Source organism: Pogona vitticeps, chromosome 1 (genome assembly GCF_051106095.1).
Source record: "Pogona vitticeps strain Pit_001003342236 chromosome 1, PviZW2.1, whole genome shotgun sequence".
Taxonomy (NCBI): domain Eukaryota; kingdom Metazoa; phylum Chordata; class Lepidosauria; order Squamata; family Agamidae; genus Pogona; species Pogona vitticeps.
Window position 1 is genome coordinate 120,704,148 of NC_135783.1, and position 58,629 is coordinate 120,762,776.

At 43.9% G+C, this 58,629-nt stretch overlaps 2 protein-coding genes across 2 annotated transcripts; both read left to right on the top strand.

Moving 5' to 3' along the window:
* The first annotated feature begins 2,015 nt into the window (after window positions 1-2,015).
* Window positions 2,016-16,837, top strand: LOC144587143 (protein eyes shut homolog). Its single transcript, XM_078386665.1, has 4 exons — window positions 2,016-2,167; window positions 4,633-4,805; window positions 6,081-6,263; window positions 15,313-16,837. Exons 1-4 carry the CDS (start codon window positions 2,016-2,018, stop codon window positions 15,528-15,530), a joined length of 726 nt encoding a protein of 241 aa, XP_078242791.1. The 3' UTR covers window positions 15,531-16,837.
* Window positions 16,838-17,861: 1,024 nt separating this feature from the next.
* Window positions 17,862-57,151, top strand: LOC110073002 (protein eyes shut homolog). Its single transcript, XM_020781781.3, has 5 exons — window positions 17,862-18,424; window positions 20,690-20,864; window positions 26,619-26,791; window positions 48,850-49,011; window positions 51,653-57,151. The coding sequence occupies exons 1-5, from the start codon at window positions 18,166-18,168 to the stop codon at window positions 52,843-52,845; spliced, it is 1,962 nt and encodes a 653-aa protein (XP_020637440.3). The 5' UTR covers window positions 17,862-18,165; the 3' UTR covers window positions 52,846-57,151.
* Window positions 57,152-58,629: the final 1,478 nt, after the last annotated feature.

Sequence of the window (58,629 nt, forward strand, 5' to 3'; positions counted from 1 at the left end):
CTCGGACCCAGATGAGGTGTCCACAGAGCAGTCTTCTGACTCCGATCAAGAACAACCCCTACCCCTGCCACCTCACGAGTTGCCTCAGGGAGATGTGGTGGTTTCAGACACTGGGGATCCTCACGCGTCTTCTCCATCTGAGGACTTCTCTTGCTACTCCCAGATGATGTCAAGGCTTGCAAAAACCCTGAAATTGGACTTGAATCTTCCTTCACCTCCGGGTGAAGACTTATTCTTCGGAGACATTAAGAAGGATAGCACCGCTCCTCCCAGTATAGCCTTTGTGTCAGTGGTTATGGAGACCATTAAGGAATTCTGGGCTCAGCCTGCGAATACTCCCAATGTTCCTCGTCGCACAGAGAACTTTTACAAAATTCATGGGGCTGACACCCATTTTCTGCTCAAGCATCCAATTCCAAATTCACTCATTGTAGAAACAAGTTGCTCCAGACCATCTGCCAAGGTTCACATTACCCCCGTTGACAAGGAAGGTAAAAAACTGGAGATCATAGGCAGGAAAATCTACTCCCTCATCGCCTTGTTGCTCCGAGTCATCAATTATCAGACTGTGTTAGGGGCTTATCACAAACAGCTCTGGCTCAAAGTTTTGCCAGGGCTGAAAATGATACCTGAAGACACCCGGCAAGCTTTTCTAAACTCATATGAGGAGGCTCAGACAGTATCCAAACATGAACACCTCTCCATCCGCCATGCAGCAGAGATCGCTGCTAGGGTTCTCATGTCTGCCATTACTATCCGAAGACATGCTTGGCTCCGTTCTGCAGACATACTGGATGATGTCAAGTCTAAGGTTGAGAGCCTCCCCTTCGACGCTAGTGGCTTGTTCAATGAAAAGACTGACTCCCACTTAGAGGATCTCCACAAAGCTAAGAGGACTGCAAAGTCCTATTCTGTTCAAACTCAGTCTAGACAGAGAAGACCCCAATGGCGTAAACCTTACGGCCAATATCAACAACCTTCTCAGCAATACCGTCCTTATAAACACTTACCTCAGCAACGTTCCGGACAGTCCTCCTCTTCTGTTCAGGGATACCGGTCTCGTCAGTCTCACCGTCGTCAATCCTTTAAACCACCTGGGAGAAAACAAAAACAGTATCTTTGACTTTCGTCCTCCCATACTCACCCATTCACCACCCACCACCCGTCTTCAGCCGTTTCTACACAACTGGGTTGCTATCACAACCGATACTTGGGCCCTAAGGATAATTCAATACGGTTACCAGCTGGAGTTTATAAAATCTCCTCCGCTAGGCTTCATAAATTGCTCCCCCTTCGATTCCTCGCTAGAGGAAGAAATTTCATCTCTCTTGGAAAAAGATGCCATCTATACAGTACCACCCCGCGACATACAACATGGGTTTTATTCCCGTTATTTTGCTGTATCAAAAAGAGGAGGAGGCATAAGGCCCATCCTCGATCTAAGACTCCTAAATACTTACCTGCAACCCAGACGGTTTCGAATGCTCACCTTAGAGTCCATCATGCACCTGCTGAAGAAAGACAACTGGTTCGTCCTTATAGATCTAAAGGACGCCTACTTTCACGTCACTATCCACCCCGACCACCGCAAGTATCTCCGGTTCATTTTTCAGGGCACAATTTACGAATTCCAGGCCCTGCCATTCGGCCTGTCCACAGCTCCCTGAACTTTCACCAAGGTCATGGCCCCAGTGGCAGCTTACCTTCGTCTCAGGGGCATCCACGTCTATCCCTATCTGGACGATTGGCTAGTGGTCTCCAAGTCACGGAGACAATCCCTGAAAGACACAAAGTTCATCCTGTATCTCCTTCTCAATCTCGGACTCACTGTCAACAAAGAGAAGTCTCAGCTCATCCCCTCCAAAACTGTACAGTACATAGGGGTCTGCTTAGATGCCGTGAAGGGTCGTGCATTTCTCCCCCCAGAGAGAATACACAAGATACAGCGAGCCATCAGAAAATTCCAACCACGTGGCCGGGTGACAGCCCATCATGCCCAGCACCTTCTCGGCCTGATGTCTTCTACCACACCGGCACTAGCTCATGCTCGTCTCAAGTTACGGTCGCTCCAGTCATGGTTCCTGGCTCTTTTCGACCCCATGGTCGACAGCCAGAGGAAGCGTCTTCGTGTCACGCCGGAGCTAGTCAGACAGCTCCAGTGGTGGACGTACACACCTCACCTCACGGTCGGCCGTCCTTTCCGTCCACTCCGTCTCACCGCCCAAGTCACAACGGACGCCAGTCCGTCCGGCTGGGGGGCACACTGCGGCCACCACACCATTCATGCCCTCTGGACTCCACAGGAAGCCATGTTCCACATCAATCACCTGGAGCTGCTTGCAGTCATCAAGGCGTTCAGGTCCTTCCTTCCACTTCTACAGGGCCGCGGAGTTCAGCTAGTGACGGACAACACTACCACAATGCATTATGTCAACAAGCAGGGAGGAACTCGTTCTCAATCACTCCTATACCTCTCCATCCTCCTCTGGGAGTGGTGTTACCGTCATCACGTCTATCCAGTAGCCATCCATGTGGCCACAGAGGACAATGCAGTCGCAGACACTCTGAGTAGGCTTCAACATCAGACACACGAATGGGAGCTGAACCCTCTGGTCTTCAGGGATCTTTGCCGCCGGTGGGGGAACCCCGTGTTGGACGTTTTTGCATCTCCTCAGAATGCGAAATGCCCCAGGTATGCGTCTCGGGCCGGCCTCGGCCTACACTCTCTCGGCGACGCATTCATGATTCCATGGAATCAGGGCCTCTTGTACATGTTTCCACCTCTTCCGTTGATACAGAGGTCCCTAGTGAAACTCCGACGTTCGATGATCCCGGCCATTTTCATCGCACCCTTTTGGCCTTGACAGGTGTGGTTCCCCACTCTAGTCCAGATGACTGTGGACTCCACAACCCTCCCCTTATGGCCCGACCTATTGACCCAGGAGGCAGGCAAAGTCCTTCACCCGGACCTTGAAACGCTCCACCTGACAGCGTGGAAGATCGTCCCGAGATCAAGGAAGTCTTGAATAGTGCCGTCAAGCCTTCCACGTCTCGCTTGTATGCGTACAAGTGGAGAAGTTTTTTGAAGTTTACCCAGCAGAGGGGTCTCGTTCTGTCCCGTTTCTGTTTCCACGCTTTTACAGTACCTGCGTTACCTGTTTGACTTTAGCCTTACTATTTCTACTATCAAGGTGTATTTGGCAGCGGTTGTTTTCTTCCAACCCAGAGGCTCACCCTCTTCCCAGCTTTTCTCCCACCCTACAATTAGGACGTTTTTGAAAGGCCTCTCTAACCTCCGACCTCCTATTCGTCCACCGATCCCACAGTGGTCCCTTCACCTGGTCCTACATGCCCTTTCTAGGCCTCCTTTTGAGCCCATGGCTACCTGTGACCTTAAGCTGCTCTCTTTGAAGACACTATTTTTGGTGGCTATAACATCTGCTCGCCGGGCTAGTGAGTTAGCAGCGCTTCGCTCTGATCAGCCATTTCTTCAATTCTTCAGGGACAAGGTTATGCTCTACTTGGACGTCTCATTTCTTCCTAAGGTGGTCTCCGATTTCCATGTAAATCAGCCACTGATTCTCCCCACCTTGTTTCCGTCTCCGGCTACCGATGCTGAGCGCATGCTCCACATGCTCGATGTTCGGCGATCCCTAGCCTTCTGTGTATCCAGAACCAAGGAATTTAGACAGGCAAACAGGCTTTTCCTCTGCTACTTTGGTCCAAAGAAAGGCTGTCCAACCTCGCCGTCGACACTCTCTAGGTGGCTTGTATCTACCATCGCTCTCTCCTATGAGCTCAACCGCAGGGACCCTCCAGAGGGACTTAGGGCCCACTCCACCAGGGCCGTAGCCTCATCGACTGCTTTACTGCGTGGCGTCGACCTGCCCGACATCTGCCGGTCCGCTACCTGGTCCAATGCCTCTACCTTCATAACCCACTACAGATTGGACATGAGGGCAAGGGATGAGACGAGATTCGGGAGAGCAGTGCTAACATCTGTTCTTCAGTAACAGCCCACCATCCGGTTAGCAAGCGTGCTAATCACCCTTTGTGTGCATTCACAGAAGACCACAATGAAGAAAGAAAGGTTACTTACCTGTAACGATGGTTCTTCAAGTGGTCATTCTGTGAATTCACACAATCCCGCCCGGCTTCCCCTCTGTCTGTCTGTCACTGGTATCTCTATAGATTCAAGTACCTGTGGCGGACAAATGGAACTGAGGGACGGTTAGGCTGGGCGTGCGCAGTAGGGGTAGTCCTAAACATTGTTACTTTTCTCTTGCAGCTAGAGAATGTTCCGAGAGGACCAACGCTGGCGCTGGTATTAACCCTTTGTGTGAATTCACAGAATGACCACTTGAAGAACCATCGTTACAGGTAAGTAACCTTTCTTTTTGAAACCTGTTACGTTTGGTCATAAAGCATGAAGCAGCATCATGCTCAGAACAAAGTAGGCAAGCTGGAAAATGCCTCTAAACAACAAGCAAAGGAATCATCAGGTTTGGCAGTCAATTTGTGTGGTATTGGATTTGAGGGTGGAGGGAAAGATGAATTAAAATTACTTCCTTGCCTCTGGTCGGTTCCAAAGAAACTATGGTTTGATGACTTTCTCTTTGCTTCATTTAACAGTGATCCAGAAAACTGGTTCTGCGAGTGCCCTGCCTTCTACTCTGGGAAACTGTGTCAGTTTTCAACCTGTGAGGAGACTCCGTGTGGGAATGGAGCAACGTGTGTTCCGAAATCCAGCCAAGATGCCGTGTGCCTCTGTCCTTATGGAAGAGCGGGACTTCTCTGTGATGACGGTAAGTGGAGGAATGCTGTCCTTAGCAACCGCTTTGCCAGAGAGGAGCAGAGACAGCAGGAAGACAGAAATAGAAGGAAGCCACTTTGCCAGAAAGGCCAACAAAGGCTTGTTCACTGTTGTGCAAATTAACTTCATCACCCTACCTCATTCTGCTTCCTCCTTTTCATTTGCTCATTAGTAGCAACCCATTTCCTCACTGCCAAGCAAGGAACATATGTGTGATTTATTGCAGAGGAGTTATAATAATTAGCAGCAAGCTTGCTCCTCCGATCTAAATTTGATTGGGGCAAATCAAATTAGATTAATTTGAAATGACATCGAGTTTTAAGTACTCAGTTAGCCTAAAATTCCTCTTCTCAAGGAGTCCGTCCATCCTTCCTTCCTTCCTTCCTGCCTGCTTGCCTGCCTGCCTTAGTAAGGAAAGGATATAATATAGGAAGAGACAAAAAAAAGGGGGGGGGGAAGCAAGGAGAGAAAGGCAGACATTTATATATTGCCCAGCATCCTTCAAGCAGAAAAGACAAAGGAGAGGGCACGAATAGACAAACAGAAGAAAAATGAGAAGGTAACAGGGACTGTGGAAGGAAAAGACACTTCTGTCGTGGGGACCAGCAGTGGGTGCAATTTTTGTCTTCATGCCTGAGAACAATATGGCATACCCATGCAGCTACTGCATGCAAGAAGGATCTTTGAATTATTGTGGACCACTGGTGAAATATGAGCCAACCATGCAATGCAGCTGCAAAAAAAGGAAATTGGCGTTTTAGGCTGTATTATCAGAAGTGCAGTCTCCAAATCCCATGAAGAATTAATCCCCCCTCTATTGGGTACTAGTTAGGCCTCATTTTGAGTACTGTGTCCAGTTCTGGACACTATCCTTTAAAGAGGATGCCAACAAACTGAAATAAGTTCAGAGGAAGGCAACAAGGATGATCAGGGGAATGGAAACCAAACCCTGTGAGAAAAGATTGAAAGAACTGGCCATGTTTACACTTGAGAAAAGAAGACTAAGGGGAGATATGAAAGCACTCTTCATGGACTTGAAAGATTGTCATACAGAAGAGTCAGTCAAGAGAAAATTAGTCAAACATCTGTCAGATATCCTTTGGTATTCCTGCACTGAGCAGGGGGTTGGCCTCAGTGGCCCTTCTAACTCCATGATCCTATGATTTTACACTCGGTAAGCCAGGGAGTGTGCACCTAAACCGGACCGTTGTTTGCCGCTTCTGGTTCCCCAAACCATAATGTTCCTTCTCTCTTCTTTTCAAAACAGTTGTTAATATTACATACCCTAGCTACAGTGGGACAGATGCCTTTGGCTATACTTCATTCCTTGCCTACTCAGCAATTCCAAATATCAGCCTCTATTACGAATTCCATCTGAAATTCCGGCTGGCAAATCACGACTCATCAGTAGAAGACAACCTGATATTTTTTACAGGTCAAAAGGGTCAAGGTAAGCTATCTAGGCTCAGGTTTTGTTTTCCTTTTTAATGGCAACTGAGAGATACATAAATAAATGGATTTCTGTTCATGAGCACCTCAAGCCGTACAAACAGAAATGAACCTAACTGGATCTTGGCAGCTGTCTTAGTTTTATTATATTCTTAGTGTGGATGGAAAGCCATGTCCCCATGGCAGGGGTGAAGAACCCAGTGATGTCTGCAGGGCTCCAAACTTGCTACCCTAATTCTCCTCAGCATTTCAACCACCAATGAAATCAAACAATATTACTTTGCAACATAAATACTTCCAAATTATTCTTTACACTTGTTTTTAAGGAAAGTAGGACTTTTTTCTCAAAGTGGGCATCTGGCATCCAAAACTTTGCTCTGACTGACCATAAGTGAGTGGAGACTGGAGTGGGAAAGCATTTGGGGCATTTAGAGACATACGTCAGCAGCAGGTGAGGCTAAGAGTGGCATTAAGTGGGCCTGATCCTCCAACTCCATTCTTTCTCACACCCACACATGCACATTTTCCCCACATCTCTTTCTCTCTTTCTCACTCTCTCATAGAGACAGCCATAGTCCGATTTATCAAGTGTGGCTCTGTTTCTACTCTGAGCACCCAGCTTGCTGGGTGTGCATGTGTGGAATGGATTGTTGTCATTGTTTAGTCATTAAGTCGTGTCTGACTCTTCATGACCCCCATGGACCAGAGCACACCAGGCCCTCCTGTCTTTCACTGCCTCCCGGACTTGGGTCAAAGTCATGTTGGTAGCTTCGGTGACACTGTCCAACCATCTCGTCCTCTGTTGTCCTTGCCTTCACATTTTCCAAACACCAGAGCCTCAGATTCAGGATCTGTCCTTCCAGTGAGCACTCAGGTTTGATTTCCTTCAAAATGGATAGGTTTGTTCTCCTTGAAGTCCAGGGGACTCTCAAGAGTCTCCTCCAGCACCACAATTTAAACACATCAATTCTTTGGCGGTCAACCTTCTTTATGGTCCAGCTCTCACTTCCATACATCGCTACTGGAAAAACAATAGCTTTGACTATGCAGACCTTTGTCACAAGGTGATGTTTCTGCTTTTTAAGATGTTGTCTAGGTTTGTCACGCTTTCCTCCCAAAAAGCAGGTGTCTTTTAATTTCAGGGCTGCTGTCTCCATCTGTAGTGATCATGGAGCCCAAGAAAGTAAAATCTGTCACTGCCTCCATATCTTCCCCTTCAATTTCCCAGGAGGTGATGGGACCAGTGGCCATGATCTTAGTTTTTTTGATGTTGAGCTTCAGACCATTTTTTGCGCTCTCCTCTTTCACCCTCATTAAGAGTTTCTTTAATTACTCCTCACTTTCTGCTATCAGAATGGTATCATCTGCATATCAGAAGTTGTTGATATTTCTTCCAGCAATCTTAATTCTGGTTTAAGATTCCTCCAGTCCAGCCTTTCGCATGATGTATTTTGCATATAAGTTAAATAAGCAGGGGGACAATATACATCTTTGTCGTACTCCTTTCCCAATTTTGAACCAATCAGTTGTTCCATATCCAGTTCTAACTGTTGCTTCCTGTTCCACATAGATTTCTCAGGAGACAGATAAGGTGGTCAGGCACTCCCATTTCTTTAAGGACTTGCCATAGTTTGCTGTGGTCCACACAGTCAAAGGCTTTTGCATAGTCAATGAAGCAGAAGTAGATGTTTTTCTGGAACTCTCTGGCTTTCTCTCTAATCCAGCGCATGTTTGCAATTTATTTATTTATTTATTTATTTATTTATTTATTCAATTTATATGCCGCCCAAACTACCCAGAGGTCTCTGGGCGGCTTACAATAATTAAAATTCAATATAGCAAAAGATAAAGTAATTAAAATACAATTAAAATACAATTAAAATTGCCATCAGACCCACAGCTAATATAATTTCAATTAAAAGCCTTCTGGAACAGGAAGGTTTTGACCTGGCGCCGAAATGTCATCAGCGTCGGCGCCAGACGAATCTCAGTCGGGAGGGCATTCCATAGTCTGGGGGCAGCTGCCGAAAAGGCCCTTTGTCTACAAGCCGTCCCTCTTACCTCCTTAAGGGACGGCTCTTTCAAAAGGGCCCCCTGGCTAGATCTTAACTGCCGGGTAGGTTCATATGGAAGGAGGCGGTCCTTCAGGTATCCAGGGCCCAAGCCGTTTAGGGCTTTATATGTCAAAACAAGCACTTTGAATTGGGCCCGGGCAGCAACTGGTAGCCAATGTAACTTATACAGAATCGGCTTGATATGTTCCGTGGCAGCTGCACCACTCACCAGCCGCGCAGCTCGATTCTGGACCAGTTGCAATCGCCGGACCGTCTTCAAAGGCAGCCCCACGTAAAGCGCATTGCAGTAATCTATGCGGGATGTTACCAGTGCATGTGTGACTGTCATGAGACTCCGCTCGTCCAGGTAGGGCCGTAGCTGGTATAATGTCCGCAGCTGAAGGAAGGCGCCCCTGGCCACCAAGTCCACCTGGGCTTCCAGTGTTAGACTGGGGTCCAGGAGCACCCCCAAGCTGCGGACCCTGTCCCTTAGGGGGAGTGTAACCCCATTCAGGGCGGGGAAATGGCCCTCCAGCCTGTCCGGCGAAGCACCCACTAACAGCACTTCCGTCTTGTCTGGATTGAGTTTCAATTTATTAACCCTCATCCAGTCCATTATCAGGTCCAGACACGAGTTCAGCACAGAAACTGCCTCACCTGGATTGGTGGAAAACGAGAGGTAGAGCTGAGTATCGTCAGCATATTGCTGACTCCTCAGCCCAAACCTCCTGATGACCTCTCCCAGCGGTTTCATGTAGATGTTGAACAGCATGGGGGACAGTATTGAGCCCTGAGGAACCCCATGACATAACTGCCATGGGGCAGAGCAACTGTCCCCCAGCACCACCCTCTGGACACGGTCAGCCAGGAAGGAGCGGAACCACTGTAAAACAGTGCCCCCAACTCCCAACCCAGCCAGCCTATCCAGAAGGACACCATGGTCGATGGTGTCGAAAGCCGCTGAGAGGTCCAGGAGTATCAACAGGGTCACACTCCCCCTGTCTCTCTCCCGGCAAAGGTCATCGTACAGGGCGACCAAGGCAGTCTCTGTACCAAAACCCGGCCTGAAACCCGATTGAAATGGATCCAGAAAATCCGTTTCATCCAGCAGCGCCTGGAGTTGCCCGGCCACAACCCGCTCCAACACCTTGCCCAAATAAGGGAGGTTCGCCACTGGTCGGTAGTTGACCACCAGCCTTGGGTCCAGGTTAGGCTTTTTAAGGAGTGGTCGAATCACCGCCTCTTTCAAGGCGGTAGGGACCACTCCCTCTCTCAGAGAGGCATTCACGGCCTCCTGGACCCAGGTGCGAACCCCCCTGGCTGATCTTCCAATTAGCCAGGATGGGCAAGGGTCGAGCGGAGTGGTGGTAGAACGGACAGATCCAAGCACCCTGTCCACATCATCAGGTCTCAACAATTGAAACTCATCCATTAATACTGGACCTAAGCACGGCGCACTGGACACATCCTCTGATTCTGCAGTAACTGTGGAGTCCAACCCACTGCGAATCTGAGCGATTTTTCCCTCAAAATGTATAGCAAACTCATCACAGCGAGCTGATGAGCAGTCCGGGACCTCCACCGGATTTCCCGGTTGAAGAAGATCCCGGACCACCCGAAACAGCTCTGCTGGACGACATTCTGAGGAAGCAATACGGCTGGAGAAATATTGCCGTTTCGCCAGCCGTATTGCCACGAAATAGGCCCGATAATGGGCTCTAAGTCGTGTTCGATCGGACTCCCAGCGGGATTTCCTCCACCTGCGCTCCAGCCGTCTCCCCTCTCGCTTCATCGCCCGCAGTTCAGAAGTATACCAAGGAGCTGTCTGGGCTCGGCGAGCAGGGAGAGGACGCTTAGGCGCAATCGTGTCAACTGCCCGGGTCATCTCCCTATTCCATAGGGTGACCTGAGCTTCGACAGGAGCGCCGACCATATCAGACGGATAATCCCCCAGAGCATTCAGGAATCCATCTGGATCCATTAGTCTCCGAGGGCGGATCATCTTAATAGATCCCCCACCCTTGCAGAGGGAAGAAGACGCTAATAGACTGAACTTGACCAGGAAGTGGTCTGACCATGACAATGGGGTCACGACCAGCCCCTCCACATCCAAACCACCATCTTCCAGTCCCGTTGAGAAAACCAGGTCCAAGGTGTGGCCCTTCTCATGCGTCGGACCGATGACACATTGAGACAGCCCCATGGTTGTCATGGTGGCCATGAAGTCCTGAGCCGCCCCAGTCAAGGCAGCCTCGGCATGGATGTTGAAGTCCCCCAGCACCAACAGCCTGGGAGTCCTCAACATCAGGTCCGAGACTACCTCCGTCAGCTCAGGCAGGGAGACTGTTGGTACGCAGCAGGGTGGGCAGTACACCAACAGAATCCCTAACCTGTCTCGCGAGCCCAACACACAATACAGGCCCTCGAGACCTCCTCTCAAAGGGACAGGAAGCCTGGTCAAGGAGATAGAACTCCTATAGACTATAGCAACTCCCCCTCCCCGACCCTCTGAGCGACCCTGGTGCTGGACTGAGTACCCAGGCGGACATAGCTGGGAGAGGGGAACACCACCCTCCTCTCCCACCCAGGTCTCAGTAATGCACGCCAGGTCAGACCCCTCATCCAGAATTACATCATGGATGAGGGCAGTTTTATTTTGTACTGACCTGGCGTTCATCAACAGCACCGTGTGGCTCGAGGGTTTGCTGATATGGTCGCCTGATACCATCTGGTTGGGGGTAGAACTAGAAGAGGGGATAGATGTAAGATATCTAACCTCTCTTCTCCTACGCGGGCATGTCCTACCCCCACCGCCATTCCTTCCCCTACCCAGCACCACCTCAATGGCTGCCCCCTCCAACACCCTCCCCCCTTCCTGTTCCATTAGATCCACTGTGGGTCTCTTCTTCATTGACGGCAATTAATAACAATTTAAAAACATTTAAAACATATATAAAACAAAACTTTTCTAAAGCCCCTTCTCTCCCTCCCAGCCATGTAGCTCATGTTGAGAGGGGGATGAGGCAGCCGGGAGCAGCAGGGCCTGATCCTGCCAGCACAGGGGAAGGTTGAGCCAGCTCCCTTGAGAAAGGGCTGGCATCCAACAGGGGCCCAACCACAGTTCCACTGCCTCTCACCCAGTGGGCTGTGGCCGGCAGATGGTCTCTTGTTCCCTCTGTCAGCAGGCACGCTCGTCCGGTCAGGTCCCAAAGGAAGCTCCGGTTAAAGCCTTTCTCTCCCCCTGGGCCAGGTGGCCGGTGTTGGTAGAGGATGAGGCAGCCGGGAGCAGCAGGGCCTGATCCTGCCAGCACAGGGGAAGGTTGAGCCAGCTCCCTTGAGAAAGGGCTGGCATCCAACAGGGGCCCAACCACAGTTCCACTGCCTCTCACCCAGTGGGCTGTGGCCGGCAGATGGTCTCTTGTTCCCTCTGTCAGCAGGCACGCTCATCCGGTCAGGTCCCAAAGGAAGCTCCGGTTAAAACCTTTCTCTCCCCCTGGGCCAGGTGGCCGGTGTTGGTAGAGGATGAGGCAGCCGGGAACAGCAGGGCCTGATCCTGCCAGCACAGGGGAAGGTTGAGCCAGCTCCCTTGAGAAAGGGCTGGCATCCAACAGGGGCCCAACCACAGTTCCACTGCCTCTCACCCAGTGGGCTGTGGCCGGCAGATGGTCTCTTGTTCCCTCTGTCAGCAGGCATCTAGTTCCTCTGCCCCTTTGAAATCCTGCTTGTACTTCTGGGAGTTCTCGGTCCACATACTGCTGAAGCCTACCTTGTATGATTTTGAGCATAACCTTGCTGGCGGGTGAGATGAGTGCAATTGTGCGGTAGTTGGAGCATTCTTTGGCACTGCCCTTCTTTGGGATTGGGATGTAGACTGATCTTTTCCAATCCTCTGGCCACTGCTGAGTTTTCCAAACTTGCTGGCATATTGAGTGTAGCACCTTAACAGCATCATTTTTAAGATTTTAAATAGGAATGGGTAGCCAATATAATTAACTTGTAAACTGCCCAGATATTGCTTTAAGCAATATGGGGCAGTATATAAGCAGCACACTTTGCTTTTTTAGTGTTTGATACAGGCAGAATGCACCGTGAAAAATAAAGTTGTGGCTGGGAATGAGACACCTTGGAATTGCCACTTTTGATGCGCTGTATTCCTTTCATAAACTGTGCTGTATCCAACCTGTGTTTGTTACTTTCCACAAATACAGTAACTTGTTCACTCTATCACAACAGTATGGTCCCTGTTCATTAAAATTGCTATATAGTGGGTATGTGGGGAGGGAATTGAGTGGTGGGTTTGTAGAGGTGGTGGGAAATTTCCCATGAGAGAGTCCCATTGAAAACCACATGCAGGCAGCCAGGCATCATATGTGTGCACAGAGAGAGAGATACATATCTCAAAGAGATAGACACCTAAGCACATGTGCATGTACTCATGTATATATACACACATGCATACACATGCGCATGCACACACCCAAACACACACAGAGCATCATGCAAAAGTGAATATATATAACATTTGGAATTGTTGAAATGGGCATCAAGAAAACATGTCAAAAACACGTACATGAAAAATCTGTGTCTATGGCCACCAGGGGGCACCAGAACACCACCTGAGAGGTATAGTCAAATAAAGCTTGGCAGTACTACCCATTTTCTTTGCACACTGTGGCAACAAATAATTCATAAACCACTGAAGTAAATTCCTGATGCCTTTTAAAGAAAAGAGGATTATGACAGTGTACAAAACTGGGAGAGGGGAAAGGTTTCCACATTAATTTCCGCGTAGAAATCCCTTAATATGAACAATGAGGAAAGATTTCCATATTATTTTTATGTTTTAAAAAATCCCTTCCAGGTAAAAATATAGGAACTCTTTCTGAAAGGAGAACAGATAATCCTGGCAAGCATTCAAATACTCACATGCCTTCTAAGTGTTAGAAGGGGACCGTTTTCTAAATAGAAAGCAAAACAAACTTAAGACCATAAGCACTATTTATATAAGATGTTGTGGGACATAATCTGGTCTGTGGTATGTGCTCTCTCAGGAAAAGCTTTTCTCTCTGACCCACCAAAGTCACAGGGATGTTTGACGAAGACATGAGAAACGGCCCTCTTGGTGTTGGCTTCCAGCCTGCAGCACAATCTTCTCAAGGAAGTTAGGCTGCCCCCTGCTGTCCAGCCACTCATAGGGAACAATATATATATACAGTCAACCCTCGACTTACAAACGGCTCGAGTTACAAACATTTCGACTTACAAACCACTCTGATAGAAAAATATTGACTCGACTTGCACACTTAGATTTGAGTTACAAACCAAAAAAAACGTGTTTGAGGTGGGGAAAGCATGAAGTTTGAACTTTCAGTTAACCGTTGGCCAGTGAAGAGGGTGCTTATCTACTTCCTCAATCTTCCCAGCGTTTTGAGAGTGGATTTGGAGACAGTCTTCAGACTGCCTGGTACTGCCTGGTACTGGTGGTATTGCCTGGTACAGTGCGGTACGGACTGTATTTTTATTTTTTGGCGCTTTTTTAATTTTTGATTTTTGGATTTTTAAAAGGTGTTCCCTCCCTCCTTTGCTGCCCCCCTTTCCCCAAAAGGTGCTTGTATTGGCTTGTCTTGATTTAAAAGGTGCTTTTCAAGGTGATCTGTTGTCTGAAAGGTGCTTGGTTTTTTCCAGAAGGTACTTGTCTTTGCTGAAAATGTGCTTTTCAGGGTGTTCTGTTGAAAAGGTGTCTGTTCCCTCCTTCTCTCCCTCATTTCTTTCCTTTTTTTTTTAACCTAAGTCATCTTAGATTAAAAGGAAAAAAAGAAAGAAATTCTGCCCCTAGTGATAGGAACGGATTAACCGGCTTTGCCTTAGTTCCTATGGGAAATGCCCCTCAACCTAAGAACCAAAAACAGCCGGAACAGATTAATTGGTTTTCAGTGCATTCCTATGGGAAATGCTGATTTGACTTACAAACTTTTCGACTTACAAACTGCCTTCCAATACGGATTAAGTTTGTAAGTCGAGACCCCACTGTATGTATATATATGTATATATATATAGACAGACCTTGAGCCACTGTTGAGAACCTGCTAATAGCAGGTGGTTCCTCTGTTTGTTTGTTTTTAATGGCTTTAAACTGCAATTTAAAATTTGATGTTTGTTTTAATCTGATAATGTATTGAACACTGTTTCAATACTGTAATTTACAATATTTTTTAAAGTTGGATTTTTAAAAAAAAAAATGCTGTAAATTGCCTTTTGTCCTGCAAAGGAGAAAGGAAAGGAATAAATCAAATAAGCAAACACTGAAACAATTTCATTCTACCAGTGCCCACCCTTCCATGTTGAGGTATGTTTTCTGTTTCTTTGATACCCTTTGCTGCTCAGGAAATGCAGCATCATTTGAAAGCACCGGTCTCTTCACCCACTATTCTACACACCAAAGGCATGATTTGATAGAGAGATCTGTGAAAAATAATCATGATGAAACACAAGGACCAGAATTCTGTCGAGGGAATGTGGCATGGAAAGGAGTTCATGGGCATCTTCCCTTCCCCACAGCAGTCTTCCCTCCACATTTCACATCTTGTACAGCCCTAATTTGCTTCTCTCTCTAATAGCCCTACCTACCTTGGGTGGCAAATGAGATGTCGAAGGGGAGGTCATGTGCTCCTATCTTGCTTGTCCCCATCCCTGAAGCTGGCCGTGCTTCCTTCAAATGTGATAGACACTCCCTCCTCATCAAGGCTGAAGAAAGATTCCGCTAGCATTCCACTTAATTCTAGTTCATAAAAGGAGAGGAACCACCAACATAGTCACCAACGTTGTTCTGTCAAGTGCTTCAAGGTCTTAGCACAGCCCCATAATATGAGAAACCTGGAGGAGGGGATACTGAAATGTCACACAAGAAGTTGATATGCTTAAGTGTCAGATTATGACTTTAGTGACAGCGTATGAAATGCAAACTTTTGATATTTATTTCGTTATTTTTTATTCTAGGTCTCAATGGTGATGATTTCCTAGTATTAGGCCTGCGCAATGGCAGTGTGGTGTACACCTACAACCTAGGATCAGGAACGGCAACTATTATTAGTGAACCCCTAGATTTGACGCACCCTATTCATGTTGTCAGTCTGGGCAGATCTCTGCAGGAGGGGTGGATGAAGGTAATAATCACTTCAGAAAGGCCGCATGGACAACTGTGCTTTATAATATAACTGGAGATCCCACAGTAGTCTACATTGGTCACTGTCTCACAATCTTACGAACATATAATGGAAAGGAGCAAGAACAGTTTGTGCTTAATTTGTGGGCATTAAGGGAATGGTGAGGGGTGCCAGGCAGCACCGAAGCTGGCAGCATCATTTGAGAGCTCCATCCTTCACCCACTATTCTGAGCATCAAAGGCATGATCTGACAGAGGTATGGGGGAAAACAAGAAACACAAAGACCAGAATTCTGTTGAGGGAGCCTGGCATGGAGAAAGGTTCATGCAAACTTTCCCCTCCCTGCAACTGCCTTCCCATTTACATTCCTCATCTTGGACCAGTTTCAATATTGGTCACGCAACAAATTGCTTGCCCCATGGCGCAGCAGTGCGTAGGACCAAAGCATGCAAGGAACTCAAGGCTGTCTGCTGCTGTTGGCTTGTAATTGCCATCAGAAGAGCCAACTGTGAAAGATAATGAAGAAGAACAGCTACAAGTTCCTGCATGATTACCTAGCTTATTTTCTGAAGGGCTTTTCTGGGTGCTGCCAACAACAATGGTATGACAGGTGACTACCACAGTAAGAGCTCTCTCAATTGCACCCTACAAGACCTCTGGTTTCCGGAATTCCTTTCCAGAGACATACTGTAGGTCTGAGGAAGTGGATTTGTCCGCAAAAGAGCACATTAAAATATAGCAGTTACTTTAAAGTGCCACAACATTTTGTCTTCTTTATTTTTTCTTTTTCTTTTGTTTTTGCCTGATATGCTAGCACAAACTAACACGGCTTCCTCATCTAAATTTTCCACCATTTGATCCTTGATTGATTGATTGGTTGGTTGATTGATTGATTGATTTGATTTGATTTGATTTGATTTGATTTGTATCCCGCCCATATGGTCTATACAACCACTCTAGGCGGCTTCCAGTATGACATAAATACAATAAAATAACAAAAAAATATTAAATAAGACAATCAGTAACAAATTATAATACAAAAATAGAGTAAGTAATAAATAAAGAAAGAATAAAAGAAAATTCAAGTATTGACAGGAGGGAAGGCCTGCATATACATCCATGGTTTTAGTTGGCTTTTAAAGGTACCCAGCGTGGGGGCCCCGCAAATCTCCAGAGGGAGGTTGTTCCAGAGGCTCTTTGTTGCTTAAATATAATTCTTGGCTCTTAACATTTTTAATATTTTAACATTTTGAAACCCTTTAGGTCAGAGGTCCCCAACCCCCGGTCCACAACCCGGCAGCAGTCCACGGCCGACTGGGCCACACAGATCTCATACCTCCCCCCGTGAGCACCCCATGAGCGCCGTTGCATGCATGCATGCGAGTGCATCCTAACCCTTGAGAGCACACCATGTACATGTGCATGAGCACCCCATGCACATGTGCGTGAGTGCTTTCCACCCCCAGCGAGCGCACTGTGTGCATGTGCGTGAGTGCCCCCACAAGCAATCTCTGCCCCCCTGCAGGCGCGCCACATACCTCCAACCAGTCTGCAGTTGGGAAAAGATTGGGGATCACTGTTTTGTTTTTATGCTGCAATTTGTGATTTTATTGACTGTTCCTATATTTGTATTTGTAAACTGGTTTGTAGGCATTGTCAGTTCAGCAGCATAAAGGTAACGGAAAAGGTAAAGGTTCCCCTTGACAATTTTTTTGTCCAGTCGTGTTCAACTCTAGGGGGCGGTGCTCATCCCTGTTTCCAGGCCATAGAGCCAGCGTTTTGTCCGAAGACAATCTTCCGTGGTCACATGGCCAGTGCGACTTAGACACAGAACGCTGTTACCTTCCCACCGAAGTGGTCCCTATTAATCTACTTGCATTTGCATGCTTTCGAACCGCTAGGTTGGAGGGAGCTGGGACAAGTGACGTGCGCTCACTACGTTGCGTGGATTCGATCTTACAACTGCTTGGTCTTCTGACCCTGCAGCACACGCTTCTGCAGTTTAGCCCGCAGCGCCACCACGTCCCTCCTCAGCAGCATACATAGATAGATAGATAGATAGATAGATAGATAGATAGACAGACAGACAGACAGACAGACAAAACAAAATTCAAATAAAATAAAATAAGGTAATTTACAATATAAACAGAAGTTTATACTGTAAAACCAAAGGAGCTAAATGTATTCAATTCTAAAGTAATCTGGAGTGCTGCACGATAATGTCTGTGTGTAAGTTTACTAAAAGATCCTCACTTTCAAAAGCAACCCCTCAATATTCTACACTGTTTTCAAGCTGATCTTGAAACTTCAGTCAGCTTTGGCAAATGCGGTGAGAACATGCTGCAATTCTTTTTAAAAGAGAGACAAAGAAAGGGGATCAAAATACTTTATCATAGCTGCACAAACCTAGAAGCCCTTTGAATCCATGAATCTGAAAATGAAGCGAATTAAGACTCCAGCACACCCCGTGTCTTGCAAGCAGCCATCACTCACCCCCCCTTCCTCATGCTTCTAGTCATGAGTGTTTCAGATTTTTTTATTTATTTATTTATTTTAGACTACACATCTCATATTTCGGTTCCACCCACAGCTACAGACACCTAAATATGGTTTACCTGGAGAAAAGCCCTAGCTTAGCTCTACCTTCGTTTTCTGTTCAGAAAGGCAGCTCCTAGTTAGCAGTCCCATGTGTAAATATTTCCTTGTTGATTTCTGTTGGGAAGCATCTAGGAACACGGTGATAAGACACATGGCTGTCCGAGTAACTGAAATTTTCTTTGTTTATTTGCTTGCTCCAAAGGTGGATGATCATGAAAACAAAACCATTAGGTCTCCAGGGAAGTTGGTTGGGCTCAACGTCTTCAGCCAGTTTTATGTCGGAGGCTACATAGAGTACATTCCAGAACTGTTACCCTATGGATCTCATTTTAAGAATGGTTTTCAAGGTAAGTAACCAGATTTGCAGTGCATCACTTTGCCTACAGTGCCGTTGTGTTGATATTCAACATGGTTTCTCTTTATAGGAAAAGCGTGTTTTCAAAGCAGGCCTCTGAGGAAAGCTGTCAGTTTTATATCAACTATTAGAAGCTGTTCAACAGCTATTCTCACAGGGCTGTATTTACGTTCAACTGTTTTTATTAAAATATTATACACCACAACCTCATGCCAGAGCAACTCGGGGTGGCTTTCAGTCAAATAGAAAAAGAATACTGTGAAGCATATAAATGAGTTAAACAGCAGTAGAACAGAAGCATTCATAAATGCAAAATGTTTGGGGCCTGCTGAGGAATATAAATCTCCACACATTGGCTCAGAGGGTTCCAATGCCCTCTCCAATAAATATCGGCTGAAATCATGTTGTGCAGTTCCACATGCAGAATGATGATGATGCTATCACCAGCAGGAAATCACTGCCAATTAAAGGCAAATTGCCATTGACAAGGAGCTCTGTGAGTTTCGTTTTTGGCTGTGGAGCCAGAAGTTGCCAGTTTGATTCCCTGTTGAGCCTCTCGGGAAAAGAGCCAGCCTGTGTGGCCTTGGGCAAGCTGCACAATCCCAGGAGGCCCCCAGAAGGAGGGAATCCTTAACCACTTCTGAGCACTTTCTACTTAGAAAGCCCCGAAAAGGGCCACCATAACTCTTGATGTGATGACTGACAATTATTAAAGGCAAGAAGAAATGTGCTCAAAGTATTTTGCTAAACAGAGAAATGACTTTGACTGTTCTTTAAAATACATGACTAACCATTTGGTTCGTTTGTTCAGTACATTGTTTCTGTATTTGTATGATGTGCCTTCACCCCAAATGTCAGCTCCAGTATCACCTTTCTTTCCATGATGACCTTATTGTAGTTTGGAATGTGCCATACTCTACTCGTATATTCTCAAGTCCTTTCCACCGTGCAATTAAGTGTTAATTCAGAAACAGAATACCCTTTTATTAGATATCAGATTTTAACGGAATCATCACGTAAGACCAGAAGAAGATATGACTAGCAAAAGTTATGAAACAATACTTGTTAGGTCTGAAGAACCTGGGGTAGTCAAATACACATCCTAGCCATGTGTGTAGATATCACAGAGGCTTGCAGAGAAAGACACCATCCGACATGCATGCAGAGTGTAGCAACAGTTAGAATTCAGGGAAAATAACTCACAAAAATTGTCAGTTCCACAACCTCACTCATACAACCATGGGCCTGTCCCAAATAGCATCTGCCCTCATCCATGCTGCAGGGCACACTTTATACCTTGTTTTCTGACCCAGAGTAGATGGTGGTGACCTGGGTGTGGAGGAACTCTCTGCCGTTCTGTTGTCATGGACAGACCATTATCTGGTGGCGTGTAGACTCATGGGAACTCACCGCCTTTGCAGGAGTGGGGGATGAACTAAGATGGTCCATCCTAGAAGGCTGATGGATCCAAATGGTTTCCTGACACCTCTTGGAGAATTTCCTGTTATTTTGGCAGGTGATTCTGCTGACGTCTTAGCTGATCTCTGGAATAAGGAAATGGCAAAAGACATGGACAGGATTGCTTCTAGATGTCGCCTCCCACAAAGGAGCTTCCTCTGAAGCCTGGTTTACCAGGGAGCTGGTGAAAATGAAATGAGTGGGATGGATGGAGGCTTGAGCAATGATGGCAGAAAACTTGAGTGCCATGTAAATCAGAGGGAGCTGCTTCAGTTCTAGATCAGTGTCTAGTGACAGTAACGAACTGGATGAGGGATTAAACTGAAACTTAATCCAGATAAAACAGAGACGGTCCTGGTCAGTCTAAAGACAGTTTAGGGAACAGGGAGCCAGCCTGTGCTGGATGATGTGACACACATACACCCTGAAACCCCAGGTTTGTGGCCTGGGTGTACTCCTGGATTTGTCTCTGAGCTTGGATGCCCAGTTTTTGATGGTGGCCAGGAGTGCCTTTGCACCCTTAAAACCAGTGCTCGAGCTGAGCCCATTCCTGGAGAGGATCTGATATGGCCATGGTGACACGTGCCTTAGTTACTTGCCAGCTGGATTACTATAATGTTCTGTATCTCGGACTGCCTATGGAAAATGTTTTGAAACTTCAGCAGGTCCAAAACACAGCTCTTGTTCTTCTTGTTGTTGCTGCTGTTTAGCCAAGATAGAATTTTAGAAACTGAACTGTGTCTGTCGGTCTTGAAAGCTTTCATTGATGTATATATCCCTTTCTCTTCTTTCTTTTGAGGTTGCATTTTTGATATTCTGGTTCGCGCTGGAAGGGACCAGAAGCTTAAAGCACCAGGCATTCCAGAAGGCCATCCCAATGCTGGGCGCAACATAGGACAGTGTGAAAAGTCTCTGTGCCAGTTGATAAAATGCAGAAATGGAGGGACATGCGTGGAAAGTGGCTCGACTCTTTAGTAAGTGTTAAAAGATTTGGGTCAACTCTACTGCATGACATTGCACCAAGCAATATGCAGGATTTCCCACTGTGGAAGTGAGCACTAGTTTCAAAAGGGCATTTGTCCTGCTATTTGGTACATTACAGAGGTGGGTTGGTTTCCTTTTTATTTTCAGCAACCACTCAATGTAATTGCTAGAGTGGACAAATTTGCCCCCAAGACACCCTAACCCATGACTTTTGTGGTGTGGGTTAGTACACTCACTGGGATCACTAGGAACATACTAAAATTGGGCCTTGCACCTATCAAAGCTGACAAGGCTCCTTCTGGTTTGAATTTCTGGTACCATGAAGTGGCTTAATCTGTGGAGGGAAGGAGAAGTGAAATTATTATGTTTTATGTGTGTGCTAGACCATTGCTGATGCACTGAATCCCTTAGATTATTTTTCCCTTGTGTGTAGTGCCAATCAAAACTGCAGCTGCAGGCAATTTCTCAATCAGTGCTACACACAAGGAAGATAATTTTTTAAAAAATTAACCTAAATGATTCAGTGCATCAGTGATGAGCTCACACAGACAAGAATATTAATTTCACTTCCCTTGCCCATCCGCAGAGAAGCAGAGAAAATGTTCTATTGATACAGACAGCGCTAGAGGGTCACTTGAGGTAGATATGCCATTTGGACACAAGGATCACACCACATGGCATACCGCTCCTCCCTCCAACCTCAAGTGACCTTCTTTAGACCACATCAGTTGCATCTAAAGGGCCAGTGTAGATGTGCTCTGAGGCACCATTTTGGACTCAGGTCAGGACATCAGGGACTGCACAGCAACAATGTGCAGGACCAATATAAACAGGAATTTTGCTAGTATGAGACCCTTTCTCCAATATTTCACCCCACATGCCCAAGTCATACTGTACATGTACACCCAATTATATAAATTGCACTATTTTCTTCCTGTCTTATACAAAAGTCCTTGTATATATTTATTTGCAAGTAAATAAAAACCTAGATACCTCTCCAGATCCTCTACCCACGTATTATCCCCTTTATCCCACAGCTTCCACCCATCTCCAGCACCTCCATTCCCTATCACAACATCTTCCTTCCTTGCCTTGTGTTCGCTTGGGCTTGAGTGGCCACTGCCCTATGGGGAATTTCTATGCATACAGCTGAGGTTGTGCAAGGAGTTGCACTTTTCGGCAAGGTGTCTGTTGCATGGCAGGTTGCATAACCGATTATGCAACTGATTGCACGCCCAGTCACACAACAGTCATCTTGCTAAGTAGCACAACCAATATTCATTTTGTGTATAGAAATCCAGAACACAAAACTGGTTTTTGTATGCAGCAACATTATGAGAGATTTCTGTCTGATACCTTCAATGGAGATGAGAAGCCTGTCGCCCTCTAGTCGTTGCTCAGCACCAACTCCCATCAGTCCAAGGCGGCTAATGGTGAAGAGTGATGGAGACTGTTGTTTGGTGTATAGTATATCATAGTGCCTTGAAAAGTCCTTGCCAGCAAGAATAGAATAGATCCTTCCATACTAGATGGGCCAATAATCGGTTTTACTATAAAAGCTATTTATATGATTGATATGGCTGTTCTCAATCCAGACCATGCTTAGATCTATCTGTGTAAACACCCAATAATCTTGGTTCACATTAAGTCACAGATCCAGTCCCTCTTGTGTTCTCTTCTTGCCACTGGTCCTAATGAATTAGCATAATCCTCCAAGTTGCCTTTGTGTAGCACATATGTACACATATGTGCATACAAATCTACCTATACCTTCCAGATTCTGCTGTACAGACTGGCTGGGCCGTGGGGGTTGTTTCCTAGGCAGTGGTGAGAACTTCAGTGGTGAGCCGGGACTAGGTTCTCGTCTCCGGCCAGCAGCAGATCAGAGAGAAGGACTGCCTTCCCTCATCCGTGGGTTGGAGGAATGGTCAGGACCTAGGAAGGGAGATGGTGGGAGTTCCTTTTGGCTGCTTCTGGCCAGAGGTTCCCAATGCCTGTTCTGCCATAACCTTTTATATAGAAGATCGCAAACTGAGGCCTACCGTCTGCTTTTAAACTTTGCTTAGACGACTTTTCACAATTATAATTTGAAATTTAGAAACATTTCTTTAGTGGTCCGTATCCTGAGTGACAGCTTACTTTTACAAAGGAAAACAGATGTTGCACAGCTTCCTAAGCCCTCCTGAAAACTCAGCCAAGGAAGCTTTTCAAAGACACGAGACAACAGGTTCTCTGTGCTTCCTGCCATGTCAAGCAATTGCTTCTCATCGGTGTTATTTTACTGCCCCCTGGGAATAAAACATCCATTCCTCTTCCCCAAATTTGCTCCTGTGAGGTTTGTTTTCAGACGTCATTTGGGGTCCCTAGAAATAATTGTCTCCTAGAGATTTTTCACTTTTGGAGAGATTACTTTATGGTGAGACAGCCACCTTTCTGATGTTATGCGCAGTGCATTTAAATGGGAGAGCCTGTTGCTATGGGGATGATCCTGCTGATTTAAGTAGGTGCATCATCACACATCATTCTTGCAGAAGGTTTTTGTTTTTTAAGTAAATGCCGCATTTTGCTTATCCATTGAGTAAACCTCTGTTTCCCATGTAGGAAGAAATAGGGTACTTCAAATGGACGTTCAGTCCTCGCAGTCACTTGTATCCAGAACCAATCACCCTTCCTGTCAAAAGGATTAGAAGGAGGTTTCTCCTGTGCAATAACAGCTTTGGTATTTAGCACACATGGTGAGGCTTGAACATTAATCCGATGTCTGGCTATTTCTTTGAATTGTTGAGAAATTAGGGCACTGCTCTGAGGCCAGATTCCTCACTTTGGATATCCGGATAACTTCGGCATATCTGAAGTGAGAGCAAAACAAAACGACAAAGTCAAAAGAGAATTCCAGAGTGAGCTGTACAAATCTGTTCCTGCTACACAGGCTAGCTATGACTCTGCTGTTGCATGGGCCACCAGTAGGCACAAGACACCCTCTGTAGATGATAAACTACCCCAGGAAAGCAAAGGGGAACTTAAATCTAGCCATGGGCCTTGGACTTCAAGGGCACAGTCACAGTGCCTCTCATACAAGTTAGGCAGCCTTTTTCTGTGGTCGATGTTGTCCTTCAGAAAGTTTTGCCCGACATTTGGTTATTCCTGTGACATGCTTTTGTTTTATATTATGTGACAATTGTGATAGGATGCAAGCAAAGTGCTGTGTGGGCACACACACACACACACACACACACTGCCCAATTGTTCTCATGGCTCTTTATATCTGAATCACATTCTCCTTTCAGTTATTCAGTCTTCCTGAGTACTGTATCTACCCTATAAGTATACTTTAGAACAGTGAAGACTGAATAACTGTCATGGCTTTTCTCAAAGAACCTAGTTCAGTGAGAGTGCAAGGTCTTCTTGAGATCCCCGGCTGCCACCCTCACTCTGAATTATAATTTTCAAGTTTTTGTAAAAAGAGAAAATAATTAATAATACAGTTTAGGGATGAATGCATCTATAAAATCTTCACCCACAGATTTCCTCCTTTTCCATCTCTGTCCAATATATAACTCCTTCCTTCCTTCCTTCGTGCAGATTTTAAATGGTATGCATTACTGAAAAACATTCCGCCCAATGAATACAGAATATTAAATTATTGTTTGCATGTATTTGAAATGGGCATCCTTTTGTTTGTGAGCTTTTCAAATGTGCTCATTAAAAAAGAACAAACCTGTCCATCAGTATGCAGACGGTGTCCTGCCCACAGACATTCCAAAAATTGCAGTATAGTTGAAGCATACACAGGCACACATCATTTGCCAGAGAAGATCCTTCACATGTCCCTAGACCTGCTGACAGAAGGAATGGCAAGGTGAGAAAGATCATGTGTGTTTGCCAACATCTGCTGTCTCATTTTGCTATGCCTCACTCTCACTTCCCCACTTCACAAGGGCCCTCATGCAGGAGCTACTGACAAAAGAAAGGGGAGGGGAGAACCATTAACCAGAATCTTAGCATTGGTATACTTTTGTAAATTATGGCAATGAATTGCCACTGAGGATTTGCTGCTCACATTCCCAGCCATATGTTAGTCATGCAACTTTATATGTGACCAGGAATGTGAGTAGGAACTTATTAATCAGTTGCAAATTGCCACCATAATACAGTATATGCAATTACTCTTATGCTGGCATAAATCATGAGCAGGAATCTGTCCACTGTGTGATTACCATCTGAGCATACTTATGTCTGCTTACTTTGTCCCAGACATGAGAGTCTTCGTAAATACCTGCTTGTACTTTTGAAATATATTAAGGTGTTTGTGTTGTGTTCAAGCATTTATTTATTTATTTATTTATTTATTTATTTATTTATTTATTTATTTATTTATTTAATTTAATTTATATGCCGCCCACTCTACCCAAAGGTCTCTGGGCGGCTTACAACAATTAAAATTCAATGCAATAAAATAAAATGATTAAAATACAATTAAAATACAATTAAAAAACAATTAAAATTGCCATCAGTAAGACCCACAGTTAATGTTATTTCAATTAAAAGCCTTCTGGAACAGGAAGGTTTTGACCTGGCGCCCAAATATCATCAGTGTTGGTGCCAGGCGAATTTCAGTTGGGAGGGCGTTCCATAGTCTGGGGGCAGCTGCCGAGAAGGCCCTTTGTCTACAAGCCATCCCTCTTATACTTCTCAATGTGGACATCTGCTCAAATAGAGGTTTTTCCCAACTTGCCTCTCATTATAGTGCTTTACAGCGAAATGGGGAATCACCATGAGGATAAGAAAGTGCCCTTTCATCCTTCGGAATGTGGGAGCTTGATGACAGGAGGGCCTCCTTTTGATACATGGGGTATCAGAAATACCTGTGCAACTAGTTCATTTTTTGATCCCTTATTTTGCTGTGCAGTTTATTTTGGGCAAGTATCTTGTTAGATTTCTTAACATGAATGGTTCAGTGAATTGCATAATAATGTTGATATTAGTGTCGCCTGTTAATGTTAACTGATCTGTCAGCATGCTGATGTTGCAGAGTGTTGCATTTCTGGTAAAAGTCAATTTTGCTATGCAGTAGAAGTCTGGAGATCCACAGAGGAGAACAGCGATAAGTTCCCCAGAATCCACCCCTTTCTTAAAATTTAAAATTTGTAAGAGTAAGAATAAAGGCACTTCTCAACTTACAGTTGCTTGAAATTACAGATTTGGCCATACTGTTTTCTTTATTGCAAAGTGTGCTGCTTCTAAAGTGCTACTTAGGAACACACTTTTTGCTTTATCGCATATATACTTAGCAACCAACTGAACAGATCAAAAACAACTGCCATCAACCCAGGAAAGAGAGGGAACGAGCACTCAGCAGAGAGGCGGAGCTCTCTTTTAATTCAAAGGCTGGAAGGAATGATTGGCTAGTGCTGGATAAATAGATAATCACCCCAGCCCAGAAAAATCCCTCCCAGTCAGTCACATAAACTACAGGCAGCATGCGAGATAGTAAACAGAGCGCCAACAGCTTAAGCTCATTTAAATGTTTTCTATGCTTTACACTGTAATAGAGTTGATGTTATATAGTAACACAACTCGGATCCTCCAGATATTGTAGGACCACAACTCTGAATCAGATAACATAGTCAATGATGAGGGTTTAGCAAGAACATCTGGTTGCTTGCCATGAATTCCTAAACATGTAATATACAGATAGGCCTTTTCTTATTTATATCATCTTCTTTCTTTTGTGTACCTGCTAGCTGTAAATGCCCCACTGGCTGGAAAGGAGCATTCTGCACAGAGACCATTTCTGTGTGTGATCCCGAGCATGACCCTCCACCCAAGTGTAAGCAAGGTTCCCCATGTGTCCCACTGCCTGATGGATACACCTGCCTTTGTCCGCTGGGAACCACTGGCATCTACTGCGAGCAAGGTATGGCAAAGGTCTCCAATGGAGAGGTGTATTGGGTTTTTACCAGAAAATGTTTCTTTTATTTGTTTCCTTTGCTGTTAGGAGGCCCATGTTGTTGTAGTATCACAGCAACAACATTCCTTGTTTTGCTCATTGCCTGATTTCTTATTATTGGAAGAAAAAGGGAGTAGGATCTGACTTGCATGGGTGTATGGTGTTGTTGAAAGATTTTGGTAGTTGTTGTCCTAGAACAGAGGCGTAAAACTTCTTTGGCCATATCGGCGTTATGGTTGCCCTCAAAAGCCGGTTGTATCTGTAAGATGATATAAATGTATCTACTCCTTATCATATTAAATACAATCCTCCTCATTCAATTATCACTTTCTGACTCTTCGCTGCTTGGAATGCTGGGATTAGAAGTCCCACTGGGTGGATTCCCAGCATCCTTGCTCCTGCGTATTGTATACCACACAGTAGCAGGCAACATTGCGAGGGCTACATGAAACGGCCCAGCGGGCCAGATTTGGCCGGCGGGCCTTGAGCTTGACACGTGTCCTAGAAAATGTGGCAGGCATAGAATGACAAAGTGATGGTGCCAATCCGTATCATGACCCTTTTCTGCAGATACAGTGCCTTTTATCAGAATAGGCTTTGATCACTTTTGCTTGGAAGACTTTCAGCAATTGACACCCAAGAAAGGAAGACATACTAATATTGTCATACTAATATTGGCTGATTCCGCTCAATTAAGGAAAAGTAACAGGGTTTGGACATATCGAAGAAAAGATGATTCTCACCACTTCAAAACAGAAAATGGAAAGCCACTTTGGAGGAGAGATCAGTGACCCTCGTGGCCATACATCACTATTTATCACTATTTATTTTTATTCTATCACATACATTGTGATACAATAGTGCCTGAACAATTAACTCCAACCCACTGCCATGTTTCTATTTTATTTTTCTCTATTTTAATATGTCTTCTTTTGTAGTTTTTGTAGCTGTTTTCCACTTTTTAAACTATTTTATTTTATCTTAATGTTATGGTTGTTATTGTACATTTACTGTTACGTTGTTGTCATTTGTTTGTACACCATCCAGATTAGCCTGGCATCCATATGGGTGGTATAAAAGATGAATGAATGAATGAATGAATGAATGAATGAATGAATGAATGAATGAATATTTTTTTCCAAAAAAAAAGTTTTTGAGAGTCAGGCATGGAAGAAACCAAGGTAGTATTCACTAGAGATGTCCTTCAGATTTGGAAATTATTTGGAATCCAGAATGAAGGAGTGATATTTGTCCATTTCAGAACCAATCCAAAACAATGTGAAGAAACCTGAAGTGTCACTCAAATTGAACTCTCCAGAGTGCTGAATATTCCTTTGGCATCTCATTTCACAGAGCGGAAAAATCAAAGGGAAACACTCGATTTTGGTGAATTTTGTTCACAAAATGAAAATAACACTTTGAAAGAACTAGGAAGCCATAAGCAAATGGATATTGACAGCTCACTCACCAATGAAAAGCCCAAGCTTTCCTGGAAACTCATTGAACCCCTGGGAGGGCTTAGATTAACACCAAAAATTTCCTTGTGCTATAATCACTGTCCATTTTGTGTCTTGGCAGAGCAAGGGATGAGTCTCAATGTGCCAAAGATTGCTATTTGTATTGCTTTCATTTTCAGTAGAATAGATGTTCTTTAAATAATCTTTTCCTCTTTTCTTTCAGGCAGCTGTAGCTCTCATTTCACATTACACTTTAGCATCCAACGTGTTGAGTGTTTAATTATGTGAATGTGCCACATATGTCTTGAGTCTCTTGCATGCAATTTGATAGGTCAGATTAGCATTAGGAATTCTATCACTCTGACCTGATTTTGTACTTTACTTCTACTGTTAGCTTTGAGTTTTGCAGCTCTTTTCTTTTTCACTGTGTGTGCCTGTGTTCCAAATGGGTCGGGTGGCCAACATGACACACAAGACGGAAATTAAAACACTCTACCCAAAGAGTCAGCAAAGCCGCTGTGACATTTGTTCTCCCTTCAACAAATGGTTTTGATGAGCAAATTTGAGTAAATTGCATGGTTCTCAGCACCATTCAGTGGGGAAAAAGGCAGGCAGGCAGTAATTAATGCCACTGAGTTTCTCGCCCCCATCCCAGGTCAGAGCCTTTTATTTTCCTTATTTTTCACTACTCAGACCCATACAAATACTCAAATATTGAAACACAAATTGAAACAGATGGGTTGCTATTTGTAAGATTAATACTTTGGACGGAATCAAAGCAGATGGTATCCACACATCCTTAATATTTACTTAGCCTTCCCAAGAGATCCTCTTGGAAAAACAGGAGTGTTGCGAAGGGAAGGGAGAGGGCATGGTGTCTCATAACTTTGGTTCGTAACCACTATCCTGCTTATTTTAAATTAAAATTAAAGACTCTAATTGTCATTATTATCTCAATGCCCGATATATTTCTTTCCTTAGTGGGGCTTTTTACAGCCGTGTTACCCCCCCCCGGGCATGAAATAAAAAACAACTAGGTTTCACACATCAGGAAATAACTGAACAGGCACTTAACGTCATTAATTAGTGGCATCCTGCGCTCTCATGTGATATGCTACAAGTACAAATTACTCACATCTGACCCATATTTCAGAATAGGCAGGAGAGAAATATGTGCTCCCTTAGTGGTGCTTTCAACAAACCCCATCAGTAAATATAACTCAGGAAGGCATAAACAGCAGCAATTGAGGCTTCAGTGAAAAGGCCTACTGTGTCTGCCTTAAAATCCTTGACCTCCATTTCCCCTTCTCTTGGCTGTGTGACTAACCGTCATGAGATTTTTCTAAGTACAGTTCTCCTTTTTTAAAAAAGCAAATGGTAGGCTAGAGGCAAGAGTTTGTTTGTCCAAACTAAACATCTCCACATCTCTAGATTCATGTTGGGTATAGAATCTGCAGCATGCAGCCCCAGGGGAGTACAAAACAATCACAGAGAATAATAGCTACCGAGGAAGGAAGGAGGGAAATGCATCAAAATATACCTGAAGATTTATGATGCACAAAGTGCCGTTTAACAAAAACGGGGAAGGGGGAACAAGCAATGAAAGATACTAGTAGAATTTTGCCGCCTGACCAAGGACAGACAAAGAAAGTGCCTTCACATTACACTAGAGCAAACTAAACCCACAGAGGACAAGGATGATCAAGAAGGATAATCTCATGGCACAGGAGAATGATAATTAGCTCAGTGGTTTAGGCACACAGAGGTTAGGAGTTCGATTCCCCAGTATGACCAGGGCTGGACTTGATGATCCATAGGGTCCCTTCCAGCTTTTCAGTTCTAAAATTATTAATGCGTATGCCAATAATTCTTTATTATAAAAGCCAGAAGGTGCTTTAACAATAATCATTGTTTTCTCAACCTGTCTATTGCATTTGTACGTTTCTTTCAAGTTGTTAAGTATTCTTGATGCTACAACAAAGTTTGGCACACATATGTTGAGATGAAAGACACAACATGTTGATGTGGTCATGCTTGCATAAAGGCTGGTACAATTGAAGTCCTCCATCACTTATGGTCATTCACCTGATGTGTGGCAATTGCTCATTCTTTGTGGGAAACCGTATGGCATAAATCTATAAGACATGGGAAATGCCTATCGTGAATTACATTTGTTTTGCATTGCGTTTGGAAATCTATTAAAGTGCTTTATCCATACCTGGAGCCGAATCAATTTACAATAGCATTCACAGGTATTACTAATCTCAAGTCTTTTATTTTAACCAGTGATTTCCCTTGCAGAGAAGGGGGGGAGTTGTGAATCCACAATTAAATATCTCAGTGCTTTGTTGTTCAATGAGTTGGCTATGAAGTGGACAAATCATGCAAGTATAAAGCCTCAGATAAAACTAGATGTCAATGAGGAATACAAACATGTGGAACATATATATATATTCCAAACTTTGTTTTCCAATGATAATAATAATAATAATGGTGCTGTCGAGTCAATTACAATTTATGGCAAGCTTTCCCAGGGTTTCCCCAGCATAAATTTTCAGAAGTGGTTTTACCATTCCCTTCTTCTGGGGAAAGCTCTGAGACTGTAGTATAGCTTGCCCAAGGCTGGGTTTTCTCCCAAAAGGCACGGTGAGAAATCAAACTCCCAACCTCTTGCTCTGCAGCCACGTATTTCAGCTCCATGAGCTATCCAGCCAGCAGTTTTCCTAAAATTTACTCTAGCAAACAGAGATTATCAGTATAGAGTAAACTGATACACAAATAATTTAAATTAGGGCTTGGGGGGGTTAGATTCATGTTGTACACCATTTCACTGGTCATAGTCATATGAAATGGATATTAGGGTTAGTAATCATGAACATGAATTTGACACAACTCTGGGAGGCAGTGGAAGATAGGAGGGCCTGGCGTGCTCTGGTCCATGGGGTCACGAAGAGTCGGACACGACTAAACGACGATGAATCATGGGTTGGATCCAAACGGTCTGTTCTTAAGACACAAGAGGACTCTTCCTCAATGGAAGGAGGCTTTGCATTGAAAAAAGAGACATTTTCCATTAAAGAAAGGGATCAAGCTAGTGTTGTGTGGCAGCTAAAGAGGTGCTTAGGACTGCAATGTGAATTATCTGGCACATCAGTTGCCGTCAAGTTAGCCTCTTGGTAGAAAAGAGAGCTGTTTCATTTGTGTGAAGGTTAAGAAGCTTATGGGATTGAAATACTTTCTTAAGATTGTTAACATCACCCTCATGCTTCCTCTCCAAGTTAAGATTGTTTTGACTGGAATATCTACAAGGCTCTTTCTCATCCAATAGCTGTAAAGGTTAGGGTGCAGCCCCTTAGCTCATAATATTCCAGCCCCAATTCTAAAGCTAAACTCGAGCCAATCTAAAACTCCCTAGTCTGACATTGTAGAAGAAATCCATTTTCAACAGGCTCCAGCAGCCTAAGAATGTGAGAAAACCAGGCAAATTTCTGTAGCTGATCACGGAACAAAGGAAGGCTAATTGCCTTAGAACAAAGGAGTTGACGGCATGGATGTTGAGCCAACGGAGCCTAAAGGCAACGCCCTGGTACCTCTTTTTATTGACCTAGCATGAGTTACATAGCATGTTGTGAGAGAGACAGATAGGATACTAGTTACCTAATCACAACTAGGATTGGCTGAAATAACTCTTTGATCTTATGCTCTACCTCTAAGCGAAAGGGCAGAATAAGAGGTTACCCCGCCTGCTGGCAGCTGCCACTTCCTGCCAGGAGTGTACGCACACCACTAGAACAGAATGCAGCTACAGCCTTTAAGCAGAAGTTTCCCACAAGTTTCAAAAACCTGTAAGGTTTGATGCAAGCTTGAAGAAGAAATGATGGCTGATGAACCAAACAAGAGGAATTTATCCTGAGGAAACACTCTGTGGATGTAAACTAAGTCTGTCCATATTTTTTAAAAAAATGAGTAAGCTGTACATACATGGTAAATAACAGTTATGTGTTGACTAGGCAAACTGTCTCAGTTTGCTGCTTTTAAAATTTAAGAATAAAAGAATTATTAGTAAAGTAGACAGTTCCATGTGGTCTTCAACAAGCAAGCTCTTTCATTGTATGGACCTTGATACTACTACAGTTGTTCTTAAATGGCAATCAGTCTGAGCAACAACAGCCCTGTCAAACCCTTGCTATGTATTTCAAAGCAAGTGCTCAAGACTTTAGAAAAAAAGCTGCTTTCTGCAGTGGGCTTAGGATAACCAATCCTAAAGAAATATACTTTGAAGTGAGCACTGTTTATTGCACCATATTTTTAACCAGGCAAAAGCAAAAGGAAAATAAAAAATAAAAAAGAGGAAAACATTGTGGCACCTTAAAGACTAACTGCTGTATTTTATTGTGAGCTTTCATGGACACATCCACTTTTTCAGTAGACTTGCTTATGAAAGCTCACAATGAAATACAGCATTGAGTCTTTAAGATGCCACAATGTGTTTGTTTTCTTTATTTTTTAATTTTTCTTTTGTTTTTGCCTGATATGCTAGCAAAGACTAACATGGCCACCCCTTCTAAAATTACCATTTTTAAGCAGTTTTTTTCTAGAATGTATGCTCTTGTGCAGAATAGATTAAAGACTTGCCAGTGTTCGAAAGCCACTGCCTACATTGCATTCCTTGGAAACACGAAATCAAGTTCTTGAGATTCTTCCTTGACATTCTTGACAGCTCTTTTGATTTTCCCTAATATGTAAGGATGCAACAATTCTTCCAAATAAATAGATGTTAGATAAAATCAGCCTTAAACTGTACCTGAGTAAAAGGAGGCTATTGTTCTTTAGGCCTATCTTGAGAAGACTCGCTGATAAAGGCTATGATACCTGAAAAAACTGGAGACAGAAGAGATAGAGGAAGACCAAACATGAGATGGACCAATTCAATAAGGAAGACCAATAGCTTTGGATGTGCAAGACCCAAGCAATGCTCTTAATGATAGGACCATTAGGAAGTCATTGGCTGGAATTCTACTAATTTCACCTAATGGTATAATGTCATAAACCTTTCAGTGTCAAATTGCCGTGAGTTAAGAAAGTGGCGTAGGCACATAGCTCATGCTGTGGTCACACCAGCACAATGTCCCCTTGTGGTTCTGTGGCTTTTAATCACATTCCTGTCAAGCTTCTAGGTCACTTGGCATTTATCCTAAGGTGGGCATCCCAATGTGTTTTGGGGTTACCAAGTCATTTCCTTCCAACCCAATAAGCGCCTAGAGCTCCTTGACAGAAGTTAACTGACGCATCGACACAAACGCTGAGGGAAACTAAAATAAAAACATTTGAAAAGGACATGCATGGAGACAGTAGTTCAAAAAAAGTTGTGATAAGATTGTTCTCACACTTGGCAACACAACTTTTTTTTGGTAAGCTCTGCAACAAAGAAAGTAGAAGCCTCTGGCCAAGCAGGAAACGATCCACAGTTAGCATGCTTTCAGGTTAATGATTCGTTAATGGCCGTGCATCATGTGACTGCAAATTTAAACTGTGAAATCAAAGGGGGGAAAGTGGAAGACATTTCCTTGGTGTGAGCATAGCCACAGTGCGTGCTAGGAAATGCCTATACTAATTTCTTAAATTGCACAATTTCATCACTGAAAGTTAGTGCCAGTGGCATTACAGCAGTGGAAATATACCATAGGAACCTAGGCCCTAATTCATACAGTCGCCATGTGTTGGAACCAACTTAACAGCATTTAACAACAACAACTCTCCCTTCCTTGATTTGGAATCAGATTCAGAAAACCAAATGGCTCAAACAAAAAAGAATTTTTGTTCCATGCCCCTTTTTGACTCGCTTGTGCTCCTACTGGTATTGTCGGTCTGCACAAGGGTCTCTGTACTCAATCCTGCTTTCCTCCTTCCCACTTGCCTACCCTGGTGATAATGGGAACAGTTGCAAAGACATGTTATTGAAAGCTTGCCTATCCAGGAAAACAAATACTGTGGCAGGACTGTCCAGTTGACAAGAAGTCAGAACCCAGGCTATCCAGTATCCACAAGAAGAACTTAGTCTTCCCGGGTACACTGTATATTTTGCAAGTTCTGTGATTCCTGGTGTAACATTACTTGGGGAGTGAGGAGATTTCCTTTAAGAAGCCTGCCAGACCATCAGGCCAGATAAATGAAGAGGGAAAGAAAAATCAGTGATGGAGAGCAGTTCTCTCTGACTTAAACTAGAATGTGAACTGGACAAGAACTCACCAGAATAAAATCAATAGGAAGTAACACATTACAAGGTTTGTACTAAGAGCCGTGAAATTGTGGTGGATCCAGTGATAGTTTATTGCCTCTCGTCCAGTCTGTTATCTCCGCCAGATAACACTCAAGGACTTGTGCACTGCATCACCTGCAGACGAAGAAAAGGAGAGATAGAGCTGTGTGTCATCTGCATATTGATGACATTCGTTTGGTCGTTTATTCGTGTCCGACACTTCGTGGCCCCTTTACGGATTGCTGCCTTGTCGTGGCGAAGGGGCTTGAGTAACTCAGAGAAGCTATGGGCTATGCCGTGCAGGGCCACCCAAGACGGACAGGACATCGTGGAGAGTTCCGACTAAACGCAATCCACCTGGAGCAGGAATTGGCAATGCCACTCCAGTATCTTTGCCAAGAATGCCCCATGATCAGAAACAAAAGGCATATTGATGGCAGCCAACTCCAAATCTCTGGATGATGTCTCCCAACAAATTCATATAGATGTTAAAAGGGATCCAGGAAATGGCCAATCCCTGGGGAACCCCATAACAGAGGTCCCAAGACATGGGCATTGTCTCCCCAAGCTGTGCCCTCTGCAAACGGCCCTCCAGGAAGGACTTAAACCATTAAAAAATGGTGGCCCCATGTCCTAAAATTGATAGTTGCCTCAGAAGGATACTGTAGTCAGTGGCATACACAAGAAGGAGTGACACCTGGCCAGAATGAGTTAGAAGATGTTGCGCTACACCAGAAATGAAGATGGTAGAAGCCATGCTTGAGAGGAATGACACCACTGGATACATAACCAAATAGTGCTGACCAAAGATGCCTTTTGTTTCAGTAAAAGTTGGTAGCATTGTGCCATAATGAAGGGCATTCTCTAGATGGCAGCAGAGGACAAAAAACTGTATGATTTAAAGCACAGTTTGGACTGTATGTTTTATTGTCCCTGTACTGAGCTCATGGGGAGGTTTCTGTGATATGTCTGATACAGAAGCAGTGAAAATAAAGGGATCTTTTTTAAAAACAGGTGACAGGATCAGAATGCAGGTTTATCGAACCCAGCATCCTGCTTCCCTACTGAACAGCTGGATGCCTGAATGAAAAAAAAAATCAGCTTTAAGAAGTCAATTCTGTTCTCTTGGGAGAAGTGGAGATTCATGAAGACAAGGTGTTATGTGTCAAAATGATCTCACCAACTTCTGTTTAAATTTTTTAATACTCGTCATGTCTATGGATGCCTTGTACAGAACTTGTTCTGCATAAAGTGACTGAGGAATATAGATTATTTATGAACAATCTTTAAAGTGACATTCCCTTGTGGGACCCAACTCTTCATACCCCTCGTTAGAGAACAATTACTATTTCTTCGTACTCTGTGCTTCCCATTTTTTAATCAATGAGATATCTGTAAGCTGACTTTTCCTCTTATACCATGACTTTTACATTTACTTCGGAGAGGAATTTTATCCCAGGTTTTCTCACTGCTCAAATTCACTGTACCTACAGGGCTAGCTTTAACTGCGTACTTGCTGACACGGTCAAAGTGCTCTGAAAAGTTTCTGAGATTTGCGCTTACATGTTGAAACTCCTTCAAAAACCTTTGTTCTTCTGTATGCTTGACAGCCTTACCTTTAATAATATTTTCTACCAGTTTACTCAAAACAAACATAACATCAGCTGTCCTATAAGCACCAGTGTGGTGTGCTTTGGTTCTGGTGAGATGTAGTGGATAGAGTTGACAGACTAGGATGCTGACGAACAGGGTTCAAATCCACACACACACACACACACACACACACACACACACACACACACACACACACACACACACACACACACACACACACACACACACACACACACACACACACACACACACACACACACACACACACACACACACACACACACACACACACACCCCTAAATGCTTTTTTTCAAAAACTGATATTTCTAATCCTCTGGTACAAAGGAATGATCTTAGGAAGTTATATATTTCTTTTAGAAGATTCGCACTTTCACAGCACTTTGAGAGCTCTCGGGTGGATGCTATGTGGTGTTGCTTTTTTCCCTTTTCTCCAGAGCTTGGAGAGGTTACTTTTTCAGGCTGCAAGTCCCTGTAGTTATGGGTTGATTAGGAATTTGGGGCATCAGAGTCCAAAAATTAACTTGTCCAAGTTCTGGATGTTTGTTGATAACTTCTTGTATTATCACTAGTTTTTCAGGCTCGTTTCTTCACCTACAGATGTCTGCTCTACATCTTCAGTTCATTCCACTTTTCTGCAATCTCCTTCAACTCCAATAACAGTAATAAGTCATCAAGTCAGTTCTTACTTATGACAATCCTTTCCAAGGTCTCCTAGGTATTGAGTACTCAGACGTGGTTTATCCTTCCCGTCTTCTGGGGAGGGCGACACCTGGGACTGTGCAACTTGCCTAAGACTGCAGTTCATCTTTAATTTCTTTCTTCAAAGCAACTTCTTTCCCAGCTGGTTTCTCACTGTTGATTTGTTTCGATTTTTTGTTTGTCTCTATGTTTTTAGTAACATGCTCCTCAAACTGAATACATAGCACACGCCTTGTATTTGTGGCATATTTGAAAGGGATTATTCTTTCCTTCTCAAAATTGCATCAATATTGAAATAAATATACAGAAAAAGTGCATGTCTAGGTTGTTCTACTCCACTGAATCATGCGCCTTTAAGAGTGCACACATATATTTTCAAATCTATATGTTTAATTTGTAATCTCTTTGTCCATCCTCCTGTATTAATGGATTCAAATGGCCAAATATGCAGCATCATTAAAAATTTCTGAAAACATGAAGATATAATTGGATAAAATTATCCAATATAAAGCCAGAGTATTTCAGCTGAATTTCATTTTTGAGATATGGAAGACTTCTTGAATATTAATTACCGGTGGAGGTCTAACGGTCATGAATCCTATCCATGGGTACTCAGTTGTGAGGCTCACCATGATCAATAGGCTTAATTATCAGTAAATATATATAGGATTTCAGCTGACTAGTCACTCAGAAGACTTCTAACCTTGCAATAATATATCTGTACCTGTATGGCAGAGGAGCACACTGCTTCAGAAGGTGGCAAATCGATTCTGCTTTGAAATTTTTAGGCAAAAGTTGTAGCCCATTCTCAAAGATGCTATAGGACTCAATTCCCAGCATCAACAAGGAGCTGCGCTAGATGATGATGATGATGATAATCATTATCATCATCACCACATAGTACTATAAAAGTTGCAGATCTCAGAAACCACACCATCAGAGGTACAAAAAAAAGGCAATATTAGGAACAGCATACAGTGGTGCCTCGCATTACATTAATTCATTCCAGCGAAATCGCTGTGGAACGAAAAAGTTGTAATGCGAAAATATAAAGCCCATTGAAACGCATTAAAACCCCTTCAATGCGTTCCAATGGGCTGGAAACTCACCGTCCAGTGAAAATCCTCCATAGGGTGGCCTTTTTCGGTGGCTGTCTTGTGATGAATCCATCCCAGAAAACAGCGGGGAGCCATTTTATTTACCCAGTGGCCATTTTGAAACTGCTGATCAGCTGGAGGAAAATCGTCGTTTTGCGAAGAATCGGTTCCTGAAGCAGGGAACTGATCATCGCAAAGCGAAAAAAATCCCATTCAGACCATCGCTTTGCGATCGCAATTACGACAGCATAAAAAGATCGTCGTAATGCGGTTTCGTTTTAATGCGGGGCAATCGTAAAGCAAGGCACTGTGACAAACCCAGACCTACTGGGATATGCCACAGTTTCACTAAGCTGCCACCAACCATTCCCTATAAGAAGTCACACAGACCAGGGATGGATTTTCAACAAATAAAAGAATAAGGTTTATTAAATACAACACACAGGGAAAAATAAAAGAATCAAGTGAATAAGATATAGTAACGTGGCTTAGTCTCATTCATACATGCACACAGTTTGGTTCACACAGAACACTTAACTTGAAGCACAGACCCTGAACCTATCAGTTCTGGCTAACCATACAGACACCTGAACCTATCAGGTTGGTACTGACTGACACACAGTAGTACCCTGTCTGACACACAGACTCCCACACCAGCTTCTTCTTCCCAGCTGCTGCTTCTTCTCTTCTCAGCGTCTCCACACACGCTCCACATATATATACAGTACAGCCCCTCCTCCTGATGTCCCGCCTTCCACTCCCCATAGGATGGAACTTTCCCTCCAAACCCATGACAGACAGGTAACATCAGTGCTGTATGTAACACCTCCCCTCTTTATAAGTTGTTTTGTAGGGGGAAAGCTAACGTGCTTTTTCCCAAAAAACAACCTGAATCCAAAACATACAAAAACATTTATACATACAATATCATACTTACTTATACTTACATTCTAAGTTAACCATATCAATTAGGCATTTAAACATTTACCATATACATTACATCAAGTTACCTTTATTCATACAAACCAAGTTCAAAAAACAGGTACATTTAACTTTTTGTCATCAATATATATACATAGTCCATGTTTCTTTCGCCGTCTTCATTCTTCAGGTCTTCTTGACAAGGCGTCAGCAACACAGTTCACTGACCCTCTGACCACCTTCACTTCAAAGTCATAGTCTTGCAGGTTTAAAGCCCACCTCATAAGTTTACTATTGTGGGTTTTCATTGTCTTTAACCATTGCAGTGGTGAATGGTCAGTGCACAGAGTAAAATGTCTTCCCCAGATGTAGGGCTTGGCCTTCTGGATCGTGTAGACTATTGCCAGACACTCCTTCTCCACGGTTGCCAAATGTCTCTCACCTTTCTGGAGTTTCCTACTCAGGTAGGACACTGGATGCTGGTCACCATTCTCATCCTCCTGGCAAAGAACCGCTCCTACCCCGCTGTTAGACGCATTGGTGTAGATGATGAACTCCCGGTCGAAGTCTGGAGCACGCAGCACTGGATAGTTGATGAGCGCCTGCTTCAACCTCTGGAACGCCTCCTCACAGTCGCTGTCTTTAACCATTGCAGTGGTGAATGGTCAGTGCACAGAGTAAAATGTCTTCCCCAGATGTAAGGCTTGGCCTTCTGGATCGCGTAGACTATTGCCAGACACTCCTTCTCCACGGTTGCCAAATGTCTCTCACCTTTCTGGAGTTTCCTACTCAGGTAGGACACTGGATGCTGGTCACCATTCTCATCCTCCTGGCAAAGAACCGCTCCTACCCCGCTGTTAGACGCATCGGTGTAGATGATGAACTCCCGGTCGAAGTCTGGAGCACGCAGCACTGGATAGTTGATGAGCGCCTGCTTCAACCTCTGGAACGCCTCCTCACAGTCGCTGGTCCACGGGATGCGGTCATCAGCCTTCTTCCTCGTCAGATCGGTCAGCGGAGCCGCAATCTCGCTAAACCTCGGGATGAACTTTCTGTAGTAGCCCACCAACCCAAGAAATGATTTGACTTTTTTCTTGGTGTTGGGTCTGGACCAATCACGAACAGCTTCTATTTTGGCCTCTAGGGGTTTTATCACTCCTCCCCCTACCATGTGACCCAAGTATTTTATTTCTGGGCTACCCAGCTGACACTTGCTCTCTTTGCAGAGCCTAGGCCAAAGCACTTCCTCCCCTGGATTAAAGCACCTCTCCCTGCCTTCCTGGTCATCCCAAGCTTTCTTTCTGACCTTTTGAGCTTGCAGGGTCTCTGCTGCTAGCTCTAGGTTTCTCTTTAAGTCATTCCTTAAAGTGCCTATATATGTCACAACGTCTTGTGGGTCATCCTGGGTGATCTGCTCCCAAGTTTGTTTGATTAAATCAAGGGGCCCTTTCACCCTTCTCCCAAATAAAAGTTCGAATAGACTGAACCCGGTACTGGCTTGTGGCACTGATCGATAAGCGAACAAAAGGGGTTGCAGCTTCTGGTCCCAATTGTTTGGATTCTCTGCCAAGTAAGCCCTAGTCATGCGCATTAGAGTCCCATTGAACTTCTCAGTTAACCCATTACTTTCAGGGTGATAGGCAGTGGTTTCCTTGTGCTTAATTCCACAGATTTGCCATAAGCGTTTCATGAGCTTCGATGTAAATGATGCTCCCAAATCTGTGATTATTTCTGAGGCAAATCCCATCCTGGACATATACCCCACCAAGGCATCTGCCACTGTGTTAGTTTCAATGTTAGTCAAGGGAATGGCTTCAGGGTACCTCGTGGCATGGTCCACAATGGTGAGAATGAACCTGTTCCCCCTCTTTGTGGCCTTGGGCAAAGGTCCCACAATATCCACCCCTATGCATTTGAACGGAGTGTCAATCACAGGCAAAGGGCACAACTTTGCTTTGGTCCTGTCACGGCTATTCCCCTGCCTTTGACACACATCACATTGTTTACAGAACTCCCTGATCTGCTTCCCTATGTCAGGCCAGTAAAAATTCTGTGTGATTCTCTCCTGTGTTTTGTTCACCCCTAAGTGTGCAGCAAACATGTCAGAGTGTCCCCTTTGTAAGATCATGGGGCGATACTTTTCAGGTACCACTAGCTGACTTGTGATCCCATCTCCCCCTTTTGAGATATTCCTCAGGGTCTCCCTATACAAAATCCCCTTTTTCTCTAGAAATCTCACTGGGGTTTCAGGTGTTAGCTGGGCGTCAGTCACCTGTTCAAAACACTTTTGGAGAGTGGCGTCTGCCTTTTGCTCTTGTCCAAATCTGCTGTCTGTGGTTAAGGTTTCCACCACAGCTTCTGAACTCCCCCCACCTGCTTCCGTCTCTGGCTCATCATTACCCCCCTGAACTGTCCCCGTGGTGGCTTGTGAGCGTGTAATCACTAGCACCCGTTTCACATGTTCAGCCAGGTCATTTCCCACGAGCACGGCTGCTGGCAGAGTCGATGAAATTGCTAGCCGCCAAACTCCCCTCCAGCCTTGAAAGTTCACAGGTACCTCTGCTACTGGCAGTGAGATCACCTGCCCCTCAATCCCTGCCACCTTCATGCTCTCATTTGGGATTACATACTCCCTAGGAATAATATCTGGATGGCACAGGGTCACCTGGGAACAAGTGTCCCGCAGCCCCCTATACTGATGGTCAAGTATTCCTACGTCCACCCCTGCTGTTTCAAACAACTGAGAATCTGTTCTCACCAGTAGGCAGCGCCTGACCTCTACCAGAGGACCATTTTCCTCAGCCTGATCAGCAGATGTAGCTGTTCCAGATTGAGTAGCCATGGCAACAGGCTCCCTCAGTGACAATGAGCCTTGCTCTTTCTGGACACAGAACACAGCTTTTGGCTTGGTTGCACTCGAATCCTGAGGCACAATTCCTTTTAGCTGCTTTAATTTCTCACACTCTGAGATTAGATGGCCCTTTCCCTGACAGAAATAACATTTTCTGGTGTATTTTGAGTCTTTCTCATCTTGTTTTGGTTTTCCCTCCAAAATCTGAGGTCTTGGTTTCATGTCTGAGGGCTTCCCTTCACCATGGGCCCCTCCCCCTTGCTGGCTTTTCCCTGGTCCCTGAGAGTACTTGCTGTAGGTTTCTTTAGGTTTCCCCATCGCTTTCCCCTCACCCAAGGGCTTTCTTATTTGGGAAATAAAATCTGCGATCTCGGCTGCTTCTGCCACAGATTTTGGTTTCCTTTCCCTCACCTGGAATTTCAGTTCCCCATGCAGGACTGAATAGAACTGTTCCAGCGCTATCAAGTCTTTGAGCTGCTGAAAGGTCTCTGTCCCCCCCTGAGATAGCCATTTCTCTAGCAGCCTCACCAATTGGGCCCCCACTTGGGTAAAAGTCTGCTCTGGTTTCTTGGTGATTGACCTGAATCTTTGCCTCAGCTGTTCCGCATTTATCCCATGTCTTGCAAACACCAGTTTTTTAAACTCTGCAAAATCTCTCATCAGTTCCTGTGGCATCTCTGAATAAACTTCAGCAAGGCTGCCACTGATTAAAGATCACATAATGGTCATCTTCTCAGTTTCCCTCACTGAGAAGTCCACAAACGCTCTTTCCACTAGGGAAAAGAACACCTCAGGACAATCTCCCTTGTGGTACACAGGGAATTTCTTCAGGTCAGCTTTAGACAATTGGCCTCCCTCAGAAACCCTATTGTTATTATTGTTCTGATTCATCAGTTCCAGTTTTCTTAACTCAAACGCCATTCTTTCTTTTTCCAGAGCAATTTTCTCTCTCTCCCTCACTAATTCAAATTGCCGTTGTTTCTCTCTTTCCCTTTCCTCCATTTCCCTCACCCTCAGTTCATGCTGTTGGGCTATGAGCAATTTTCTGAGTTCTGGGTTCTGCTCTCCTGTGCTGTCACCCTGCACTGAGCCAAATTCATCCTCAGAACCTTGGTCAACCTGGGGGTCTTTCACTTCACCCATTTCTGCCATTTGGCTTCGAGTCAAGGGCATACTCCCCCCCAGAACAGGCTGCTTTCAAAAGTCAAGCCTCAAAATAAAACGACCACTTTTTTTTTTTGCCTCAGAACCAGCTTTCTCTATAGATTGCTGCTGTCCTTCAGCACTAACTTGCAACAGTTGCGAGCTAGAGTCTACCCCCCTCTGCTGGGCCTCTCAGCAGGCAGGCTAAATCACTTCTACTTTACAATTTTGCCTCAGCTTTTTCCCGCCAAAACAGGCTGCCTCAGAGCTCCCTAATCTAGCCCCCAATCTGAGGTTACACGTTCTTCTACTAGTGCACCTCCCCGTGAGGCACACCTAGAAGATTACCTACGCGCTCTCAGATTGTCCCTGACTAGACCCCCCTTGCTCTGGGCACACTTGCCAAGGCTTTGCTGGACCACTGGACAACTGGACCAGTCGTATCCCACCGCTGCCACCAATCAATGTGACAAACCCAGACCTACTGGGATATGCCACAGTTTCACTAAGCTGCCACCAACCATTCCCTATAAGAAGTCACACAGACCAGGGATGGATTTTCAACAAATAAAAGAATAAGGTTTATTAAATACAACACACAGGGAAAAATAAAAGAATCAAGTGAATAAGATATAGTAACGTGGCTTAGTCTCATTCATACATGCACACAGTTTGGTTCACACAGAACACTTAACTTGAAGCACAGACCCTGAACCTATCAGTTCTGGCTAACCATACAGACACCTGAACCTATCAGGTTGGTACTGACTGACACACAGTAGTACCCTGTCTGACACACAGACTCCCACACCAGCTTCTTCTTCCCAGCTGCTGCTTCTTCTCTTCTCAGCGTCTCCACACACGCTCCACATATATATACAGTACAGCCCCTCCTCCTGATGTCCCGCCTTCCACTCCCCATAGGATGGAACTTTCCCTCCAAACCCATGACAGACAGGTAACATCAGTGCTGTATGTAACAGGCACCACTGTACTTTCTGAGCCAATATTTAACAGATACTTAGGTTTTTAGTTAAAACTTGTACCTGTTATATAATACCAGTCAATGTTTTTATAATTTTGACTGTGCCTGGAGTTTTATAATCATCATCGTCATCATCTGCTATCAATTCAATTCTGACTTATGGTGACCATTTTCAGGGTTCTCTAGGTGTGGAGTACCCAGAGAGGGTTTAACCTTCCCTTCTTCTGGGGACACCCTGGGACTGTGCAGCTGGCCCGACACCACACAGTCTCTTTCTTCTCCCAGGAGGCACAGCAGAGAACTGACCTTTCAGTCTCTGGTTCTGCAGCCAAGTGCCCAACTCACAGGGTTATCTAACTAATACCTCCATCCCCAAAGAAGAAGCACACACAGCCCCGTGAGCTCAGTTCACCTCTAAAACAAAGTGAGAGGATACCAACCAAAGCTTATTTTGGAAGCAAGGGGTTTAGAAGTGATTTAATAACCACATTTAGTTACTCCTTGTTTCATTTGGAGGAGATGGCACAGTCCCCGAGGGATCCCAGGGCCAGGGGAAAAAAATCCATCGTTAATGGATTATTAAATCTGATCACTTTTCTACTTCCCACTGTGATATAATAGATCAAATGATGGGCTAGGGCTCAAATCTCAGCTCAGCCATGGAGACTCAGGGGTGGCACCGGTGAAACCATTCTTTAAATATCTCACTTAACTTGAAAGTTCTGTTAGGGTTATTATACGTAAGTTGTGACTTGATCGCATATAATATATACAAGTTGACGTATACTCAAAGGATCTTGGTGCTGTTAGCACAACTTTAATGTGCAGAATTCATGTTTCTACATCTGAAAGAAACCATGAATACATTATTTGCTTTTTTTTTAAAAAAGTGTCTAATGCAGTGGTGTTCTTGCTAGAGAATTCAGAACACACTATACTAATACTTTCCTGTTGTTGCTATAGCAATACTGTTTGGTGAGGATAAACTCTACTTTTCATTTTTTTTGTACAAGGCAAAAAACCCCATAAACTTTCAGATACAACATCTATCACTATTATGCATCAAGAATATACAAAATGAAACTCACCAAGTGCTCCTAATGACACAATGTCTTGGTGTAGTGTATGAGTGTAAGCAGCCTTGTGTGGAGAGAGACACAAAGGGCTGTGTATCTACTAGATTTTGCCTAAGAACTCAGTCCTAGTAGAACTCTGCTAGTGGAGTGTATGCTTGATCATTTTTCATGTGATAGCGGTAATTGAAAAAAGCAATGCCAAGAGATACTGTGTGGCATAACATACCTGTCTCCCTAAAAGTTGAAGGAACTCAGGCTAGTGACAGGAGCCTGCCTTTTCAGGTTAAAAACTAGGTCAGTGCAAGAGCCATCCTTCAGCTGGTTAAAAGGGCTGACAGAAGAAGCCTGTCAGCAGAACGAGGAAGAGGTAACTCTCCCCACACAGCTCATGCGCTCATGCATCCTCGTGGTCTCTTCCAGAAAATCAGAAGCCCTTCGAGAATAAGAGTGATATGGAAGCCTGTGTTGAGGGAAAAGGGAAATTGTCTCCTCTTGGCTCTGCTGATGAAACTTCTCCCCTCAGCTGGATATCCTCAGTTCAGTCCTGGCCAAGGGTCTTACTGATATGGTTTTATTTCCTGGAGAACTAGACATCAAATGATGTCTGGTTACGACTTTGCAGGGCATTCACATCAAAAGTCAAAACGCACGTAAACCACATACTTTACAGGATCACAGAGAATCTGGGAGCCACGATATCAAAGCCCTGACCTTCTGCAGCCTACTAGAAAGAGGTACTGAAAAAGGGATGGTGCAAGTTCTTGTTACATGCTATCCAGTCACCTTTGACTGTGTGATTAGATATATGGTTGCAGAGCTAGAAACTGGGACATGAATTGCCCACAGTGCCTTCCAGAGAAGTCAGCCTATATAGACTTGGGCGTAGTCCCATGGCCACAGAAAAAGAGAATGGTAGACCACTTCTGATTACTCTATACTTAGAAAATCCTGGAAAGTCTATAATTAGAAAATCCTGGAAAGATTCACTGTTTTTTTTTTTTTTTTGTAGCTATGATAGTGTCATTTCTGAGATCTTTAACTGTTTATAGCACTGTGTGAAATTTCTTGATATTGTTCCCAAAGCCCCAGTGACTACAGGGACCACTGAAGTATATTTCACCCACAAGCAAGATGTTTCGATGGCCAGATCTCTGTACTTTGTTAGTTTTTACAATTCTTTATTTTGAACTCTGGCATCCCCTGGAATTGCAATGTCAATAATCCAGACATTTCTTCGTTCTATTACTACTATGTCTGGTGTGTTATGTTCAAAGTGTCTATCCATTTGGATCTGGAAATCCCACAAGATCTTGACTTCCTCATTTTATGACACCTTCTCTACCTGATATTCCCACGGATTTTTGAAGGATGGCTGTAGCAGTCACCATTGCATGCATATTCAGCAGTTCATTTGCATGAACCAATAGGGAGCTGTTGGGAGGCAGAGCCAGCTATATAGAAGGGGGCTGTAGCCGAGTGTTAGAGAGATAGAGAGCAGATAGGGAGAGAGAAAGGTTGTGTTTTGGGGCAGAAAGAGAGTTTAGGGAGTGAATAGTCACAATGTTATTTGTATTAGTTAAATACAGAAGTTAAAGGAAAATACTGAAGCTTTGTGTAACTTTAAGAATGTGCTTAAGAACTATTCCTGAATCAACTTCTAACCAATAAACCTTCCGGGGTTGGTAAAATGAGTACCCAGCTTGTGGGGGGAGGGGGCAATGTGTAGCCTGCATAATTAACTTGTATACCCAGAGAGTGCTTGGAGCACTATGGGGCAGTATATAAGCAGCACACTTTGCTTTGCCTTGCTTAAATGGGCCTACTCTAGTTGAATTTCAGCCACTGTCTGTATATTTTGTTTTTGCTGTTAGCTTCAAGATTCCTAGAGAATCCTAGTGGTCAAAAGTTGGTAAAAGAATCTTTCATAATTAGGTTTCAGAATGCAGGCTGTTAGAAACACCAAGAAGGAGTTTGGGATTTGAAGAAATTATCTAGAGAGACAGGCATCCATGACAACAGCACTCAACAGAACAGGAAGGCAAAGACAAGACTTGTGAATTGGACTTTCTGTGAGGCGTGAGCCAGAGAATAATGAGTGCAAGAAGGGAAGGAAAATATACTTCAGGGACAGTGCTTGCAAAGTCAATACAGTCCTATGATTCTAGTTGGTCTAGTAAGATTCTCATTCAAAATTCTCCTTACATTAAGCAATGTGCTGCCATCAAAGTTTTTTTTTTCAGAGCATTTCTTACTGTTTGGAAAATTGTGGGGGGGGGGGATGAGAGCATTTGCTTTGAAAAGCCATGATAGCACATCAAGTCTCTTCCAACATATGGGGGCCCAGGCAATAGTGCGACACAAATCCCAGCGAAAAGAGCCTTGTGGCGCAGTTGTTAAACCGCTGTACTGCAGCCAAAACTGTACTCACAACCTGGGGTTCAATCCCAGGTAGCCGACTCAAGGTTGACTCAGCCTTCTATCCTTCCGAGGTCGGTAAAATGAGTACCCAGCTCGCAGGGGGGGGGGGAATGTGGAGCCTGCATGATTAATTTGTAAACTGCCCAGAGAAGTGCTATGGGGCAGTATATAAGCAGCACACTTTGCTTTGCTTTGCTATTACCAAAGAAGGGATTTTTATCACATGACCATTGTTGATGCTTAAAGTCCTTTGGCTGGTTCCTTTTGTCCAGCCTCTCATATACTGAGGTGAAAAGTCTCTCTTGTCTATTTAGGTGGTAGTCTCTTTAAATAACCACAGGCATAAATATGTCTTCTTTAATAATCTTCATTTATTTCCTATCTTCCTCATTTGCTGCTACCAACCTTTGATTGCCCCTATGTGTGTGTGTGTGTATTTGCCCTTCTCTCAGGCTGTTAGAACACCTTCCACATAGCTAAGCCTCAGGTATTGAGCACCACACTGCTCAGCTTGAATTAATTCATTAATAAATTGTTCTTAAAATAATAGATAGGATGTTGTTCCTTCCTAGGTTTAAATTTAATTCAGCAGAACTCTTCCTTCTATCATCTCTCTTCTTCTTAGTCCCAGCCTAAATTAGCTCAAACCTCCAGAAATCTGGGGGACCATATTCCATCTCCACAGTCTACAGGGGGATGTTGTGTGTATGCTCAGACCCCAAACTGGCCAAATTCAGAAACACCGAGACAGGAAGTGGCCAGAATTCAATTTCTTGGGGTGGGGGACAGGATATATTTTAAGCATGAAATAATGCTGTGGAGGTGCCTTTTTCATGAATTGTCTCATTGCCCATAATTTACGAATATTGTTGTAGGTCCTGCTATATGTCCCACCACCTAGTGAAGCTAGGTAGGTAAATGCTTCTGTCTGGGCCTTTTCAGTACCATTGTTCTCAGAACATTCTAGGATTGGCTCCCTCTTTATTTTCTTGAAGATGAGCAATAAACACTGCTCCCTTCCACTGGGATTATAATACTGTTTAACAAATGTTCTTCCATGCTTTGAGTCAAAGGCTACTACTAAACACTGTTGTGTTCTTACTTTCACTAGTGTATGCCTTGGTTTTACTTGAAGCTGTAATGCTTTCCCTGAGTGCCTGGTGGATGGATGATCTGGCCCAAATAAACCTGGCCACATGTTGGCTGCCGAAAAGTCCATGTACCCTCCTGGCAAACTACAATAAATACCACCTTCAAGTATGTGCTGTTGCCAAAAGCTCAGTCCTACAAATGGTGACAGAGGGACAAGGCTGATTCACCCTAGATTTATTGTACCAACTTGTGGGAAATGCATATATATTTTGTTGGGAGGGGAAATATCTTTTGAATATTAAACTCTCATTTCAGCCCTGAGTTCTAATCAGAACTGTGAGAAAGTAATATGCCAAAGCTGACCTATCACACTGTCTTGTTTTGTTTTGTAGCCCTGGCCATAAGTGATGTTTCCTTCATTAGCAATCAGTCTTCTTGGATGTCATTTCATTCCTTCAATATTCGACACAAGTTTCATATCCAGATGCAGTTCCAGGCCCTTTCAGCAAACGGCATCCTCTTTTACACTGCCCAGCAGTTAAGTCAACGATCAGGTAAGGGACACTGACTGTCTTTGCGTTGTGCCATTTCAGAATGAGACAAAATGATCACATCCATGCCAATATTTGTGCATTTGTGCATTTTCAGTTCTCCGGGAAAATCTTAAACCTGTCAATGGGTGAATACCTGTAACAGGCTCAGGCCATAAAGCCAGTAGTGCAGGTGGGACAGGAGGACTTGTAGCCAGGCAGCAGCTGTCTGCAGAGCAAGTTGTTCTCTTTTATTTTTATTATTATTTTGGTTTTTTCCAGCCGCCAGCTAAAAACCCTCATCATCTTCCCAAGGCAGCCACCAGCGAGAGACTAAGTGAGGAACTTTAAAAAGGCAATGGAGATAACCCTCTGATTCCTTTTAAAAGGGCAATGTTGGCAGCCTCCACTTCTCTACGTTTGCTGCCCCTTTTCTTTCCCCCTCATTCTTCCTTTGCCCTACATGTGAAATTTACAGTGCTGTAGTCACAATATAGACTGTGAATCAAGGGCTTTGAAGCAGGAAAGGCAGGAAAAGTTCATTTCTGAGCTAAAGAGCATACTCTCCTTCTCCTTGGCTGTCAAAGAGACGTTTTTCTTTCTCTTCTCCCACTTTTGATTTTGATCACAAATTCCAGATTTCACACAAGGGATAGATGGTCCTCCACCCAAGGTTTCTGGCCTTTTCGCTCTATCCTGTTGTCCCCTTAGAAACACAGATGCCCTTAATATGGTTTGTTTTTACAAATTTGTTGAAAGACTATGCAATGCCCACCTCTAGTTAAGAACAAGGATGTTTACAACAGAACACTGGAGACACATAAGCCAGTTCTTCTTAAGCCCCAGCAGGAACAGGTCCTATGAACTAATTATTAGTTATTCTGGCCAATCATTTCAGTCCCACTGTTCTCCCTTCCAAGTCACTAGGGTCCATCAGCAAAGTACTCCAATTGATTTGCAACACCCGTATTACCTCTTCCAACTACACTGCCCCAAAGAAGTCAGAGGGAAGAAAACACCATGTCTTGCATCTGTTCTCTTTGCCTTCCAATGAGTCTATCAAAGCAAACTGATTTGGACTGATGAAAGGCCCGGGAGGATGCTAAGCAGCCGCCAAAAGAAATGAAAGAACTTTCTGTTGTGTTGTTTACAAAAGCACCTTATGTAAAAGCATTTCCTTTAGCCACCATTATGTAAGGCTCAGCAATTTAAGCCTTAACAGTTTCTCTTCCAGTTACATAAGAGTTAGCCTGTGTTCTTCACTCCTAACAGCTAGTTGGCATTGCAGAGTGCTGCTTTGTATCTTCAGACTGCTGGATCCTGGCAGTAGCGTTTCTCCATTCACTGGCTGAGATTTGAAATGGTGCACATTTCTCAACGCGTTGTAATACAAAGTTCCCTCTTGCCCATGATTATTGGCTAGCATCCTGTTGCCTAGACATTGTGCCAGATGGGAATTCGTGCAAGCTTTCCTCACCCCTAGGCTCTGGCAGGCTCATCCTGCAGGTCATGCAGAGTGGAATGTGTCAGGGCAGAGGGAACACTCCTGCAATCCCCTTCTGCTCTATGTCTAGTCAACAGGAAAGTTGTCAAAGTGTTTTAGCAAATGATTCAAAACTCTGAGAAAAACAGTGCCCTTATCTCATACTTGCTATTCAGTATGAACCTCTCCCTTTCCCACCATCATCATCTTATTTACTTAACATGCTTCTAAAATAAGGTGCCACATCTACCCTCGGCCTGTACTACATGAGACCTATCAAGGCATGCAACATCTGCCACTAACCACTCATGATGGGACCTCAGGGCCTTCTGTCTTTGCAGCTGGACTTTGAAGCATGTAAGGGTCTTAGTAGACAATAAGCTAAGCATGAATCGACAGTGTGATGCAGTGACCAAACAAACAGCAATGGAACTCTATATTCCATTGACAAAATTATAGTGTTCTGCTTTGATCAGATTTCACCCAGAATGCTGTGTCCAGTTCTGGTTGTCCTAGTTTAACGAGGATATTGACAAAATATAATGTGTCCAATTGAAGGCAACCAAGACGATTACAAGTTTGGAAAACAAGCTCTTTGAGGAGTGGTTCAGGTAGTTGGGTGCGTTGGAGCTGAAGAAAACTGAAAGGAAAAAATATTGATAGCGATCCTCAGTATTTGAAGAGCTATGACACAGGAAATGAAGCATGCTTGTTTACTACTCCTCTGCAAGGTAGGGCCCGAAACAGTGAATTAGAGTGAGGAGTTTCTGACAACATGGTAACTAGAAGCTGCAGATAATAAGAATCATTCAGGAACGGACACAACTGCCTCTGAAGCTGGCAAACTCTTTTGTTGGAGGCTTTTAAACCAAAGTTGGGTGACTGTTAGCCATGGATGCTTCAGCATTGGTAAGGAGGTAGCCTCGATAACACTGGGGATTGTTTCCATTCATGCTGTTCTATGATTTTTTGACTCTTCTGAACTGCAAAATGGGGAGGGGTTGCTAGACACCTAGCCAGCCAAAGTATGGGAGGGTCTGTTTCACTTTGTAGGTGACAGGTATTGTACAATATATACCTGTTCTTTACAAAGACAAGGTCCACCTGTTATACTCAACAAATGAAGATTTTACAGGCTCAAGAAATGTTGAAGTGTGATGGTTGTTTTTCCCTTCTCCCTAGGTGATTTCCTAAGCCTCTCCTTAGTAAATGGATATGTCCAACTACGCTACAACCTGGGTGACAGAACATTAATTCTGCAGACATTTCAAAATGTACACATTACAAATAATTCTTGGTACTTGATTAAAGCAGGAAGAGTTGGCAATGAAGGTTACCTGGATCTTGATGGCATCAATATAACCCAGAAAGCTAGCAGCGGCATGACTGCCTTGGACACACGCACAGATTTCTACATTGGAGGGGTCTCCTCTTTACACTTGGTTAACCCAATGGCAGTCAACAATGAGCCCATTGGCTTTACTGGCTGCATTCGAGAGGTTCTCATCAATAACAAAGAACTGGAATTAACTGAGAGGGGAGCAAAAGGTGGTTCCAATGTAGGCGACTGTGATGGAACTTCTTGTGGGTACAAAGTGTGTAAAAATAATGGAAAATGCAAAGTTAAAAATGCTCATTTTTCTTGCTTGTGTCCCAAGCAGTGGATGGGAGAGACATGTGAGCAATCAACGTACTGTTCTCATAACAAGTGTCTGCATGGAGGCATTTGTATACCTAACCCAGTTCTACTTTCTTACACATGTGCATGTAGACTTGGCTGGTCAGGTTTTTGGTGTGAACGGCAGGTATCATTTTTTACTGCAAAATTTATAGGTAATTCATACATAAAATACATAGACCCCAATTATAAAGCAAGAGACCTCAGGTTCACTAAGCTGTCTCTTAATTTTACCACCACAAAGACAGATGGGTTACTTGTATGGTTGGGAAGGGCTGAGGATGAAGATAATGATTTCCTTGCAGTTGGACTTTTTGATGGAATGCTGAAAGTTGTGGTTAATCTTGGAGAGAGAGTTGCCATCCCTCTTATTCACCGCAGCAACACTCTGTGTTGTAATAAATGGCATTTTGTCACCATCACACAAAACAAAACTGTCATTAGAGTGTACCTTGATGAGGAACTAGTTGTCTGTGAAGATCTAGACCCACAAAGAAAATACACTGTTCTGAATTATGGAGGCATTTGCTATTTTGGAGGATTTGGACTTGATAGGAAAGTAAACATTGTTACCGCAGGACTTTTCAGTCAGGAGTTCTTTGGTAAAATTAAAGACGTTGCCCTCTTTCAAGATTCCAAAAAGGTGGCATTAATTACGGGAGAAGGTTATAATGTTTATAGTGGAGATAAGGATTAATTGGGTAATAAAACCTATATGTATAGGTAATATGAGAGATAAAGCTCCACATATGGTCTATAGCTAGGAGATTAGAAACATACAAAGAACTAGCCGCTTCATTCAATTTGGTGGCCAAAATCCTGTTGTGTAACTATATTTGTGCAGCTCAGAGTTGCACAACTGGCTGTGAAATTTACATCAAGATGGAAGTCACATCCAGCAAGAACTTCTGCACACACGGTTTCACAACTAGCTGTGCAGTTAATGTAGCTAGTTGTGCATTGAGTAACTTTTTGTGCAAACTGTTTGGATGTAGCTCCCCATGAATGTTTGCAGGAGTAACTTTGCACTACATGAACATCTGCAGGCATAACCTTATGCTACACAAAGTACAATAGTATTGCAGCCACTGTAAGAAATTCAACCCTGCTGTCTCTACGCACAATGTCTTAACTCTTTTGACCTCCTAAGGGTTAAAAACAACAACAGATTTAGAAGCAACAATACATAAGCCATCGCGTTTATTGTCTCCTAGGAAAAAAAACCTAAGGAAAAGCCTGCCGGAAGAGAACGGTTTTTTGTCTGCTTGTAGGACAGCAAAGATGGGGGAAGCCTGGCCTCCTATGGCAGGAAGTTCAAGAGCCAGTGTCCAGTGACAAAAGAAGGCCTTCTGCCTCATTCCCACAAAATGCACCTGTGATGGTGGTGGGACCGAGAGAACGCCTATCCTGATTATCTTAACTCCCAGGCAGGCTCATAAAAGGAAACACAGTTCTTGAAAAAGCTTGAGCCCAAGCCATTCAGGGCTTTATAGGTTAGAACCAGTACTTTGAATTGTGCCCAGAAACAGCTCAGCAGCCGGTGGAGCTGCTGAAGCAGGGTGGTTGTGTGATCTATATAACCTTCCCCCTCCCCTTAATCTGGCTGGAACGTTTTGGACCCACTGAAGTTTCCAAATGCTCTCCAAAGGCAGCCCCATATAGAGCACATTACAGTAATCCAGCTGGGATATAACTAAGGTATGTGTCATTGTGGCCAGGTCAGGCCTGTCCTGGAACGGGCACAGCTAGTGCATGAGTTTTAAAACTGTGCAAAAACAGTCCTGGCCATTGCTGAAGCCTAGGTATCCAGCCTCAGAGAAGAATGCGGGAGCACCCCCAAGCTGTGCCCCTGTGTTTTCAGAAGGCATGCCACTCCATCCAGGACAGCTTGAATCTCTGTTCCTTGAGCTGCCTTTCGACTGACCAGAAGCACCTCTACCTTGTCTGGACTGAGTTTCAGTGTATTCACCTTCATCCAGTCCACTACTGATAACAGACACTGATTCAGAACTGAGAGAAGCATCCTTGGATTTAGATGACTAGTCTCCTTTTGCCTTTCCCATCTTCCTTCCTCTGTTCCTCAAGCTTCATTCTTTCACTGTTATCTGTTATTCACCTCCGAGTTCTCCTGTCCCTTAGCAGGCGCTACCTCCTTTGACATCCCTTTTGTGAGGCTTTAATCTTATCTCAAATGACAACTTTCCCTTTCTACAGAGAATCTGGAGCCTTCCCCACGCTCACAAAGGTTCAGCTGCATAAGGAACTGAGTATTTAAGATCTTAGTATTTATGAACACAAGGATCTGAGTATTTCAGAAAGGCAAACTGCACAAATATAATATTCCTAAGTATTATTTTAAGAATAGCAAATATTTATTATATACATTTACAGTACCTTTATTACTACTAGCTTTGTACCTAGGCCTGATTACATGAAACTAAGTTGTATTTGGTATAATAAACAATATTGGCATCATGTCTGAGCAATTCCTGCTTATGTATGTGTTTATATATTTTCCAAACTTGCACAAGGAGGCATCCAAGGCCGATTTACTGCTGCCGTTCTGTGCAACAGAGTCCAGGCAGCACAATCGCATGATCTCCAGGCACAGCTCCACCCTCCTTATGAGCAAAATAATCATGAGCCAAAATAATCATGAATTGGATGAAGAAGACAGGTCCCAGATGGTTCCACAGAAACCACTCAAGGCACCATCAGCATCTGGATCCCTCTGTCTGCAGACCAGGCCTTGCACCAATCCTGCCTAACTATACCAATGGTCCTTTTTGTTCTGGCAGTATTACCCTGGATTTCGGCCACTTTCTATCATCTTTACTTCTCTTAGTTTTAAGATACATTCAGATAACATTTGTCAAAGACAGAAACACAGAAAATGTTTTCGCTTAACCAAACCCCTAATTCCAGATGGGAAGAAACAGCAAAACAGATCCAGATCTTTAAAAGCAGACATTCTTGCTATAATGGAATATTGGGGGGGGGGGGGGGACTGAAGAGAAAATGCATTTTAAATGTGGTATTAAGAAAGCTTATTTTGGCAGGGGGAAGATGGAACAGAGAATGACAGAGTACCGTACGGTTTGCAAGGGGAGAGCAATTTCCATTCTACTGTATTTTGTATCTTTCACACATTGTTAATAAAGGAGACACATTTCCTCAAAGGCTACCCTACTTTTCTGAAATGACAGAACAAATTCTACTATAGATTGCAGACAAAGGATGACTGTTCCTTCCACACTCTTGAAATGATTCCACTGGTTTTCCAGTTCTGCCTCTCATATCTTGAACTCAGAACGCCTCTGTGAAAGAGAGACAGAGAGAAAGGAGAAAATGGAGAGTGAGTCGTCCCCTTCACAAAAGATACCTGTGCGGGATGAGGTAAAAAAAAAGAGGAGACACCTTGGAGGAAGGGGTGAATGTAGAGGGAGTGGGAAACAGGGAGCTGAAGAAGGTAAAGACGGAGGTCTGTTTAGTAGAATAGGGAGAAAAGGAGAGGAGTTAATCTTACCAGTTTGGGAGGAAGATATAGAAGACGAGGGGGAGGAGACAATTCAGAATCGTGGGGTCAGGAGAAGAAGAAGGGATAAAGACAACAGGAGAGAAGGGGAAAGAAGCTGAATATGAAAGGATGAAAGATCCACTGGAGGACTTCCCTAAGTTAAAGACGGGAGGACTACTGCCTAATCCTGACTATATCCTGTTAAAGGAAGTCCCATTGGATCCATTAGAATGGACAGTGGTGGTATATCTGAGAGGTCAGGGATGTTGGAAGGAGGTGGTCTGGCTGGACTCCGCATTCAATCACCCGCCTTTGGAGGGCAACTAACTGGGCCAGACATCTGTGCGGTGAGCAGTGCCCCGCTGAGGAGACTAAACAGTTTGGACCAGCCCCTTCCTAGAAACCACTAATTCAAAGATAGAACTGTTGACACCATGTTATTGACAGTTAATATCAGTTTATTAGAACCAGTTGAGGTAGTTGTTGATCCTCCAAATGTTCAGAATAATAAATCTACTGATGTTCAAAAAGAATTTCCCTTCTTATTTCCCGCCAAAAGAGAGGAACTGCTTCCAAACTATAACGAACCTAATCACAGCCTCCTTGAAACCAATTCCTATGTTTAAGTCCATCCTCAAAACCACCTTTTCCTGGAATGTTTTGGATGATCTCCCAGTTCATAGACCATGAGAAAATGGGAGCTCCAGCTGTTACAGCATTTCAACTCCCATCAATCCTAGCTAGAATAAACAATTGTCAGGCATAATGGAAGCTGTGGATCAACGGCATACGAAGAGTACTATGTTCTCCATACTCCATCTATACCTTGTTGCAACACGGTCATTGTTTGTGCGACTGGAACATACACAGGTCATTCCACTATTTATCCATGGCACCAATGCCATCTTGCTATGCTGCTTCTCCGTATCTATCGTAGGTTATATAACCTTGGAGGAGTTAAGATCTGCCTATCATATATGCAATCTGTAAATGGCCTTGTACATAAATAACAATGTATAATTAAAAGAACCACACAGGAAGAGAAAAGCTCTAATCCAGTTTATTCCTTCTTATGCTAGGTTGTGGTTTGTTTTATTTTTGTTGTAGGGGCTATGATTCCCAACTGGCAGCCTGAACTAATGCATTCATTCATAGATTTATTGTATAACACTTATATGCCACTTAATATGGCGTAGTCAGGTGAATACAGTGCTGGACTAGGATTCAGAAGACATGGGTCTGGTTCTCTGCTCAGCCACAGAACTCACCAGGAAAGGGGGAGTAACACTGGTAAATTACTCCTTAAATACTGCTCTTACTTGAAAGCCCTATTATGGTCACTATAGGTTGGTTCCAACCTGATGAAATAACACACACATACTTCTATGCCAAGACAGAAATATAGATGTTCACAGTTCTACAAAAGCCCTGGAAGCCCTTATCCTCTATAATTAAACCCCAAAACTATTCTCATATGCAAAAAAAATCTAATTACAAAATTAAAAGGAGTTTAAAACTAAACACACAGCACTTTCAACGAAACTAAAGCACCGTTTAAAAACAAACAAGACCATGCTTATCCTTTTAGGAGAGGGTTCCAAATATATGCAAACTCTACTGAAAGGACCCCATCTCTGGTACAGACCAGGCCTCAAGACTTCAGTATGGACAGATTCTTTTGTCAAGAACTACCACAGTTGCCTATACTTTGGAGCAAAATCTAACATTGTGGAAATTTCCAAGAGTACAGTCATGTTAGTGTACAGAAGGAAGAACAGAGATGGCTCTTGGGGCACCTTAAAGACCAAGAGTCTTAGCTGTTCAACACTATGTCGTAACTATGTTATGAAACAGCAGCTTAGAATATCCAAATAATCAAGGAACATTGTAACAAACATGTTCTGGTAGCAAGATCTGATAATTATGGACAAAGCATTTATAGGGATCATACAGAAGGTATTTTCCTTTCAATTTTTATTTTCGTCATGCTAGAAAGATTTGTATGGAAGTGGGCAATGATTTAAAACTCACCTTGAAATACACATTGAGGTGCCAAATGTTTTACGCAGCAATCACACTAAAATTGATGTGGCCATGCCCTGATGATTCTCATGGGACACTGCTTTGGAATACAGTAAAAGGAAACCATAGGAATCAAAAATGGAAAACAACTAAACAGACATCCAAAGATGTACAAAAGAACAGCGTTTGCTCGGGATGCCTGCCTTCAGTTGCTTGTTATTCTTATTTTCTAAATAAAACGTTTACATCAAATTGATAGAATTAACTTTCATCCTTCTCCCCTAATGGAGTTGTTTCCCTTTAATCTGTGGACCAGACGTGGATGTTCTATACCAGTCAGTTGGGGGGGGGGGTCCTGTCTGCCAGCGGAATAGGTACTGTTGGGGGTGATCCCCTTTGTCTGGTTCTGCTTTGACTCTGAAGAATTCTCTTCATCCTCATGGTTATTCATTTGTGTAATGCTACATAATTGTATTGGATTCCATGTACTTTAACATCTATACTAAGGTAAACGTTCCCCTTGACAATTTTTGCCTAGTCGTGTTCGACTCTAGGGGGCGTGGCTCATCCCCGTTTCCAAGCCATAGAGCCAGCGTTTGTCCGAAGACAATCTTCCGTGGTCACATGGCCAGCGTGATTTAGACACGGAACGCTGTTACCTTCCCACCGAGGTGGTCCCTATTTATCTACTTGCATTTGCATGCTTTCGAACTGCTAGGTTGGCGGGAGCTGGGAGAAGCAACGGGCGCTCACTCTGTCACGTGGATTCGATCTTACAGCTGAAGACCTACAGATATTACAGCACAGAGGCTTCTGCGGTTTAATCCGCAGTGCCACCACGTCCCCGCATCTATACTAGGCATGGCCAATATCCAGAGATCCAGAAGAGGAATATTTGTACCACAGTCCTTGGGCTCCTCCCACCATCTATAATATCCCCCC

What these genes read in the sequence shown, in the direction of transcription:
- LOC144587143 (XM_078386665.1), top strand. Translation starts at nt 2,016, where the DNA reads ATGTCTTCTACCACACCGGCACTAGCTCATGCTCGTCTCAAGTTACGG. An exon ending in AGACAGCTCCAGTGGTGGAC is followed by an intron (nt 2,168 to 4,632) that starts GTACACACCTCA and finishes TTCATTTAACAG; the next exon opens with TGATCCAGAAAACTGGTTCT. An exon ending in GGGACTTCTCTGTGATGACG is followed by an intron (nt 4,806 to 6,080) that starts GTAAGTGGAGGA and finishes TTTTCAAAACAG; the next exon opens with TTGTTAATATTACATACCCT.
- LOC110073002 (XM_020781781.3), top strand. Translation starts at nt 18,166, where the DNA reads ATGTGTAAATATTTCCTTGTTGATTTCTGTTGGGAAGCATCTAGGAAC. An exon ending in TTTTAAGAATGGTTTTCAAG is followed by an intron (nt 18,425 to 20,689) that starts GTAAGTAACCAG and finishes CTTTCTTTTGAG; the next exon opens with GTTGCATTTTTGATATTCTG. An exon ending in GAAAGTGGCTCGACTCTTTA is followed by an intron (nt 20,865 to 26,618) that starts GTAAGTGTTAAA and finishes TGTACCTGCTAG; the next exon opens with CTGTAAATGCCCCACTGGCT.